The sequence below is a fragment of the Adiantum capillus-veneris genome, chromosome 10 (genome assembly GCF_014529385.1).
Source record: "Adiantum capillus-veneris isolate H3 chromosome 10, ASM1452938v2, whole genome shotgun sequence".
Lineage (NCBI taxonomy): Eukaryota > Viridiplantae > Streptophyta > Polypodiopsida > Polypodiales > Pteridaceae > Adiantum > Adiantum capillus-veneris.
In genome coordinates this window covers 44,744,526-44,816,614 of record NC_140940.1, presented here as the reverse complement: position 1 = coordinate 44,816,614, position 72,089 = coordinate 44,744,526, and the positions used below count along the sequence as shown (strand labels likewise).

General features: G+C 41.9%; 3 pseudogenes; 2 read left to right on the top strand and 1 right to left on the bottom strand.

Moving 5' to 3' along the window:
* The first annotated feature begins 31,163 nt into the window (after nucleotides 1-31,163).
* LOC147448769 (uncharacterized) lies at nucleotides 31,164-46,085 on the top strand (annotated as a pseudogene).
* On the top strand, nucleotides 38,234-44,551 carry LOC147448770 (uncharacterized; annotated as a pseudogene).
* A 3,391-nt stretch (nucleotides 46,086-49,476) lies between the features above and the next one.
* Nucleotides 49,477-69,659, bottom strand: LOC147448768 (uncharacterized; annotated as a pseudogene).
* Between the last annotated feature and the right edge of the window lie 2,430 nt (nucleotides 69,660-72,089).

Below are 72,089 nucleotides of genomic sequence, written 5' to 3'. Positions count from 1 at the left end.
AAACTAGTCTTTGAAGGGCATTCTATTGTTTTGTAGCACTAAGTGCTAACATGTGGCTTTTATAAATATAAAAATATCGATCTCTACAAAAAGATATAATAATTTTATGATTTTTTTGGTAAAACAGCTTGAAATTTTACTAAAATTTATGATTTAGAACTTTCCATAATTCTCTCCATAGGGGTTGTATTTTGACATGGAGAAAAATCCAATGTTTTCTTTTCCTCATTAATCAACCTATGGTAGAAGCAAGGTGTAAAAAACTTCTTTCTACCTTGACAAATAAATTGCCAAAACTTGGAAAGAAAACAGGACACTTAAGTGTCCAATTACAAAACTAGTGTTAATTAAGGGGATATAACCAGTCTAGTAAGGCCAAGAGATAGTAATACACATCTTTGGTCTTCGGTTTGCATAGAGGTCTATTCTTGGTCCACTGTCAGGCCTTCCATTCGAACACAGACTCACACATCAGTATAAAATACCTGTCCAACCCATCTAAGACTCTAATGACCAGAAGTCTTTCGATCTTGTTTAGAAGAAACTGGGTTGCCAGGAGGTCGGCATCTTTCCAATTCCTATTCTCATTGTCCCACAGATTGCCCAGATGATTGAGACCTTCATTGTTGACCTTCCTAGCTACCTCTCTCCAGAACGGGTTAAGTTGTATACAGTCCACCTTTGAGAGCATGTGGACCACTGAGAGATGGATTTGCGGAAGTATCTTGTCACCTCTCCCCATTTCAATGCCTCTGACACTTTATTACATTTTTGAACGATCTTAGCTGTTATTCCCGCCAATCTTAATTTGGACCATTGAGGGACGAGCAGCTTGTCATGAAACTCTAGATTTTTCCACTAGCCTCCCTGAGAATTTAGTTTTGCTTTGTTAATCAGGTCCTTTTCCATGACGGACCATGCCTTGTCCTGCATTGTGATAGACATGAATATCTTGGCACACTGGGCCTCTGCGTGTATGGAAGGGTTATGAATCTCAATACCTCCTCGCTCCACCGGCCTTGCATTAGTCTCCCAGCTTGCCCACTACTACCAAGGTGTCGTGTCTTTGGTGCTATTTTCCACAAGAATCTTTTAATCAAATTTAGGATCTCCTTCCAATTGCATTTGGCTAATTTTAGCAATGGGATGGTGAAGGCTATGTATGGGATCATAACTGAGGTGATCACTTTAACCCTGCCCGAGAAGGGACGAAACATGCATTCCCATCTTCTCATCTTGTTTCTAATCTTGTCCATCACCCATTGGAATCTTTGCTTATGAGTTACATTTACCCCTAGTGACACCCCAAGGTGTCGGAACATATTCCCTTTAGATACAATCTCTCCAAACCACATAGAAGGATCAAAGGAGTCATTTTCAGATAGCAAGATCAATATAGATTTTTCAATATTGCATTTTGATCCAAAGGCCAGGGTAAACATTTGAACAATCTCCAAAGCCCTTCAAAAGACATATTTAGGAATTATGGGAATTATGTTAGGAAATAAGACGTAGCTAAGTAGATAATTGATTAGTTTACTTAATGGAGAGAGATATTTTTTACACATGAGAGATTATAGAGTAGAGAGAGAGAGAGAGCATACAGGATATACGTGGTTCACTCAATGTGGGCTACGTCCACGAGAAAGCAGCCACTCAATGGCTTTAGTACTTCAAAACAAGAAGTAGATTACAAAGGGATTATATCCTTCTGGAGCTCCCGCCTTGCGTTACTCTCACCACCTAAAATCAACTTCACAATGCACCACAATGCGTTTTTGTGTGTAGAAGAGGCCTCCTTGTATAGGCCATGAGGGATGCCCTCTCTCATGAGAGGCAGCCGTGTGTAGCCGCCCTTGTACGAATCCGACTTGGACCCTTCAATGCGCCCATGTGTGGCCGCCCTTGAAAAGACAAGTCCATCTTGAAATTGGCCATAGGCCATTGAATTCGCCCATTGCCCACCGGCCATTGACTTGTGGCCACCAGCCAACCGACCGACCGTTTTTTGACCACTTTTCGACCGCCATCCAGCCATAATATTCCGTCGAAAAAGAATATTTCGTCGTGAAAATTTTGGTTTTTGGTGAGTGATTTTGTTCACACACAATAGCTTCTCCTCATAACAGTGGTACAGCCAAATGCTGTCGACGGTAGAAATGGACACAAGCGGGGCTATGTGGTCGAGTAGATGCAGGCCCAGGTGATAATGCAGATGTGAAGTGCCACTGTGGTTAGGTGGATCGGGAAATATATGCATATGATGGTTTTTTTTTTGCCAAGTGTGTGTTGCCAGACGCCAAACTGGGTGATGGCCTCATATGTCCAAAAGTGGTGGTTTTGTGTGCCACCGTGTGGTGCTCGATGGGCTTTGCGAGCAGGTCCAAACGACTCGTCAAACGGAGCCGGAAGTGAAAGATATGGCACCTTGAAGTGGGATGCATTGCAGATCCTCGCCGGATTGGACGGGTGCAAGTGGTTGGCAAGAGATGATGCAATTTGATATGCTTGAAGTGCTCGATTTGTGGAGCAAGCCGGTCTTCTCGGAGCTGGGTGTGTGCAAGGTTTTCCGCATTAAAAGGTGTGCCGCCAGGTGTTTTTCTTGCCTCGACCAGGTTTGGCAACGTAGCATGCACTGCGTGGGGTCAATTGAGATCGACGGCTTGGAAATCGAAATCATGGGCGACTGACATCCCAAGGAGAATGCAAAGCGGTCACAAGCATTTTTCGGTCTTTTAGCGGTTTCGATTGGCGAGCTCGAGAAATTTGGAGTGCAGAAAAAAATTCTTATGGCATGGAGCTAGCAAGACGATGGTGCAACCAAAGTTGGTCTATGCTAGGAAGTGTGTAACGCAATGATGAATATGATGAAAGGTGCATGGTAGAGGGCTAAAGCTAGTGCGGGAGACCTCAGCAGGACACTGGCAACGGAAATGCGTGCTTAAAGGGGTTTTTTACGATAGGGGGGCCTCCAAAGTGGGATAATGATGTCGGCAAATCAAGGTGTTCAAAATGCAGAAAATGTGTCCTGAAATGAAGTATTCAAGATGCCCTAGAAGCCCGTCCACACGGCTCGTCAAACAGGGCCACAGTGTGAAAGATATGCCAGTCCGAAGTTAGAAGGCTTCGCAGATCCTGACGAACAGAGCAGGTACAGGCATGTGGCCAAAAATGGGATCATTGGATACACGCGTAAAGCTCAAGCTGTGGAGCATGCTGGTCTTTTCGGATTGCCATTCGGAGCTTAGACGAGCAAGTTATGGCATGTTGAATATTTGCAGGGGGTCGGATATGTGCTCACCGAGACATGCTGATAAGCGTGCTGACAAGGATCTTTTCGAGCTCGCCAGGGGTCTGGTGGGTAGTATGCAGCATGTGATGCTAGTCGAAGTCGACGACACCTGAATCGGAGTCCGGAGCATGGAGATGTGCTTGGCTGAGGTCAGCAGTTCGTAGCGAACATGGATAGTCAGATGCTTTTTTATATATTTGGGACATGCCGTTTGAGGCCGTCGAGGTGTCATGATGCAGAGCTGGTAGGTGGAGCTCATATGTGGTGTGATCGGAGAAGTTATGTGGCAGGTACAACCAAGTACAAGTATCGAGAGCGTGTGAATCAAATGCTTATATTCTCTTGGTTATAAATGGAAAAGGAAGAGGTGAGCTGAAAGGCTAAGGAGGGAATGTGTTTTGGGAAGAGGCCAAGGTTAAAAGGCCCCAAAAAAAGAAATTTTTTCTTTCTTTGCCTTGAAAAACCTAAGAGGAAGAAAAGAGAGAAAAAGAGCAGCGGGTTTCGAAAAGAGGAAGAGGGTTTTGTTTTCCTTTTGGGCTTGGAAAAGGAAGAGGAGAAGGAGAGAAAAAGGAAAACCCTTCACGCGCTCGAGGATGGAAGCGAGCATGGAAGGCAGATCGTCGTGAAGAGACTCGGAAGGGCGAAAGCTCTGGAGGCAAAAAAGCTAGCGAGGGTTGCCAAGAGAAGCGGCTTCTATCGAACTGAAGCCAACAATGGAGTTTTTTGTCAAGGTGTGTGCCGACAAATTCAAGTGGCGAGGGATGTGTATGCCCCTCAGTACGAATTTGTGATGGCCATGGTGCGACTTAGAGCAGGCCATATGAATTTTGTATATGGTGTGTAAAAAATCTATCATTGTCGGTTTTTTGGTATCGTCTCCCTCTCCTTCCTCCCTTTCTTCTTTGCTCCTCTCCAAGGTGTGTGGTGTCGGTGTGTGTGAGCGTGTGCGTCTCCCCGGACCCTCCTGCGTGTGAGAGAGAAAAAGAGAGAGGTGTTGAGATGTGGAAGAGCTGGAAGCGGGCAAGATTGTTGTGGTAGCTGTCTGAGGATTGTACGAAGTGTGTGTGCGTTGGGCGAAGTGCAGGCGAGGCCCTGCTGGTGTGAATCGTTTTTTTTGAAGGTGTTTTCGAGAGGACAGGGGTGCTGTGAATACCCTGAGCTATATAGGGGAAGTTGCGTGTGTGTCGGGTGTGTTCCCCATTCCCACTCTCCATCTTCTGGTGCCCCCACTGAGGAGCACACTGATTGCTCCCTGGTGATGTGTTTATAAGCAAAAATGTGGCAGAGTGTTGGCCCAATTTTCAGTGGCGAAGAAGATGCGGATGACTGGCTGGCAGATTTCGAGTTATTTATGCTCTCATTGCAAATGTGGAGTGATGAAGAAAAGCTGAAGACAGTTCCGTTGGTGCTGCAAGGTAAAGCAAAAGCTTGGTTTGATGGTCAGGAAGCTGCAAGTAAGCAGGATTGGGTTGGTTTTCGAGAGCGGTTTCTCTGCAAGTTTCACAAAGTGATGTCGGCTACCGAAGCGGATGCAAAGATTAAAGAGGTGCGACAAGAAGTAAGTGGAAATTTTGATTCTTTTGTTGATAAGTTAGAAGCTTGTTGGAGTGATCTGGTTGCTGCGACCCAAGTGGTCAATGCGGATGGTTTCAAGCTGGAGAAATTCCTAGCTTGCCTGTGTCCTCGAGTTCAAGATAAGGTGGATGATGAAGAGCGAAAGACTTATGCCGAGGCAGTCAGAGTTGCCCGGGTGAAGAGCAAGAAAATGAAAAGAAAGCTGGAGTTAGTAGGCTTGTTAAAGCCTGCAAATTGTGTGCAAGTTGAAGCAGCAGTTTGTTCTATGGGCCCGTCGAGGATAGTGCCCGTGATGCGAAGTGTGGAGCCTATTAGGGTAAGACCTATGATTGACTACATTCCTTGGGAATTACCTATTGGTGAAGCGTCTATGCCGATTGTGGAGGAGCTTGTCAACGAAGATGAGCCTTTTGTTAAAGAAGACCCGTATGGAAAGGAAATAGCAGATACCAAAGTGCCTAGTGCATCTTGAAGAGATAGAGCCTCTTCTCGTGGAGTGCTTGTATGAAAGGGTAACAGATCGCGGCCAAATGGTAGGTGCCAAGAGCTTGGGGTTGGCTGACGAAAGTGGGCACGAAGATGGTCCAGATTTTGTGGAGCAGCTAGAGGATGATGATGTTGATGCCAAATTGGCCTATGGTGAAGATGATGAGACTACAAACTCAAGCTTCTAGGAAACGAGCGAGGAGGATAGAGACACGAGCCAGGAGACAGAATTCAAAGGCTCTATGTTGGTAAAGGTGAAGTTACCGTGTTATATGCATGAAGATGTGGTAGTTGCCACTATGAATGAAGAGCAAGGAAGAGTGTCGGAGCTTGAGAATGATGACATGCAAGTGAGGGTGCTGTGTAGCACTATGCTGATGATGATGCTCATCAAGGTAGCTATGGAAGGTACAACAGATACAAGGGTCTCCCAAGAAGAAGAAAGTTGCGATGGCTATGGAAGAAGAACAGGATGAGGAAGATGGCAAGCGAAAGGCGTCGGATACTTATCAAAGGGAAGAGCATCTGCAATTTTCTATGGATTGCACGGGTAGTGCCTTGGATACAGGTTCTTCTGGTCAGGAATGCATGGAAAATGAAGCTGATTGGGGGTTTGATGACCTGGTGGGTGACATGGATGAAGAGACAAAGGTACTTGCTGGGAAAGCTTTAACCAAAATACAGGTGATACGAGGGTCTGTCCCTCTACAGGTGGAGGTTTCTTTGGGAGAGAAAAAATCTGTTTCTATGGTGGTGTCGACAGAGGAAGGTATGGAGGTGAGTACGAAAGCGATGGTGACTAAGGTGCCAATGTTGAAAAAGTTGCTCGCTAAGCGGAGTGGTCCTCTTGAACATGAAGAAAAGTCCAAGGGTGTGGACTTGTTTGAGATGTCAAAGGAAATTTGCGTATGGTGGTTGAAGGGGATGTTAATAAACACAGCTGTGCAGTGGGTTGTCGAGCAGGTGCAGGATTTTATCGAAGAGGATCTCGCTTTATATAGTTGGGAGGGCATGGTATGTTTTGTGTCAATGATGATATGTCTGATGGAAACGGTGATGCTTTTGATGGTGTTTTTTTGAAAGTGAATAGTATGCCTATGGATACTTGGAGAGATGGAAGCATGCCGAGGGGAAATTATGTGGATGATTGGCTATGCCCTGGGATGCAACACTATGGGAGGTTGTGGCAGGTGAACGGAAGAGACCAGTGCCAAGTGTTTGACCCAAGCAGATGATGGTAGGTAAAGCAGGGGGTTGGGCAACCCGCATGAACAAAGACAGCGGGTAGCAGATGCCAGGTTTTGTACATATGTTAGGTGGTTTTGTGGTGTACAGAGAGTTTGTTTTGGTGTGGTAGTTTTTTTAGTGCAATAAGCCTCTTTGTGGTTGAACATGAATGTTCAACAAGGGGGTGGGCAATGATGGTGCAACCAAAGTTGGTCCGTGCTAGGAAGTGTGCAATGCAATGATGTATATGATGAAAGGTGCGTGGTAGAGGGCTAAAGCTAGTGCAAGAGACCTCAATAGGACAGTGGCAACGGAAATGCGTGCTTAAAGGGGTTTTTTAGGATAGGGGGGCTTCCAAAGTGGGATAATGATGACGGAAAATCAAGGTGTTCAAAATGCAGAAAATGTTTCCCGAAATGAAGTATTCAAGATGCCCTAGAAGCCCGTCCAGATGGCTCGTCAAACAGGGCCACGGTGTGAAAGATATGTTAGTCCGAAGTTAGAAGGCTTCGCACATCCTGACGGACAGGGCAGGTACAGACATGTGGCCAAAACTGGGATCATTGGATACACGCGTAAAGCTCAAGCTGTGGAGCATGCCGGTCTTTTCAGGGGGTCGATATGTGGAGCATGCCGGCCTGTTGAATATTTGCAGGGGGTCGATATGTGATCACCGAGACGTGCTGATAAGCATGCTGACAAGGATCTTTTCGAGCTCGCCAAGGGTTTGGTGGGTAGTATGCAGCATGTGATGCTAGTCGGAGTCGACGGCACGTGAATCGGAGTCCGGAGCATGGAGATGTGCTTGACCGAGGTCGGTAGTTCATAGCGAACGTAGATGGTTAGATACTTTTTTCTATGTTTGGGACACGCTGTTTGAGGTTGTCGAAGTGTCATGATGCGGAGCCGGTAGGTGGAGCTCGTATGTAGTGTGATCGGAGAAGTTATGTGGTAGGTACAACCAAGTACAAGCACCGATAGCTTGCGAATCAAATGCTTATATTCTCTTGGTTCTAAATGGAAACGGAAGAGGTGAGCTCAAAGGCTAAGGAGGGAAGAAAAAAATGTGTTTTGGGGAGAGGCCAAGGTTAAAAGGCCCCAAAAAAAAAAAAAAAAAAAAAACTTTCTTTGCCTTGAAAAACCTAAGAGGAAGAAAAGAGAGAAAAAGAGCAGCTGTTTTCCAAAAGAGAAAGAGGGTTTTGTTTTCCTTTTGGGCTTGGAAAAGGAAGAGGAGAAGGAGAGAAAAAGGAAAACGCTTCGCGCGTTCGAGGATGGAAGCGAGCATGGAAGGCAAATCGTCGTGAAGAGGCTCAAAAGGGCGAAAGCTCTGGAGGAAAAAAAACTAGTGAGGGTTGCCAAGAGAAGCGGCTTCTGTCGAAGTGAAGCCAACAATGGAGTTTTTTGTCAAGGTGTGTGCCGACAAATTCAAGTGGCGAGGGATGTGTATGCCCCTCAGTACGAATTTGTGATGGCCATGGTGCGACTTAGAGCAGGCCATATGAATTTTGTATATGGTGTGTAAAAAATCTATCATTGTCGGTTTTTTGGTATCGTCTCCCTCTCCTTCCTCCCTTTCTTCTTTGCTCGTCTCCAAGGTGTGTGGTGTCGGTGTGTGTGAGCGTGTGCGTCTCCTCGGACCTCCCTGCGTGTGTGAGAGAGAAAGAGAGAGAGGTGTTGAGATGTGGAAGAGGTGGAAGTGGGCAAGATTGGTGTGGTAGCTGTCTGAGGATTGTGAGAAGTGTGTGTGCGTTGGCCGAAGTGGAGGCGAGGCCCTGCTGGTGTGAATCATCTTTTTTGAAGGTGTTTTCGAGAGGACAAGGTTGCTGTGAATACCCTGAGTTATATAGGGGCAGTTGCGTGTGTGTCGGGTGTGTTTCCTATTCTCCCTCTCCAACGGGGTTCGAGTGCATTAATGTGGTGGATATTTGGCAGTCTCGACATGGGGGAGCACCGACTGTGTGGGAATCGAAGGCTTAAGATGCTCGGTTGCAAATGCAAAATATAATGGCGGCTAGACATGGAAAAAAAGGGTTAAAGAGTTAAAATGCCAAAGTATAAGGAGCTTGGGATGAGGTTTACACAAGGCGCTCGTTGAATTGAATTCAAAAAGAAGAAAAGAAGAAGGGTTTTTTGGAGAGTAAAAAAAGAGGAGGGCAACGACGGCGCTGTCGTTGCCTCCTTGAGAATGAGAAAAAGGAGAGGTTTTTTTTGGCTTTGCAAAAAAAAGGAGGAGGAGTTTGGGGAGAGGGGTTTTTTTTTCGGTGCTCGCTCGTTTAGAAGCAAAGAGGAGCTCACGAGGAGCAAGAAGCCATGAAAGCTTGGTGTTGAACTTGAGCGTGGCTCATCCCTTTCTGTTTTGATGAACGTCGATGAGCAGCGCTGGTCTTATATAAGCGCTTTTATGTGAACGAAGAAGGAGTCCCTCCTATATGAGCAATTGTAATGGAAATGGCCTATGAACTTAGAGAATAGCGGAATTAAGAGAATTAGAGTGAGCAACTTTGAGAGCATAGATGGTGAACTTAATTGGTAGTAGCAACTTAATCATAACACTTAATTAACTAGGCATGAGCAATACCTTTAAGAGAGAGAGAGAGAGAGAGAGAGAGAGAGAGAGAGAGAGAGAGATTTTAGAGAATATGACAAGAGTTGAGGACCGGATTTATGTGGAGCTGGTCCCCCCTCCAAAAGGCATTTGTATTATAGATTCTCTCATTAAGAGAGACTTGATACAATACAATCTTGGTATTCCTTGAGACCTCTTTGGCAGTATGGAGATGGAAGCTTCATACATCAAGCTTTTGCTTAATATCAACAATCAATCTTAGCTTGAAAACAATCAAGAACTCGTGAACATCATTAGTCTTTGTGTTCCCTAAATCATTTGAGTGCATGAGGATGTATACTTTTATGCATCAACTTGTGCCTAAAGCAACAATTAATCTTCCTTGCAATACAATTAATCTACTTGCATTAAGTAACTAATCTACTTGCAATAAATCATTAGCCTTCTTGCAATAAGCATAACATGCACTTTGTGGAAAGCATTAACTATCTCAAGCCTCAGTCCCAAGACCTCAAACACCTTCGAAGGTGGAGAGAGCTAGCAGGGAATGAGGGTAGGGAAGAGGAAGAAGAAGTATTCCATAGGAGAAAGAAATAACTCCTCACTTATCATCACTCTTCTTGCTTAGCATACATAATAGCATAGTAATGAAGATGGAGAAGATGGAAAGCTTAAGCATTGAAGCATAGCTCTTGGTTGGATTTGTATTCCATAGCCAAGAGTGTTGGTGTAGGCTCTCAACTTCTCAAGGAGCTTGGAGAAGGAGATGGAGCTCTTGCACCTTGCATAGCACACAATGAGAGTGTTTGTGAGTGTGTGTGGGTGAGTATACCCCCTAAGCAACCCCCTAGCTTGCTTGAGTCGACCCCCCCTTGTAGCTCATGCTTGAAGCTCATTGGACCCCTCCAGGCCTAGCCAATCAGGAGGCATTGCAAGCAGCAAGGGTAGCCTTGAGACAAGTGTCCCCCTTTCCCCTTTGAGAGAGAGAACTTGATAAATGCAAAATCAATTAATTAAATCCCCTAAATTATCATTGGACCCCTTGGGTGGCCAACCAATAGGCTTTAGGCACACCATGAGGGCAACATGAGGAAGAACTTGACAAGTGTCCCTTTTGCTTTCTTTGTACCATGCATGCCTTGTGTGAGTGTGTGGGTGTTCTCTCTCATCCCCCCTCATGTAGTGCTCGTCCCCTCCTTGTAAGGATTGAATCTTTGAAATTTTGACACATCAACCCCTCATGCATAGGCCCAGTTCCCACCACAAGCTTGGCCCTTAAGCACTTTAAGCTTGGGTTGGGTTCTCACCTCAAGTGCAACCCTAACATCTCAAGCATGTCAAGCACCTCAAGCATCTCAATCATTAAGCACCGCAAGCATCTCAAGAACCTCAATCATCAAGCACCTCAAGCACCTTAGTCATCAAGCATGACAAGCATCTCGAGCTGGGTCGGGCTCTCGCGCCTCAAGATCAGCTCTAGATTACCTAAGGTCAAAGGACTTTTACACATATTATTGGAGGTCTTCAATGAAGCTAACCCTAAAGTCTTATGCTCCATTGGTAAGCCTTGCTCTTTGATAGACCATCTCTCATTTGGGTCCCTTTACCAATGGCCCCGTGTTGAGATAGATCTAAAAGCACATGTCTATATCTTAACCCTTGTTCCCGTTTATTCTCCCACATTAAGTGATCACTTTAATATGAGAAAATCATTTGGGTTGGTTAGATATTAGTTTTTATGACATCAATTGTGTCGTGCTTTCCCCTTCCCCCCTTTCTTCTCTACTCTATTGAGAGTGTGTGCGGTTGTGTGTGGCAGTGTGAGTTCGTGTGCATCTGTGTGAGTGCGTGTGCACGCACGGTTTGGTGAGAAGTGCTAGTCGAAGGTGTTCGTTAAGTGGATTGGGGTGTTGTTTGTGCTGTGGGCTATAGGCGGTAGCCGTGTTATTGCGCTGGGTGCGTCCCCCATTCCCCCTCTCCAACGGGAGCCTTACAAATGTGCTTTTTTAATACAAAAAATTACAAGGGGTAAATCAGGCTCCATACTTAACAAAGTATTCAAGTCCCAGTTTATCAAATAGGATTTAAAATCTTAGTATTTTTTCCAATCCAGCCTCTCAATTGTTTGTGGGCACCCTTTGCCCCATTTAAAAATGTATTGCTTAACATACAGCTATATAGACGCTTTTGTATATGCTGTGGCAACATTAAGACCAATATAGGCAAATTGAGACATATTCAAGTCTCTCATTTGTATTATTCATGAAGAAATTATATTTTCTATTTTGGTAGAAGCTATAAAAAAATGCCATAATTTCTATTTGTATTCTTCATGAAGAAATTATATTTTCTATTTTCATAGAAGTTATACAAAAATACCATAATTTCTATTTTGCATTGGATGAAATTATGTTTTTTGTAGTATAGCTATCTGCTCTTATCTAAAGACAACTACTCGGTCCCTCTTCATTAGATAGAATCTCCGAGGATACCCCTTAAAGGTAGATTTGGCTTTCCCTTCCCCTAGGTTTGCTTGCGTGGCTCCTGTCTGCGCACAACGCGGCCCCTTGCCTCACCATCATTGGCTCATGGACGGTACCTGCATAGTGGTGCTCACCCCATGCAAGCCGGTCAAGGACGGCGGACAACACACATAGGTTCCTGCCTCTTCATGGTGAGAATGCTTCACGATCTTGTGCGTCGCAACCTCAGCTTAGCGTCCTCCTTAGTCCACAAGACTCGAATGCTCGGGTTGCAAAACGCAACGACGTAACACCAGCAGAGAGAGATAACCATGCTTGACCAACATAGATGGCAGTCAACCATCCCTTTTCCTTTCTCGAACAATGTTGCCAAAGCCTTGATCACCCTCACTGCCCCAGCTTGCTCTCTCTCTCTCTCTCTCTCTCTCTCTCTCTCTCTCTCTCTCTCTCCTGCTCCACGTACCCCGTCCAAAAAATATCTCTCTTCATCTCCTCCCTTCCCAAGCTCAAAATCCGAGCATAAATTCACAAAATGTCTTGCAAAATTTCCAAAATTCCCAAAATACCCCTTGTTGTGAGATTAAAGTTCTCCACAGCTAAAAGAATATGTAGCTAAATCTAGAAACTAAGTTGGTTAAGGCTTAGCAGATAAATTGCTTCATTATATTTAGACAAATTACATGCTAAGCGCGGATCTCAATTGTCAAAAAGGAAAAAAATCTTGAACAAATCCAATCAAAATAGATACAAGGGTATTTTGGGAATTTTTGAAATTGGAGGGGTCTTTTGGGAATTTCCACAAATCAAAAGGGTATTTTGGTAAAAAGAGAGAGAAATATCTAGATGGCACTGCCTACCTCCCTACACTTGGAAAGATGTTTTCTTTTTTTCTAAGCCTAGTTACAATCCAAACTTATTCTTTTTCTTTTTCCCAAGACAAAGTATCTTGTGAGATTCTCCTCAATGAGACATGCGTGCCAACCTAGTAATAATATATTACGTGATGCATTGTCTGTACTCATAACGTTAAGCACTATGCTTGGTTTCAAAACTTGTGGATCTATATTACGTGATGCATTGTTTGTACTCATAACATTAAGCACTATGCTTGGTTTCAAAACTTATGGATCTAGGTTAATTGGGACAAGAAATCGTCAAGAGATTTTATCATAACTCCAAGGTCAAAATAAACTACTATGCTCAACGTCTAGGATAAAGATTTCGTGTAAAATATGACTTTTAATATATTTTATAAGTCCATTTACAAAACACCAAAAGCTATGCTTAAGCAGTCATTAGTCTTACCTCGTTATAACTAAGGTATCAAAATTGAAAGAAAAACCTTAGTAACTTTATTATAGAAGCTACAAAAATTCAGGTCTCTTAACTCAAAAATTGAGCTTGATGATAAATTTTAGAGTAAAATTGAGCTTGATGATAAATTTTATCTCTAAAATTATATTCATGGTTAAGTAGATTGAAAATGCAGATACTATTACACAAGCGTTGTCAAAGAAGCTCACCTATATCTAGTACCAAAATTCATACATAATAAAAGGCTCATACATAGATGTAATGGAGGCTCCAACCTAAGTTCAAGCCTCAAGGTGCTCTCATGGGGTGGAGTCTCAAACTTAATTTAGAACTTCAAGGTGCGGTGGAAGCTTGAACTCTAGCTTGCGTCTCATGGTATTTTCCCTTGCATTGGTGGACAACACCAGGCTCAAGCTTACATTTGAGTCTCAAGCTAATTCAATGGGGTGGAAGCTCGAGCCTCAAGGTGGGCACCCATCTAGAGCGGTGGCTCAAATCTCATGGCATTTTCCCTTAAGTAGAGTAGACACCACAAAGCTCAAGCTTATGTTTGAGTCTTAAGCGACTTAGATGGGTTGCATGCGAACTTAAGTTCGATCCTCAAAGTGGGCGCCCATGTGAAGTGGAGGCCTACATAAAGGGGGTGGAGGCTTAAACTCGAGCCTCAAGGTGGGTCCCACCTAGAGTAGAGGCTCGAACTTTATGGAATTTTCCCTTGAATAGAGTGAACACCATGAAGCTCAAGCTTATGTTTGAGTGTAAAGCGACTTAGATGGGGTGGAGGCTCGAACTTAAGTTCGATCCTCAAGGAGGGCGCCCATCTGGAGTGCAAGCTCAAATTTAAGTTTGAGCCTCATGACATTTTTTCTTGAATAGAGTGGACACCATAAGGTTGTAACTCTAGTTAAAGCCTCAAGGAGCCTAGATGGAGTTCAAGATCAAACTTGTGCCTTTTTGTTAGTAGAGGGCAAACCTAGGACGGGAGAAAATTTTGGCCATCGGTGATTAAAAGATCTCAGAAGAACATGATAATGGACCTTATGTATCAAAGATAAGGGAGCGACTTGGTAGGGATGGCTGCCCTGATAGTCGATGTAATTTTGATCCCTGGATGATGTCATGGTTCAACACGAGCATGACAAGACCTTGTAATTATTTGGGTTGATTAATATTATTCACTCACAATTGTGAGTTTTGCTATTAAAAAAAAGATCATACTTAATGAAATGGAGTTGAAACCCACATGAGGTAAGAAACCAAGAGGTTTACATAGTAGGAAAGTTAGAGTGCCTACAATTAAAAGAATTAAAAGGGAGTTAAGTTAACATTTATGTTCACAAGATATGGTGAACCAACCTCAGTTTATTGGTGGCTACACGGAAGGAATCCCAAATGCTGTAATTTTGCTCACGCATGATGGATGGAAGAAATCCTCCAAGTGCTCATACATTACGCGATGGCCAAGGGATCCATTCCTTTGCTATTTCCCTAGGGTAAAGGGGCCAGTAATGGGATAGGTCTCTCTTGAAGGACCCGTCGCCCCTCAAATTATAAGAAATATAAGAACCAGATATAAGCCATCATGCAACCAACGCTCAAGCTATTAGTGCAGCTGAGGCGCTCAACCATTGGATTTGAGTTCGATCCCTGTTGGCTCGTTTTTCTTTGGATTGGGCCCGCGTGGTCGCTCTTCTGAACCCACGTTTTGTTACACGCCATTGTAGAGTATGCAGCCGATCTTTTCGTCTGAGGCAGGGAATGCCTCGATGTTTATGCTGCATTTAGCGCTTGAACATGCCATTCGAATGTGCCCCTCTATGGTGGAAAAGGAGCAGCAGAGGAAGAAGGCGCCATCGCTTTCCTTAAGTGTACTTAAACTGGCCCCTTTACCCTACTTCCTCTTTACCAATTGAATACTACGGCAACATTCCCGGCTTCTTCACCATTGGTAACCGTTTTAATTGGTAAAGAGGAGGTAACCCCCATCGCCCTTGCTATCAGCCACATTCCCGGCTTCTTCACCATTGGTAAATTCTCGTCTTTCCCAACCCACCTTTGCTATTGGTATGACCACGGCAATGTCTTTTGTGTTCCCAATGGCCGCCCTTGCTATCAGTCCCCGTCCCCACCTTCTTCACCACCAGTAACCCCTCGTCTTTCCTTGCCCACCTCTGCTTCAGCACCTCCATTCGTGTCATTGAATACAAGCACTACAGTAGCACCATGGTAGATATCTTCCCTGCGTACAATCTCGGTGTTGCTGATAGCCATGGGACCTCTTGCATGGCTGCGTCATCAATAGCAATAGCCACAAAACAGAAATGATGAAACTGGGTGGTTCTCGGCCTCAAAGAAAGTGCCATAGCGGGTGGAGGATGTAGGCCATGCACATGAGGGTTGCAGGTAGCGGCGAATGCATGCACAGTGTGGTGAGAAACCGCCGGCATTTCGAACCCGCCATCAGTTGTAAAATTCAAACTTGACGATTTTGAACTCGTCCATAAATTCTTCTGGGTAGGTACAAGAGTGGAGTTTTTTTTTGGTCTCTTGCTATGTGCATGCGAGGAGTTCTTTTTATTTTTTGAACTAAAATTGTGTTCCTAAATCATGTATCCTCATGTTCTTGTAAAGTGAACCATCTCGTTCAACTCAATCGCTCGAACTCGAGATTGAGCCTTGGTCCATGATTGAAATAAGAAATGTTCACGATGAGTGAACCACCTTGTGCAATTGATCATACTCTAGATGGAGCCTTCCGCTAGACAAGAACTTCTGTTTCTAGGACCTAAAGCCCTCCCGAAGACGTTTTATGCATTTTCTTATCTTGTAAGTTGGATTATCTATACTATATACGAAGCAGCTTAAATTTTTCAAGGAAGGAGAGACCTTCCATGTGTCACTCACTGCTTCACTTCAAAGAAAACCTTAAAAAACACTTAATTTAAAATGCAAAAGTGAACGGTAAGTACTGACATGGTAGGGAAAAAAACACAAAATCTTTTGAGTTTGGCAATGTATATTCAAAACAGGTATTCCTTGTAGTTATTTGGGTTGATTAATATAATTCATTCACAATTGTGAGTTTTGCTATTAAAAAAAAAGTGGTACTCTATATATATTCAAAATACATAAGAGTCTTTGGGAGGCCATGTAGGTTTTTTTTCCCAAAACTCACAATTGTGAGTGAATTATATTGATCAACCCAAAAAATTACAATGTCTTGTCATGCTCGTATTGAGCCATGACATCATCCAAGGACCATAATTACATCGGCAACGATCCCAACCAACTCGCTCCTTAACCTTGATACAAAAGGTCCATTATCATGTTCTTCTGAGATCTCTCAAATACCGATAGCCAGAATTTTTTCCCATCGTAGGCATGTCCTCTGTTGACAACAAGGCACAAGTAGTCCTAGACCAATCCTCCGAGTGTTGCTTGCGTCCGAGCGTCCAAATTAGCACTTTGCTTTCTTGTATAATTTCTGCGAAGCTTGCCACCTCAAGACCTCCTTCAAACACACGGCGGTTCCTTGTCTGCCAAACATTATGCAAGAAGAATTACCTGATGATTTGAGTGTTGATGAGGATGGCAGGACCACCTGAATTCTTCCTCCAAGGAATAGATCAGTCTTGTAAAAACCAATTTTCCATGTTCTTTGGACCCATTTACATATTTTCCCTACGAGGCCCTTGATAGTTGGGCAATCCATGAAGAGGTGGGCCAGATCCAGATCTTCACTAGCCAACCTGCACCCCAAGCACCGATTTGATCGAATCCCTCTTTCTCGAATCTTCACCCCTATCGGTAGAGCACCCCAAATTACCTTCCATAAAAATACCTTCACATGTTGCGGAACCTTTGGCCATGTAGTTTTACTTCTATATCTATACTATATATGAAGCAGCTTAAATTTTTCAAGGAAGGGGAGACCTTCCATGTGTCATTCACTGCTTCATTCCAAAGAAAACCTTAAAAAACACTTGATTTGAAATACAAAAGTGAAAGGTAGGTACGAACATGGTAGAAAAAAAAACACAAAGACTTTTGAGTTTGGCAATGTACAGTCAAAAAATACTCTATCTATATTCATAATACTTAAGAGTCTTTGGGAGGCCATGTAGTTTTACTCGAACTCTGAAATGAAATTTGAAAAGTGACCACTTGCTACTTTTGTTTTTAAAAACAATTTGAAAGGTGGCTTTACTTTGCATTTTGAAGGCCATAAAGAACTCCCCTTTAAAGTGAACCCCAAATAAACTCGATGTGAACATCAAGTGACTGCCAACAAGTGATCCCCATGTGAATTTAAATCGAGATATGATCACCTTGTGATCCCACCTATTTAAAAGTGATCACTGTGTGACCCCCAACCATTCCATTGAAGCAATCCACCATGTGATTCTCACCCCGTCATTTTTGCTATATCATTTTATGTTCTCACCTCCATTTCAAGTGACGTACGATAGCTTAGTGGGAGAGACATAGACTATGATGTGGTAGGTGGTGGTTCAAGTCATGGAGGCTCAACCCAATTGAGCCTCACCCCGTCATTTTTGCTATATCATTTTATGTTCTCACCTCCATTTCAAGTGACGCGTGATAGCTTAGTGGGAGAGACATAGACATCAGGAAAAGTTTGGACTCAAAAATGGGCCTTGTAAGAATTGTTGATGTGGCATAGCTTTCAACAAGTAGGGATCGGTAAATTTTTTGCAAATAAGATCCAAACTTGTCGGAGAGGTTGGATATTTAGAATCTACTCTTCAAATGCTATCTATTGATATATAGCATGCATGTATCGGACATTGCCTTCATGCAGATCTAGAAAAAGGTGATTTTAGATTACCGTAACAGTAACAAAACCTGGCTAATTGAAAAAAAATGGCATAACTTTCATAGAAATCATCCAAACTTTTCGCACCTTGGCTCTTTAGAATCCATTTTTCAAGAACTTTCCAATGATAGGTCATATCATGGGGTTCTAAGCAATATTTAGAGGGGTCTACCGGGTTGCTTTCTTTTGTGCAACTTTGATGATGTGGCAATCTTAAAAGGCTCAAAAATGAGTTCAAAATTTTTCTAATGCTATGATATGGTAGGTGGTGGTTCAAGTCATGGAGGCTCAACCCAATTGAAATCTTTTGATTATTGAGAATAAACGGACGGTCCACATATTTCCAAGATCGTGGACCGTCCATCCCACTTAACAAGGGGCTGTCAAATAGTCCCGAGACTTTGCAAGATTGAACGGGCCTTTCATGTCATGAACGATCTTTAATCTTGGTGCTCAAATCTTATCAGTTGTAAACACATGCTCGTGTTTTGTTTGTATGTATGTGTTGTTAGGAAATAAGATGTAGCTAAATAGATAATTGAGTAGATTACTTAATGGAGAGAGATAGATTTCACACACAAGAGATTATAGAGTAGAGAGAGAGAGAGAGAGAGAGAGAGAGAGAGAGAGAGAGAGAGTACACACGATATACGTGGTTCACCCAATGTGGGCTACGTCCACGAGAAAGCAGCCACTCAATGGCCTTAGTACTTCAAAACAAGAAGTAGTTTACAATAGGATTATACCCTTAATAGAGCTCCCGCCTTGCTTCACTCTCGCCACCTTACACCCACCTTGTTGCATCAACTTCACACTATGAAATGTGTGTAAAAATGGCCTCCTTTTATAGGCCAAAGAGCTGCCCTCTCTCATGAGAGACAGCCATGTGTAGCTGCCCTTGTGTAGATAAATCCAAATCGGACCCTCCAATCCGTCCATGTGTGGCCACCCTTGAGAAGACAAGTCCGCTTTTGAATTCGGCTACCGGCCACCGGCGATTGACTTCCGACCACCGGCCACCGGCCATTGACTACCGGCCACCGGCCAACCGGCCGGTTGTTTTCCGACCACTTTTCAGCAGCCGTCCGGCCATAATATTCCAGTGAAGGAAAAAAAAAGTATCAGGGGCTTCCGCACCCAAGGCCCCTAAAGTTGCCCCTAAGACATAAACCCGCACCTTTCTAGTAGAGTCATCTATGAATGTTAGGAAGTAGAACACTCCCCCTAGAGACTTGACTGGCATAGGTCCGCACAAGTTTCTATGAATGAGATCTAGAGGACTCCCTAACTCCTTGTCCAAAGGTTTTGATGTCAACCTAGTCTGCTTGGTATAGATGCAATGCTCACATAATGAAAAGTTAGAGTAATCTAACACAGGGATATAACCAGAATGCTGCAAGACTTTCATTCCCTTTTGACTCATATGTTCTAGCCGGCTATGCCACAACTCTGTAGACGGCATCTTGGCTACACAAATAGAATTCTCTTTTACAGAAGAGACATAAAGTGAGTACAATGAGCCAGACTTTTGGCCTTTAAGCATGACCAGATTTCCCTTCTTGATAATCCAAGATCCATGAGCAAATATGTAGTGTAACCCAAATTATCCAGCTGTCCAACCAACATCAAAATCTTTCTCAATTTGGGTACATGTCTAACATTGTGTAGCATAAACTCAGTGCCATTACGCATAGAAAACTTGATGCTGCCCACACTGCATATATCAAGCTCATAATAATTGCCTAGCTTCACTGTGCCATGCGTGGCAATGTATGTACGTAGAAAACCAATCCTTGTGAGGAGTCACATGAAAGGTAGCACCTCAGTCCACAATCCAATCCTGCACATAACACTCGTCAAGAGCTAACAATGCATCATGACTCAAATCTGATGTGAAAATCAACACATCATTTGGCACGTCAAAAACCGTCTCAATGGTTGGATACTCAACCAAATTAATTTCTTTAATTTTCACATTTCTTTTAGGTTTGTCAAACTTTGCTTTCTCTTTGCCCTTATCACACTGTATTCTACGGCAATCTTTCTTCAAGTGTCCCTTTTTATGGCACATGTAGCACTCTACATTTCGCATGTCTTTGTCGTGACTCTTTGAAGGATCTAACGAGAAACTGAAAATGGGTGTGTGTGTGCTTGACGCCTTGGTCCATGGTTTGCTATGTCTACTAGCCCTTCTCACGGTGCTCCATTATGTCCCAAATCGGCCAATGCTACATTTCCTGATTTGTTTCAATTCAAGCTCATCTTGCTATCAAATAATTTTGCTACCTGCTCTCGGCCATGTTGCCTTCCAAGGAAATCCCTGCTCGCTAGCGATTCCAAACTCGCCTTTGCTTTGTTGCCCCCCAAGCTCCCCTTGATTTAGCTCTCTTGCCTGAGCCAGATTCCAACACTCTCCTTGATTGTGAAATGCTTGCATGCTGCTTCGATTCCTGCTAATTAGAAGTTAAAAAATCCTTTCGTCACCTGTTGCACACAATCTTCTTGAATCCCTCCAGAGCTTCAAGCTCCCAATCCCTTGTCGCTATGCACGCAGGTAGCCAGAGATGTCGGGGCTGCCTCTTGCGCTCTGATATCGATTGTGGATGTGGTGATCCTTGCAAGAGAGGGAGGGAGAGAAGGAGATGATATCACAGAAAATATTTGGCGTTTTGATATGCAACAGAACTGTGGGATTGACGAGCTCCTTGATCTCTTGTGTGTTGCAATTTTGCGTGTCTACATGCAGCTACCTTTCAAGACGCCATGCCTCCTTGCTTGGCCCACCTGGGCAATGACACGAGTGTTAGGTGGTAGCGCCTATGGAGGGTGCCATCGAAGATATGCCATGGCGAGCTTGGAGACGGGTGCAAGTGCAAAGAATGAGAAAGAGAGCGAGAGAGAAGGAGTCGACATAGAGAAATAAAAACTCTTGTGTATTGCTTGTATTAACTAAAACAAAAGCCTTACATAAAAAAGACTTTGCATGCACACTCCACATAGACTGGACTTTCCTCTGCATGCTATAAGGGGAGTTTCCCACGGGCTTAGACCACAGGCCTTGAACCCAACACTTATTGGAACTAGAAACTGGAACATACTCTGCCTCAGTGGTGGAAGACAAAATACAATTATGGATACATGGTCTCCAAGAAACTACCGCTCCAGCAAACAAGAAAATGTAGCCAGATGTGGATCAAGGTCTCCCACTAAATGAGATAACCACACAGCTTCCTTATTGGAACTAGAAACTGGAACATACTCTGCCTCAGTGGTGGAAGACGAAGTGCAATTATGGATACATGATCTCCAAAAACTACCCCTCCAGCAAACAGGAAAATATAGCCAAATGTGGATCGCCTAGTGCCCACACAACCGGCATAATCCGAATCACTATATCCAACTATGGATGCATCACTATTCCCCAAGCATAAGATCTAGCTAGCTGAGCCCTTGACATATCTCAAGATGTGCTTCACTACTTCCCAATGCTTTCTACCTAGATTTGCCATAAACCTACTAACCACTCCCATTGCATATGCAATGTCTGCCCATGTGCTAACCATGGCGAACATGACATTGCCAACTATTGAAGAATATGACACCTTTTCCATCTCTGCCTTTTCAGCATCCGATTTGGGACAATCATGCTTGCTAATTTTTTTGTATGCTACCATTGGGGTACTCAATGCTTTCCCCCCTTGCATATTAAAATGTTGCAAGACCTTGTGAATATACTCTTCCTGCAAAAGTTCAAGTATACAACGTTTGCGATCTCTCTTGATATGCATACCAAGAAAGTGATGTGCATTGCCCAAATCTTTCATAGCAAACTTCTTTCTTAAGGAATCCTTGAGAAGTGCAATCTCATCCTGGCTATGAGCATATCATCCACGTACAAAATAAAAACGATGGGGGAACCATCATTCAACCTCTTTGTGTACAATCAGTAATCCTCTTGGCTCCATATGTAACCCCTGGGACCGAATGTACTTATTGAACTTGATCCATCATTTCCTTGAGACTTGCTTTAATATGCACAAAGCTTTCTTGAGTCTACACATGAGTTCTGCCCGTGTTGGCTTCTCGGGCTTTAACGCAAAACCTTCTGGTTGTTTCATGTAAATATCCTCTTTAAGATCCCCATGAGGAAAGGACGTCTTCACATCCATTTGGACAAATTCCATGTCCTTGATGGCTACTAGACCAATCACAAGATGCAACGCAATCATCTTTACCACTCGAGAAAAGATTTCATCGAAATCCACACCTTTCATTTTCTTGAACCCTTTAGCGACCAATCAAGCCTTATACTTAGGCTCATGATCATCTGTGATATACTTCTTCTTGTACACCCATTTGAATGGACATTCCTGTTTACCCACAGGTAACTCTATCAAATATCAAGTTTCGTTGATTGAAATTGAGTTATACTCAGATTGCATAGCCTCTTCCCACTTCACACTATCATCCATTTCAATGGCCTCTTTGTAGAAAGTGGGTACACCGCAATCAGTGACTAGCAAGTAGTCTAATCTTGGCTCAAAACGCTCAAGTGCACAAAATGTACGAGTAGATCTCCAAAATGCCTAACTGCTGGATTCCGCTCTCTCTGGAGCAACATGTGTGTTTGTACTAGTGGAAGGTGCATCACTAGCACGTCCAACATTCTGTGTAACTGGTGGTGAGGCAACCTCCTCAAACCTTAGTGTGTGATACTCAATGTATTTCATTGGCTTTCTATGCATGTTAGACTCGCTGAATATAACATGTGAGCTACACATAGCCTTCTTTGATTCCGGGTGCCAGAGACAATATCTCATCTCTTTGTCCACACCATATCCAATGAAGATGCACTTGTGTGATTTGGGGTCCAGCTTTTGTCTAAGCGATTTTGGCACATGTGAAAATGCCTCACACCCAAATACACGTAACCTATCATAATTGGTCTCTTTGCTTGTCCATATTTCTTGCGGAACCTTGTACTTTAGTGGTGTAGTAGGTGATCAGTTGATCAAATAAGAAGCCATCGTAACAGCTTCTCCCCAAAAATTTTGAGGTAAGTTGGCCGTAGACAACATAGAAGTGACCTGTTCCTGAATGGTTCTATTCATTCTCTCAACCACACCATTTTGGGTGGGTATGCTAGGCGTGGTAAATTGTCTTCTAATACCTCTTTTACTGCAAAATTCCTAGAACTTGGAGGAGATGTACTCGTCTCAATTGTCACTACGCAAAGCTTTAAGATTTCTACCCTATTGGTTCTCTATCAATGTTAAGAACTTCTGAAAGACACTAAAGACGTCGCTCTTCTGCTTCAAGACATTAACCCGCACCTTTCTAGTAGAGTCATCTATGAATGTTAGGAAGTAGAACACTCCCCCTAGAGACTTTGACTGGCATATGTTCGCACAAGTTTCTATGAACGAGATCTAGAGGACTCCCTAACTCCTTGTCCAAAGGTTTTGATGTCAACCTAGTCTGCTTGGCATAGATGCAATGCTCACATAAAGAAAAGTTAGAGTAATCTAACACAGGGATATAACCAGAATGCTGCAAGACTTTCATTCCCTTTTGACTCATATGTCCTAGCCGGCTATGCCACAACTCTGTAGAGGGCATCTTGGCTACACAAATAGAATTCTCTTTTACAGAAGAGACATAAAGTGAGTACAATTAGCCAGGCTTTTGGCCTTTAAGCATGACCAGATTTCCCTTCTTGATAATCCAAGATCCATGAGCAAATATGTAGTGTAACCCAAATTATCCAGCTGTCCAACCAACATCAAACTCTTTGTCAATTCTGGTACATGTCTGACATTGTGTAGCATAAACTCAGTGCCATTACGCATAGAAAACTTGATGCTGCCCACATTGCATATATCAAGCTCATAATAATTGCCTAGCTTCACTATGCCATGCGTGGCAATGTATGTACGTAGAAAACCAATCCTTGTGAGGAGTCACATGAAAGGTAGCACCTCAGTCCACAATCCAATTCTACACATAACACTCGTCAAGAGCTAACAATGCATCATGACTCAAATCTGGTGTGAAAATCAACACATCATTTGGCATGTCGAAAACTGTCTGAATGGTTGGATACTCAACCAAATTAATTTCTTTAATTTTCACATTTCTTTTAGGTTTGTCAAACTTTGCTTTCTCTTTGCCCGTATCACACTGTATTTTGCGGCAATCTTTCTTCAAGTGTCACTTTTTATGGCACATGTAGCACTCTACATTTCGCATGTCTTTGCCGTGACTCTTTGCAAGATCTAACGAGCAACTAAAAATGGGTGTGTTTGTGCTTGATGCCTTGGTCCACGGTTCGCTCCATCTACTAGCCCTGATCACTGTACTCCATTATGCCCCAAATCTGCCAGTGCTACATTTCCTGATTTGTTTCAATTCAAGATCATCTTGCTATCAAATAATTTTGCTACCTGCTCTCAGCTATTTTGCCTTCTAAGGAAATCCCTGCTCGCTAGCGATTCCAAACTCGCCTTTGCTTTGTTGCCCCCCAGATTTAGCTCTCTTGCCTGAGCCAGAGCCAACACTCTCCTTGATTGTGCAATGCTTGCCTGTTGCTTCGATTCCTGCTAATTAGAAGTTAAAAAAGCCTTTCGTCACCTGTTGCACCCTATCTTCTTGAATCCCTACAGAGATTCAAGCTCCCAATCCCTTGCTCAACTGGGGTCGCTACGCATGCAGGTAGACAGAGATGCCGGGGCTGCCTCTTGCGCTCTGATACCGATTGTGGATGTGGTGATCCGTGCAAGAGAGGGAAGGAGATGATATCACATACAATATTTGGTGGAGCTTGCATATTTGATGATATATTTCCACACGACATGCCCGGGGTGGTCACTTTTTAGAATGTGTATGATATCACGTGGTTTAACCGGAGAGGATTATTAAAAGACCAAAATGTATAAAAATGTATACATACAGAGGGGGGTGGGGGTTTTTTAAATAGGCTCACAGCGTAAGTATAGTATGTATATTGGGGTATTATTAATTACCTCTTGAACGCACGTGATATAGGGGTCTTTTGATAAGTGACTGCCCCGGGACGACATGAAACCTAACATTCACCCATACATTTGAACATTTGAGATGTTATTAAAGGATTCTTAACTTTCTAAGATTGGGGGGCACTATTAATTAAAAGGTATTCCTAATGGATTCAGAAAAATTAAAAGGTACTCTTAATTCAAAGATGCCCTCAATAACAACAAAAAAGATGCGCTAGTCTATAGCACGCAGCAACAACAATGACGAAGCACGTAGATTTGCAACAGTATCAGCTAGATGTGAGAAGGACGGATACAACTTTACACGTGCACGAGAGAGAGAGAGAGAGAGAGAGAGAGAGAGAGAGAGAGAGAGAGAGAGAGAGAGAGAGAGAAAGAAATGAAATGAAATGTTATATTAACGTCTTCAAAAGGCCAAAATGACCTATGAGACCAAAAAGTTACAATTGGTGAATCTGATACCATGTCTGAGTACGGAAATTACAAATTTACAAAGAACTAACACTAAGATGCTAAGGAGAAAGGAAATAGGGGTGGGGAGGGGGGGGTTTGTGGGTTTAGATGAAATCTCTCATCGGTCGCTGTCGAATCTCAGTGACCTCCTCCATGGTCAGTACTCTGGTTGGGCGTCTTGCATGTCGAGTTAGAGTTATTTGTATCTTATGTTGCAACCTTCGTCGGTAGTGAGAGACCCCCCGAGGTCGTGGACGTCTAGATCTGCCAAGTTTCGTGGCTCGATCAAGTAGTGTACCTCTAGTATAAGTAGGCTGAGAGAGAGAGAGAGAGAGAGAGAGAGAGAGAGAGAGAGAGAGAGAAAACTCAAGGATACTTTAAAGAGAAAAAAACACTAAATGAAAAATAAAAGAGAAGAGAAATACAAATATACAATGTGAAGTTGCACACCTCTGTGTATATATAGATGCAAAAGGTCTTTATGTCTTTTGACTTCCACCTTCATCCATCTTTTCATTTCCTAAACTCACCCTTCACTTATGCACTTAATATATTTTGAAAGAATTTATATTTTTTCAAGATTGGGAAGACGTGATAGACGTTTGTTCAATACTTCTACTTCCCTTGCCAAATCTATACTATTATAAAAGGGGGAGGGATTCCAACCCCTCGCGCGACACGTGGTTGCACGTCCTTGATCCGACATGTGGGCCCTACGGCTCTGGCTACACAGTGACGCAATGAGAGAGAGAGAGAGAGAGAGAGATGTTGAGAGAGAGAGAGAGAGAGAGAGAGAGAGAGAGAGAGAGCACAAAAATAGAACCCCAAAGTGTGTAGAATACACACATGAGATGATGTATATATATAGGGGACCTGGGTGCCATATATAGAGAAGCCATATATTGAGTAGCTTCACATATAATCTCAACACCCCCACTCAAATAAGGGTCCTTAACTGTGGATGAAAAAAGCCTTGGGGGATCAAGGGAAAAACCCACAGCTCTATATACACCCACCATTATATTATAAAAATCATTGAATATACAAATGTTCATCAAGAGCTACATCACTCCTTTTACAATGAATATTTTATGACGAGCTACATCACTTCTTTTACAATGAATGTTTTATGAGGAGTTACATTACTCATATTCTATCAAATACAATAATGAATACAAGGTTCAATAAATAGGTGTAAAGGCTATCGATTAGCTCATAATCAGAAGTGTCTCCGTGAATCTGCTATGTAGCTTGTCATCACTATCGCATCACGAAACATATCTTCATGTTGTCATCAATGTGGCATCACCAAACATGTCTTCATAAATCTTTTATTGTCACCAAGTTTGTCTTCATGAAATCAATTCTTTGATCAATCCTACATAGAGTCAAAAAACATAGTCATGAAAATTATTAGCATCGTTACTGAAATAATTATGTTCACAATGCCATAAGAGATGGTTCACGACGCCACTCTTTTGACGACATATATACGCACGACAACACATGTGGACATAAAGTATGAACATAAAAAGTACAAGATTCATGATACGTGATGCAAATGACATGTGTATATACTACATAAAATGACATTTATCAACGTAGTGATATCAATGAGTATCATCAAAGTATTAATAAAATATCATCATTGTATCAATAAAAATAAATAAATCATCATGGTATCAACGAAAAGCATCATAGAATAATCATTGTATCAACGAAACAACATCATGGTATCACCGAGAATAACCATGGTATCAACCAAACAACATCATGATATCACCGAGAATAACCATGGTATCAACGAAAGAACATCATGGTATCACCGAGAATAACAATGGTATCAACGAAACAACATCATGATATCACCAAGAATAATCATTGCATCAATGAAACAACATCATGGCATCACCGAGAATAACTATGGTATCAACGAAACAATATCATGGTATCACCGAGAATAACCATGGTATCAACGAAACATCATCATGGTATCAATGAAAATCACCATGGAATCAACGAAATATCATCATGACATCACCGAGAATAACCATGGTATCAACGAAATATCATCATGGCATCACCGAGAATAACCATGGTATCAATGAAATATCATCATGGTATTAACGAAAGTGACCATGACCAAAGTACTAAGAAAACATCATCATGGTACCATCAAAATCACTATGGTATCAACGAGAAATTATCAATAAAACGACGTAAACTATATCTGTAGAAGAATAATTATACGAGAATCAATGAACGAGTATATCACATACCAAAAGATCATGTACCAACAGTAGCTCGATAAAATTTGGACGATCATCAACGGCTCGACGGAATCGGAATGATATGTAACTGGTTTCTGCAGCAAAGTTACGTCAGTAACAAATATACGATTGATGAAGAAAAAATATAATTGAGAAGTTTTCAATTATGACAAAAATCAAAAGCAAAAAGTAAAATTTTTCTTTTGAAACATATTCGCAGTCCGAGACGATAACCCAAAATCAGTGTAGAATTTAGAGAAACTTTCTTCTACAAAGTTGTAGACCACAACAATTCAATGGCTCAATCGAATAGTTTCTGCAAAAGCATTCTCAATTAGGAGAACAATCGAAAACAAAAAGCGAAAGTTGTTGTTCAGACATGTACGCAGTCCGCCAACGATAACTCAAAATCGATGCAAAATTTGGAAAAAAATTCTTCTGCAAAGCTGTATACCACATTGATTTCGATACATACAACGGATAGTTTCTGCAAAGTCCTTTTCAATCACGAAAAAATAAAATAAAAAAAGAAAAGTTGCTTTTCAGGCATGTACGCAGTCTGCGAACAATAAGTCAAAATCGGTGCAGAATTTGAAAAAACTTTCTTCTGCAAATTTGTAAACCACATCAATTTGAAAAAACTTTCTTCTGCAAATTTGTAGACCAAAATCATTTTCAATTAAGAGAAAAATATAAAACATAAAACAAAAGATACTTTTCAGGTATGTACGCAGTTCGAGGACGATAAGTCAAAATCGGTGCAGAATTTGAAAAAACTTTCTTTTGCAAAGTTGTAGACCACATCGATTCCCGTGTCTGAAATGGATAGTTTTTGCAAAATCGTTTTCAATTAGCAGAAAAATCAAAAATGAAAAGCAAAAGCTGCATTTCAGGTATGTACGCAGTCCGCAAACGATAAGTCAAAATCGGTGCAGAATTTAAAATAACTTCCTTCTGCAAAGTTGTAGACCACATTAATTCCGGTGCCTCGTTAAAATATTTTTTACAAAATCGCTTTCGATCAGAAGAAACATTAAAAACAAAAACGTACTGCTAGATATCATGTTGAGAGAGAGAGAGAGAGAGAGAGAGAGAGAGAGAGAGAGAGAGAGAGCACAGAAATAGAACCCCAAAGTGTATAGAATACACACATGAGATGATATATATATAGAGGGGACCTGGATGCCATATATAGAGAAGCCATATATTGAGTAGCTTCACATATAAGCTCAACAAGAGAGAGGGAGAGAGGCATCCAAAGGCTGTTTGTCATACTAGTAATCATAAGGAAAGAAAGTTACTCTATGAGAAGTGAAATGCTATTCCTCCCCAACTCGAAGATATAAACAAGCCTATTTTTGGCATGTGGAAGGCCATAGGGTTCATTGTGCAATGTTGTTGCAACACTGAGGTCGTTGGATTGTTTGGTTGGATGAGCGCCACATGACAAGGGTCTTTGTAAAATAACTTTGTTGTCTCTTTTGTTTCCTTACATGGCCTTCTTTGAGAGACAAGTGTCCCTAAGGGATTCAAAAGTCTTGTGAATAGAAAGCTAAAACTTTGGAATAGAAAGCTATTCTCCAAGGCAGCATTTACTTTGTTGTATGCTTGAAAATGACTTTAGAGATCAAAACATTAAACAAAATATTCATAGGAGTTTGATCTTATGATGCAGTCTTCGAGAAAGTCTTTTTGTCTAAGCGGCAAGTTTCCTCCTTATACAAATACAAAATGGAATTACAAGTAGAAATTTTCAAATTTGCAAAATATTTCAACTATTTTCTAGCATATTCTATCGGGTTTTTTCTCCTTCGCCATCCTTTGCAACAGGCTAATCTCGATTTTCAATCGGCTTAAGCCTAAGCTCAGACACACCTTTCTCAAACATTGAGATATTGATGATAAACGATCCTCTCATTTGAGGATTTCAAAAAAATTCACTTCACTAAATTGTTTAATTATTTTCTATGCTTATTTGAAAGCATTAAAATATTCTTTTGTTTTGATTTTTAATGTGTCTTTTTATTTTACTTCCTTTTTGTTTTATTTTGTTTCAAAATGCTGATGTGCAATGTGCACCATTTACCTTGTTATGAGGGCCCCTTCATAATATAAAAGCCATTTGCGAGTAGCGGGTACCGACTAGAAGAAAATAAAAAAATGGCCTAATTGAGACTTACCTTAAATGTTATTTAAATTTTATAATATTAAATACAATTTTATATGAAAACAATACAAGTGGAACAATGATTAAGACCTACTTTCGATAAATCTTTCCTCCCCTCTTACCTTCAAGAGGCCATCGTGAGTCCTCACCTTGCTCATTATTAAAGAAACCAGAATTCTAAGTCAAAGTTGGGACAAATAGGGTTCTTTTTTTTTGGGCAACACTCACAATTGTGAGTTGATTGTATTAGAATGCCACCAAGAAAAATACAAATCCGCCTCAAGCTCGTGTTGAGCCTTGAGGGGTTAAAGGATTCACATTAGAGGCTACTTAGAGGTACGCTATATCGTACTATTACCAAAAGACCTTTAAATAGCACGACTTGACCGCAGGGTGAGGGTCTCCCTAAGCCAATCATCTGAGTCCGTCCTTTTACCTATCACATAAATAACTCCTTACATTCTTATACAATCTTTGAGAAGCTAGACATAGAGAGGATGCTATAAAAAACACGGCTGTTCCTAGCCTTCTAGATATTATTGAAGAAACTGTATCTGACAATTTGAATACAGATTAGAGGTGTAGGACTTTGGAACTGTTTCCCGCCAAGGCATGGATCCTTCTTGTAAAACCCTATCTTCCACGTTCTTTGTACCCATTTGCACGCCTTTCCTGCAGGCCTCTAATTGTTGGCCATTCCAAGAAAAGGTGGACCCCAGAGAGCACCTTCCACAAAAATATCTTCATAAAAGGAGGCCTGTGTGGATTCCAAATGTTCTTAGCGACCCACGAGACTATTTGACACCACCTTGTCAGGTGGGATCGGCGGTCCAGGATCTCTGAAAGATGTGGACCATCCGTTTATTTCCAAGAATAAAAAGATTTTGGCTGGTCTGTCCCCACGATTTGAACCCACCACCTCCCACGCTAGAGATGTCGGCTCTCCCATTAAGCTATCGCACGCCACTTGAAAAGAGGGTGAGAACATAGTATGATATGGCAAAAGTGATGGGGTGCAGATCATACGGTGTTCACTTGGAGATCACTTTGGAATGGTTGGGGTCACACGGTGATCACTTTAAAATGGTTGGGGTCACACGGTGATCACTTTGGAATAGGTAGGTTCATAGGGTGATCACATCTCAATTGGGAATCACACGGGATCACTTGGCAATCACTTGATGTTCACATTGAGTTTCCTTGGGGTTCACTTCGATTGTGATCACATGACGATCACTTGGGGATTAATTCGCCATCGGAGAGTGCAAAACCGATCCCGTAGCCCCCAATTAATAGCGATCATTGATCCCACCTGGCACAAGTGGTGTCAAATAATCATGAGGCTTAGGGACCATTGTTTCTTCCACTATTTGTTCAAATGTCATGCATAATGCATAAGAATTCACAAGTTACAACCCAAGGCCAAAGTTACTACCCAAGGCCAAAGTTACTGCGAGACTCGTCGTCCAATGGTGGAACAAGCAATTTCAAAGGAAGAAAGGAGCTGGAGGCCCTGCTGCCTGCATGTGCGAGTGTGATATAGCGATGAAGGGCTTGCTGCAGTCTATATTTTATCAACACTCAGTCAAAACAGGATTCAGCGCATTCTGAGAGCTGTGCGATGTACTATCCTCATCCTCTCCTTTGATGATCCCTGAGATACAGACTCATTACTATGGAGAAGACACGATCCGGCCCTCTGCATAACCCCCTCCTCACAGAGCCCCATGGCTTCCTTACCTCCATTCCTGACTTCGATTTTGGAATCACTGCTGCTAGCGCCACCGCCCCTACCGCCCTCCGGTTGAAAGAGCCCGATCGCTTCCTTGACTCCATCTCCGCCTACGATCTCATTATTGTTACTCAGCCCAGTCCCGCCACAGCAGGCACTGCGGAAAATTCCACTGCAGGATCGGCAGCTATGACGGAGGCGCCGCCCGTGGCGCCCTGGAGTTTCTTCGAATGTGGCTCTAATTGCTGGTGGCACTGCCTCTGCCATGGAAGCTGTTGGCGGTGGGGGCGCCGCCACCGCCTCCGCTCTCAGGGAACCACCCTCCTTGTAAGTGCACGCGCTTCTTATGCCGCTCGTCTCTACAGCCGCGTCTTTTCTAGTGTGCAAAGTGTTGGTAGTAGTGTCTATCAATCGCTGCGAACAGTCCATAGCCTAGCAGCTACCAGCAGTCACGGCTCCTCAAACCCTCAAACCGCCAAGAAAAAACCTTCAGCCGTTGACATATATGAGAGTAAGCTGCGCAGGACGAGGTGGGCGGCGCGAATTGTAGGTTCTTTTTACAACCTCGCCACATTCCTCTCTCTCTCTAGTCTCACATGGGCTTCTGTCGTCGTCCTCGGTGCATTTGTCAGCTACCTCCGCTTCGTTGATTATGCCATGGTCACCTCCTTACTCCTCCTTGAAGCCATCCGCCTCGCCTCCGCTGCCTTCTTCACAATCCTGCTCACTCACGGCCTTGCCCGTCGAAGCCAGGATCCCGAAAACATCATCCATGGCAGGGATGACCATTACCGACGCGCGCTCGCTGCTCGGATCGTCTCTTCCATCCTGCAAGCAATTTTAGTATTGCCCAGTTTTATTTGCCCTCGTTTATTTAGCGGAATCTCCACATATTCCCTTGTTTCCCTCCCTTGCTCTTAAGTTTCTCCAAAACGCAGCATCTATGTTCTAACACAGACAAGCAGAAAATTGACAGGTTTACGCCTCGTCTAACCAGTCGAACTGCCCTTGTTCGTTGCCTGCAAAGCGGATATTGTTTATTAAAAAAAGTCGGAAACGTCGTCCACGCTGCTCAGCCTACCTGCGCGTCATCTCCTTCCTGCAACTCAGCCTACTTGCGCATCCTCATCTCCTGCTGCTGCTCCTGCTGCGCATCACTGTCGCCGTCTACCTCCCGCAGCTCAGTTTGATGTGCGCCTATTCAAGGGAGATTCCACTTTATAAGGACTTTTTGAAAATCGTAGGTACATAATTGCCCCATCATACGGTTCCCAAACATTCAATACGAGGAGCGTAATCTTCATTTTTCCCTCTTGATCTTCTACATCTTCATCATCACCAATGCAACTGTATCCTCCGTCACTAGCTCACAAGGAGCTTTTGACGCACTCCCATATACTAATCCTTCCAACATTTGATCTATTTGCTAGATGGAAATAGCAAGCCTTGTGTGCGAACCCAATTGAACTAGCAAAATTATAAGATTACCTTTTAACTTAATTGCTAGATGGAAATAGGAATCTTAATTCTGAACCAATTGCTAGTAGGTCTTGCCAATTTTCGCAAAGAGGTTTTTTAAATAGAATTTGGCTGGATGCTTTGGTGATTGAAGGAAAAAAGGAAAGGGATGTGGGACGTGCTGGGGCACGTGGAGGGGAGGGACTCGGAGAGAGACAATTGCTACACGTCAAAAAAAGCATAGAGAGAGAGAGAGGGATTTTTCTGCTTTAGTGTTGCAATGAGGCAAGAGGTGCTATGCTTCTTGAATTGCAGCTGCGATTTTCTCCTTTCTGTCTTTGCTAATATCACTGAGGAGAGGGAGATCGAAGGCGAACATAGAGAGAGAGAGAGAGAGAGAGAGAGAGAGAGAGAGAGAGAGAGAGAGAGAGAGAAAGAGAGAGATGTTCAGCTAGTGCATGGAGAGAGAAAGAGAGAGAGATTTTTCTCTAGCACACTATCCGAGGCGGACTCTCTCTCCTTCTCTGTCTCAGGCGTAGAATTCACAAGGCAGGCATGGTATGATGGCATTGTGTGCTTCGCTGGGTGTGGTTTTGGCCATGCACAGGGCTCAGATAAGGAAGCCGCGGTTTGCTGCAGTTGTAGATGCGGCCTCTCTGCCTCTTTCTCAGTGTTGGAGGATTATTGGAGCTTCAATGCATTTTTTATGGTGCTATCGCAATCTGATCTGTTGATCCTTTAAGGCAGGATTAGGGGAGGGAGAAGGCGATGCGATAGTAAGCTCTCGAATTGAAAATGAGTTTGTATGTATGGTGCTTGCAACAGGGTGAGGAAAAGGGGGACAAGCAGAGATGGCAATGGCGGGAGAAGGGGCTAAGTTGCGATAGGGACAGGGGGACGCAATTTTGCTTTGGAGTTTACAGATTCCCTTAGGGAATCTGAAGAACTAATTAATTGAACTTTCGAAAGTAGACCAAATAGAAGTAGCAAAATCATAGTCACTTTGAAATTCCCATATAAGATTTAGATGTTGTTGCTAGATAGAACAAGTAATATTGTTGTTCCTATTCACTTACTATATTGAAATTACTCATACTTACGACATGTAGTTGTTATTCATAACCATTTCATCTTTTCATGTTATATAACTACGAACATGTGACCCTTTCTCTCAACGGGGGAGAGAGGCAAAGAGAGAGAAAGGGCGGGGGGGGGAGGAGAGCATCGTCGATATGTCTTTCTTCATAGATGGGTGAGATTATCAGTTCTTTTCTGTCGAGATCCTGGCCACATCACATAGAAGTATGCACCGCCACAATGGTTCCTTTTACATTCGTCATATAGGCCATTGCGCATCTCCAGAGGTCTCTTATGTACACAAAATACAACCCGATTGTGTATGTGTGTTGTGTGTGTGTGTGTGTGTGTGAGAGAGAGAGAGAGAGAGAGAGAGAGAGAGAGAGAGAGAGAGTTTTATCTACTATTGGGCATACTCCATGATCAATGCACTCTTAGACACGCATTATCCTTCACGATGCTGGCATAGGTGATTGCATCTATAGCTAGGAAGAGGTTCTCACTTTGGTTTTGTTGAAAACAACCTAGAATTTCTTTGCCCTTCACCACTTGAACATACCATGTAGCTAGTCAATTTTGAGCAAGAAGCTAGCCACTTGGACATACCATGTACTTAATTTTGAACAAGAAGCTACCCAAGGGCTTTTACTGCTTTGGTGAATGCCGTACATTTGTCATATGTTTCAATTGAACATTGGCAAGCATTCTATTTTTTTTGGATCGTGATTCGTCCTCGACTAATAATCTCGCCCTGCATATGTTCACCATATCATCTTTTCGCATAATGCCACTTCCCTAATTTGAAGATGCAAGTCAAGATGTTGAATCTACTAAGAGGTCCTCTCTTTGCATTCGAGAAAAACAACCTAGATCTTCTTTTTCCTTCTCCACTTGAACATACTATGTAATCAATTTTGAATAGGAAGGTAGCTAAACACTTTTCGTGCTTTTGCAAATACCATACTATTGTCATATGTTTCAACAAAAGATTGCCAAGCGTATCGTTTTTTTTGGATCATCCTGACTAATAATTTCACATTGTATATATTCACCATATTAGCTTTTTGCATAATGCCACTGCCCTTGAATATGCAAGCCAAGATGCTTGAATCTTATGAGACACCCTCGCTTTGTATCTAACAAAAACTACCAAAAGCTCGTTGTCTATGTTGGACATGTCCTTCTTAGAAGGGCACCGCCCTAGGCATACATATTGACCAATAAGTGCTTGAAATATACATCTTTCTCAACCAATTAACAACTTTTTGGAATCTCAAAAGTAAACCACATTTGCACACATGTCAAGAGATGACCTTTGAGATTGGAATTTCATCAGCAACTTGTCGTGCTCTCAAAGGTAACCATAGTCCAAGAGACAACAATTGAGACACTTTCAAACATATGAACAATCCAAGAGATTCTGTTTAAGGCATAACACACATCAAGAACTTGGTGTGCTGATTCTTCATCTCACCATGTATATTTTAGCTATGTCAACCTCTTACATAGTGCATATGCGTTCAAAATGTTGCAAAGAGATGACATCTCGAATCAAGATGTAGTTCAGGAGATGGAAAATGAAACTAAAATCTAATCAGCAACTTTTGTTCTTTGATAAGTCAATGCAACATTTAATTGTCTAATAACTTGTGTGTAGCAGAAAATAGCATGAACATAGTGAGCATTTCATTAGAATAGCTTCCTAATGAGAATAACAAGAGTGCTTGAGTGGAGAGAACAATGAAAAGTATTACACCTAGTTAGATAGCATGAACAATACTTCAAAAGAGAGAGAAATTAAGCAATTGACAACAATTGAGGACCGGATTTGCATGGAGCCGGTCCCCCCTCCAAAAGGCTTTGTATTATGGTTTCTCCCATCAAGAGAGACATTTTACAATACAATCCTTTGTGTTCCTTCAATGCTAGCTAGTGCAATGAAGATGGAAACTTCATGCAGTAAGCAAAACACTTATCAAACACAACATCAATTGCCTCATGGTCTCACACCCAAGACCTCACACACCTTCGAAGATGGTGAGAGCTAGCGGGGTATGAGAGTAGATTGAGAGGAAGAAGGAGTATTCTTACGAGAAAGATGTACATCTCCTCACATAATCACTCATATTAGCATAGCTTAGCTTATTAATTAGCATGGTAGAGGAGATGAGCATGCATTGAAGCTTGGCTCTTGGTTGGATTTGCATCACAAAGCCAAGAGTTGTTGGTTTAGGCCTCCCTTCTCACAAGCTTAGCAGGAGAGAGAGCCTTCTTTGCTTCACACGTGAGATTGTGTGTGTGTGTGTGTGTGTGTGTGTGTGTGTGTGTGTGTGTGTGTGTGTGTGTGTGTGTGATAATGCCTTCCAAAAATCAGTCCCCTCTCTCTCTTGATCGACCCCTCTTGCTATTTGCTCATTCTTCCACCTCATTGGACCTCCCCAGGCCTAGCCAATGAAAATTAAGCAGCATAAGTGATAGTCTTCTGACATGTGTCCCCCTTTCCCCTTTTGTGAGAGCTTTAGGTAATTACTTAATTCAACTAAACTCTCATTGGACCCCTTTGCCTCCTGGCCAATAGGAATCAGGCAAGCCATTGGGCTGTTGAATGCTCATTGGACCCCTTGGGAGACTGTCCAATAGTCTTCTAGAGAGCTTAATTCTTATTGGTTCTTTTATTAAGCGTTTTTAAATTAATTAAACTAGATTTACTCTAGTTTAATTTTTATTGGTCCACCTCCAAGGCCATCCAATAGAAACTGAGTACACCTTGTGGACATCTGGGCTAGGGAGCTGACATGTGTCCCTCATTCCCTTTGTGTAAAGGGAGCTTGTGTGTATGTGTGTGAGAGTTTCTCTCTCATCTCCTACTTCTAGGGCTCGCCCCCTCCTATGTAGGGATGGTTCAAGACTTTTGGGACACACAAAGCATCCAATTTTCCTAGGCTTTTGACCTTCGGACATAACCTTTGAATTTTGGAACCTTAGCATTTTGGAAGTCTTAATGGGCTGAACCTTAGGGTCTTTTAAGCCCATTGGTGCACATTGCTCCTTTGCAGATGGTCCCTCCTTTTGGATCCCTATTTACCCTCCTTTGGATCCCTATGGTGGCCGGTCTGCTAGCTTAACCAATATTCTAGCTTTTTCTCCCTTCACACTTCCTCATATTAAATGATCAGTTTAACATGAGAAAAGCATTTAGGAGAATTAGATATTGATTATTATGACAATAAACATCATTTAATTGGGTACAAATTCACCAATGATGGTCAAGTATGTGTCCTACTCTGGCAAGCAACTGTCACTTTGCATACATATTGGCCCCGAGGATGCTCAATATGTGTCGTGCTTCAGTAACCCACTAATTTTATTAGTGTATCCTACTAACTTTGTACTTCTTAGTAGAGGATTTTAGCGATATACTAGAATAGAATTTCAAGACCTCATCATTCTATTCCCCTCCATGTTTGGGTTGTCTAGCAAATATTATTGGACATCAATCTTGGACCAAAAGCTTGCTAGCATTTTTTGAGTCCAAGGTATTAAGAAAAGGGTTAACGTATGGTGTCACATGTGATGGATATGTGGTCTTTGGCCTATGTCACAACACATTGGTATGTACCATCTCTAGTTTAGTTAGCATTCTAATCAACATATAGTAATTAGCATGTGACCATGTAACAACATAATTTCCCCTTTTGGTCAAATCTTGTAATCAAATATTCCAAGAGACCACATCTGACATTGGAAGAGACCACAACTGAGATTGCTTGTTAAGATTATCTTGTATCCCATTGCCTTGCTACACATAAATGACAAACACTATGCACCTTCCTTCTAGCCCCTTCAAAGGCTATCCTACAATGCATCTTGTCCAAAAGAAGGCATTCTAGATAGAAAACTTGTGAGCAAATCCTATGATTTCAATAGAGTCCTCATCTCCTCATATGTGAACATGGGAGGGAGGCTATAGTGCAATTGGTGGGCGGTGATGGGTTGATAGCAAAAAGCTTTTATATATATATATATATATATATATATATATATATATATATATATATATATATATATATATATATATATATATATATATATGAAAATGATTTTAATATCCAAGGAGGTTGGGTCCAATGGCACTCAATATGATAAGTTTGGGCCAATTGAACATGATAAGTTTGGACATAGTGTGAGAAGTTGCAATGTGAGGCAATTGATATACATCACTACATCCAATTAGAGCCAATTGTGAGCAAGAAACGAAATCCATGATTCGAGATTCTAAGGGAAGGTTTGTTTATTGAGCATTGCCATAGTATATATGTATGCTGAATTTCATGCTCTTTGATTGGGGACAAGGTTCTAGGGAGGCTTCCTAGATGTATACATAGTTACATCACATTTGTCATTGTCCGATATACTATGAGATACGAGGCCGCTTTCCTGTCTACTCAGAGAGGGAATTGGAGCGTTGGCTAGAGTTATGAGATATCAGGATCAAAGATGCCTCGGGTTGTTTTTGCTAGACTCGTAGACTTTGGGAGAGTCGCTTGAGGAGACCAGACAGAGGGAGACATTCACAGAAGGAGATCACTCACTTCTTTAGAGCAAGGACTCAACAGCCAGATGAGCATGCCTCATGGAGGCTCCATTAGAGGATCAATACTATTATAGCACGTTATGGGAGACACCTAGTATGACTACTTACAGAGGATGAGATTCATGAAGCTCTTCAATGACCGATGCAAAACTTCCTCCTCAGACAACGCCCGAAGTGGGGCATCCTCGGACATTGACGAGCATGATGATGATTTTGGTGTGATAATTTTAGTCTTTCACTTTCCTTCATTTTATTTTTGTACCCAAACATTGGATTCAGGCCTAATTTTTGAAGGCTTCGATGCCCTTCGGAGGCACTTTTACCCTTTAGTGAAGGGCAAACATATTTTTATATTCCTTCAAAAGAAGGATAGAAAATATTTGAGTAGACGTTCTAATTTTTGTGTAAATATAGCTTAATGAAGGATAACTAAAAGTTTACCTACGACGTTTTTTCTTCTTCTTCTTCTTCTTATCTCTCTCTCTCTCTCTCTCTCTCTCTCTCTCTCACACACACACACACACACACACACACACACACACACACACACACACACACACACACACACACACACACACACACACACACACACACACACACACACACACACACACACACACACACACAAGGGATATAAGTGATTTAGATCCCTATATAACTGCCAACAGTATATACACTCCTTAACATGTGTATGCAAGTATGATAATCCATAAAAACAATGAATGAGAACCTTAATGCCACACGCCACAGATAAATACCCATAGAAACTATGGCACACCAGTAAGCAAGTTGCAACCAAGTTATTTTTTTTACGTGGATTTTCTAAGAGGTGTTCTCAAAGGTTAATGTCATAGGTCGTTTAATATGACATTTGATTTCATTTCATTTCACTTAACTCTCTATCCTATCTCTAGCTGTAGGCGGGAAGTTACGCCTTGCTAAACTCAGCCATGGCGCGCGCCCATCGAGCTCGCCCTCTAGCCTGCTGAATATCACATTCATTCCCCAGCGGGTTCATTCCCCTACTCTGCTGCTGCTGCGCTCTGGCCCGCTGCTAGTAATCTGAAGCCACCTGATGTCGTCCTGACTGGCCCCGCTGGTGTGGAGCTAGGGTATTGATTAAGCTTGGCCTGTTGCAGTACTGCGCCGCTGCCACTTCAGCTGCCACATCCTCCCCAGCGCTATTATAAGCAGGGGAGGTTGAATTAATATATAAGAACAACAAATTAAGGGGTGACTCTTTCAATATTCGCGAATAATATAACTGAGCTAGGCTTGCTCTTCTTCTGTGACACACGTTAATGCAAGCAAGCAGTCGCGAAAAGAGCCGGGGTCCCCCGTTCCTTACCAACGACATCAGTTTGAGACAGTGATCTCTCGAACCTCCTCTTTAAGGCTTTCCAAGCAACGCCTGCAGTGGCCTAATATATTCGATTATCAACAAGTAAAGCTTATCATTTCAAAGCATTTCATTTCAAAGCTTTTTTTTTCGAGAAAAAGATCCTTCTATTAGTTTTACTAAAACTGCCCATAGGGCTACAACCACCTCTTTAAGAGAGAGCTACAACAAACATGATGGGAGACTCTCCCAATGAAAAAGCCAGCATATGTACAATGGGGCTAAATCAAGAAATGGGGGGAGGGATAGGTCTACTCAAGAATGGAGGACAAGAGTTTTGTCGTGGTGATAAAGCTTAGGCAACTTTGGTAGGAGATGCCACCAGGCCTAATGGACAATATGTCTATGATGGAAATCGCTACCAGGCAAGATATCCACCACCACAACGAACATTTGAGGAGATGAAATCTGCCTTGGAAGAGGCAAAGCGTTGCTGCACACAAGCAGAGAAGGAAGCTGCATGGAAACAAGCAGGCCTATCAGGCAAGTCCATACTTTGGAGGATCTCGGACTTGTATGGATTTGATATATCTCTTGATTGTGTGTATGATGTTATGTACACTTTAGCATTAAACGTCTTCAAGAAATATATTGCTCAGTTATTTGAAAGCTCGAACAACGCTCTTAAGAAAGAGATAGATTCAGCAGTGTCTTCACTTACAAAGGATGTGCCCAACACTATCCTCTACGGAAGGTGGCCAAAATCTCCCAGTAACTACTTTGAGTGCTTCAAAGCTGAAGAGAATCAAAAGTTTATTCAATGGTGCCTTCCATATATCCTAAAAACTGTAAATGGTATTTCGCCAAAAATGCATGTTTTGGGAACTCTCTTGGTAGATATAGCTCATAGATTTTATAACTACAGTAGAGATCATGGTTGGTCCATGGAGGATATTAGAATTATGAAGATACTACTGCAATCTTGGCGATTTCGAAGGGAAGAGGCATTTGGGGCTAATTCATCGCCTTTAGAGCATATCGCCGGTATATATATTTCTCTCATTTTTGAGAGTTACTTGGTTTTTCTATGTGTGTGAGCATAACTATTTATTTCCATTTTGATTGTAGGTAATGGTGAGCTTCTTGATGATATAACTCGGCATGGGCTACATGATCGTTATTGGTGCTACATATTTGAGCGTCTTGTGAAGATCTATAGCACCATCAAGACCAATAATCTCAGCGATGAGGCATCATTCGTCCAATTCTATTTAAGGAAGTTTTTCACTAAAGTTTTTCAAGCTGTCCGCTTTGACAACGATGGTCTCTTACCTGATCAAAGATTCGTGAGAGATCTACATTCCTCAATGAGTGGATATTGCAATGTCCCATGTGATGAAGCCCAATTGCATGAGTGTTTTTCACATCATATGGATGGGCTCTTAGTTGTTTCATCGGTGGCCAAGGCAAGATCCCTGTGGAATGCTCTCTTGAAATATGGCCGTAGTGCACCTTGTATTGATTGTCTTCTTTTGAAGGGAATTTGTATATCAAGGAAAAGATGCATCTATCGAGATCCATCAACTGAGGAGTCCATATTTTTAAAGAGGTTTCGGAATATGGAAGAGAGCTTTCCAATTGCATATTTAAAGATATACGAAAAGGTATTGTACAGAGGAGAAATATATAAAGTTGGCTCCCATGTGGTAGTGAGAGCTGATGATACAAATAGTATGTTAGATAAACACGAACATTGGAAGTCTTGTATCACCTCTCTTTTCTCAATGCAGTTCAATGGGAAGTCTATGCTTTTCTTTGGAGGAAGATACTACAGACAATGCATCGTAGGTGATGATGACTCTGAAAGGTTACTTATTGATGCAATCACAAGAATGAGTGTCCTTGAGAAGACACCAATTCCCTTTACATGGGATTGTATCCAATCTATTTACTCTCTTCTTCATAAATTCATACCAATGTCACTACCTAAAAGCCAAAAGCTCATTGCCTATGAAGTAAAGGACTTGAAGCACAGAGATAGATTGCTTATGGAAGGACAATGTGGGAATGTTCCTTTATGGTTAGAGGAACAAGATATAGTGAGAGTTTCTATGAATAGTGGACTTGAAAAAGTCTTTCAACATGCTGTGGTAAGGGAATCAGATCCTGAGGAAAAATTGGCAAGACTTGCCATCTTGAAGCCTGATGTACATCAAAGAAATACGTGGACGATTCACACAAAAGAAGATCTGATTCATTGGAAAATTTGGGATAGCTGTCATATTCTAATTAAAAATTGGACTATGATAAGACAAAAAAAAGTTACAAAACCTGGTGTGCTTGAACAATGGATACCTATTATGTGGCGATCTCCATGATGTATAAGCATTTGTATCTACTATTTTATTCAGGACTCTCTTTAAAGTTGATTCTACACAAAAACGTTCTCTCTTTTGTGATGTGTAATAATTTTGATTGAAAAATCTTTAAAATTGATTTTATGTTGTTTTGTTTCAGTTATTTGATTTAAATTTTTAAATATTGTATCATAAATATGATTTTGTTACTTTGTCAGGGCAAGTATGAGTTGCCCACAATCATTGTTACAGCAGCTACTAGGAGGATCTAGTGAAGAGGCTATTAAAACTCTCAATGTGTGGAGAGCAAATTATTCTGGAAATAAGAGGGTAACTTCGGATCCCTCTAGCACCGCTGCAATCAGTGATCCACCTAGATATGATCTTGTTGTGTATGATCATATTTTTAGGCCACCACCACCAAAATTGAGAGAGAAAAATAAGTTGTATGGTCGAGATTTTCTCTTAAAACAGCATCCTGAGCAATATAGAGTATCATATGTCAATTATGGAGAGGTGAGAAAGTGGTTTGCTAAAGGAGAAGCCATTGGCGATCTTCATAACAACAATGAGCGAAAGAATGTATTTTTGAGGATCATTAAAGAGAATATAGCAACGTTCAAGGCCATCACAATAGATGGTGTGGCTTATCCATGGAAGGAGGAAGATTTATACACATGGTGTATCAAGTCTTTAGTGGCAAAACATAAGTGGAGCAAAAAAAAGACAAGCCAAGAGACACTTTGCTCAACCAACTCCATGGTACAGTAATTTATGTTGAGCCTATATTTGTTTTGACATCTTTGCAAGTTTGTTTAATAATATTTAGAATTATAGGTCTTATGTATGGATGATGATAATATAACGATTGAGCACAACGATGAGAAAGATGATCAAGAAGGAGAGCTTCATGCAACAGTGAGTACATATTCTTTTATGATAGGGGTTTTATTTGATTTATTCTATGTTATTCACGTTAAACTTCTTTCAGATTGAGAGTTCTCATGTTGATGAGCAAGTGACGAAGTTTGTTATCGATGATAAAGCTGATGATATATCAAATCGTGTAGGTTCTTTTGTGGTATGACATTTAAATTATTTATGCTTGCTATGAGGTAGTAATAAGTTTACTTTAATTATGTTTCTTTTTTGTGAATGTAGAAGATGAGGATGTGTACATTCCTGATATGTCATGGATGGAAGAGGATGATCCAAAAAGTGCTTATGAGGTTCGTTAATCAATCTCTCTCTCTCTCTCTCTCTCTCTCTCTCTCTCTCTCTCTCTGTGTGTGTGTGTGTGTGTGTGTGTGTGTGTGTGTGTGTGTGTGAAGATCATGTTTTCTTTACAATTGTATAGGAGTATCAACATTTTATAAGAGATGAAAGCTCAAAAGTCTCATTACAAGGAAAAGAGACACATATAGATCATGAGGGGGGTGGCAATGGTGATAATGTGACGAAAAAGGTTTGATTGTAAAAACCTTATTTTTTGATGAGATTCATGCTATATTTTAGTTATGTAGTGTCTTTATTTATTTTTATTCGTGAGAAACTGAAGGATAAAAGTACAAGCGAGTCTTGTGCTGCGGATGATATGGATGCGAACTCTAGGAAAAGCAATCAAAAGAGAAAGGTATACTTAATTTTCTCATTATCTTACTTAGGGTTAGTGTGATGCTCTTCTTAGCATTTTAAGTTATTGAGTCATTTTTTTTAAAAAAGGTTACAAGTAAGTTAAAAGATTTGTTAGAAGAAAAAGACAAAGCTTCCAAGGTGGCAAAACATTAAAAAAAAGGTAATTACTTAGGATTTCATTTAAGAATAGTCTTTGATTGCTTATAAATAACTTTATTACTTCAATGGTATAGGAGTCCTTAAGAGAAGATGGTGGAGAGAAGTCTCTTATGGAAACCAAGGTGTGTTTTAGATCATATGAAGTCTTGATTGCATTAGTTTTTTAAACATGAGAAAGATATAGCATTTTAGAATCTTACACTTGTATCATTTTTTTTTTGTAGTCAAGAACATTGTCTACTAGAGACAAAGAAGTCATTCTAATGAAGTGGCTTCATACTCAAAAAGTGAAAGAGATCTACCAATTGATCAAGCCCACTTACTATGCTTTGAAGAAGACACATTCATTCTTTGGCAAGAAAGTGAATGATACTACTTCCTCAACAATGTGTGAGGACTTAGTGGCATGGCTCTTAGTTCAAGGAGTAGTGCATATCGATTTTGCAAACTAGGTGTTTTAACTTTAAAAGACGTTCATTTGTGTAATGATGATTAAGTATTGTATCTAAATGGACATTCTCAATGGTTGTTGATTTCCAATGTGTATTAGCTTGAGGTCAAATGACTAATATGCTGTATGTTTAGATGAGCACTCTCAATTAACTTCATATCTGAAATTGACAAGTGATCTTGAATTCTCTTGATTCATCTAGCAATTATTTACTAATTGACTTACTAGTTGGATATTGTAGTTGCTACATGGATTACTACTTCTTGCTTTGAAGTTACTAGATGAATTACTATTTCATATATTTGAGTTGCTAGATATATTGCTAGTTTCATAACACATCTCAAACTAGTAAGTGAGATTGCTCTCTTGATTCATCTAGCAATTATCTTACCATATAGCTACTCAACTTACTATATGGTAAGAAAATTACTACTTGTAGCATCTAGGAGCATTCTCACGCTTACTAGTTTGCACTTTTGCTAGATGTGTGTATTGAAACTGGTAATATAACTAGCAATTATATTTTTTTTTCCATATGGTAAGTCGTCCAAAGCTCCTTGTGACTCTCATATGCTCTTCTGCATCCTTCATCTTCCTCAGGGACCGCAACTATCAAAGCATGCTGAGGTACTACGACGAGCTCCTATAGAGAGCGATAGGCTTTGGAGTAATTCGAGCGGACGAGTTTGAATTCTTCCAATTTGCATACAAGATGCTTGGAAGGGATCGAGTATGCTAGAATTGTACAACCAGAAGCAGTGGTGAAGAACCATAGGAAGCTTATAGAATATCTTTACAGGCATAGGCTAGGACAGGACTTTCTGCCAATTTTCATGGACGAGGGTGATGCATTTGTCCAGCAGGTAAAGGAAAGTGTCGCACATGTCAATCTTCTTTCAAGATGGAGAGTTGGACTCAATCTTGTGCTTGTTATTGTTGTCAATTATGTTGTAGGCTGCGATGAACATGGCAGGGTTTTGGGCAGATCCAAGCAAGAAGGTGGGTTTGGAGGAGGTGAAGCTAGCACAGAAGGTGCTAAGCAAGATGGCAGAAAGGTAAGGGCAGGGCAAGTGGGATGGGCAACCACCAATAGCTTCGGCAGAGTGGCGAGGAGGTATCCGCACATTCTAGTGCAGACGAAGGCAAGCGATGGGATGCCATTGCAGGACAGGCTAGCAGAACTTGTCGATGGGAAAAGTTCAGGGTCCCTGATATATGTGAGGACACTTGCACTATTCTACCATTATAGCTATGAGAAAGGGCAAGTGGTGCCCATTCTGCTCAGCAGGAGAGGGAGCTGGTGGGGAAGCCGAGGAATCTGCTGAAGGAGACAAGGGTGCATTGGGCGCGCTTGTATGCAGCGTATCTGCTGTATTTGATGGGGCATTTGGATGAGAAGTGCTATGATGCTGTGTTTTCTATTCAGCCCACTACAGACAGGTAATGGTTTGGAGTGGAAATGGATCTGCTTCGCTTCATCAGAGGCAAGTGCGATAACACCAATGATGTGGTGACTGTTCCCAAAGGATTTATCCACGAGGACGACAACATTTGCCCCAAAGGCATCAAGTATCTCTGATAAGTACAACCCGATTGCCCTCTGCTTAGCCTTTGTATTACGCACCTCTAGTGTACCATATAGTTAAACAGCTCTCCTAATTTTTGAGTAGCTAGCCTCAGCACTATTTGACACGGGATGTTGAATCAAGTGCAAGCTGTGGGATCTGTGACGCTGAAGTGAATCCCATTTCTAGTGAAGCTCGGACGACGTCTGTTAAACAACTCTCCTTAGCCACATGCTACACATTCCTACACTTCTATATTTGACACTAGTATGGACGGCCGCCTTCCGCGGCGTCTCTCTCTCTTTCTCTCTCCCTCTTTATTGCGTGCACAATCGTTTTTCTCAATTTTGGAGTTTAGCCTTCATGATGCAGATTTCAACACTTGTAAAGGGCTCCCCCTTCTGTCATATTATGTTAGTTTAGATGTCTTACCTACCAGAGCCCTAGTCTAAGACTTCAATTTTGAAGCGAGATTGACATTCACAAAAGTTAAGTTGCAATGGCCCGTCGACCATGCGTGACATGTAATTGCCATGCAGTTGTATTTTGTATGGTTTTATTCGTTAAGCCTTTGGAAAACCCCAGATTTGTCCCAACTTTCACTCAAAATTCTTATTTTCTTTAAAATTCTTTGACTAACGTGATTGACCATGAAGGAAATGTGAGACACCAACTCATGGGTTGCAACGGGAGTCATGACTATAACTCTAAGAGATACTATGGATAAACTAGTGTGGCCGACAGGCGGACCTCTCTCTCGGATTTCGCGTAGGCCGCCTCTCTCTCCCTCTCTCTCATCATCGTGCGCCTAGAGTGCAGGCCACACCCGCTCGATGGAGGACGTTCTTATGCATGGCAGGGAGGGGAGGCCGGAATCCCTCCCCCCATTATAGATAGTATAGACTAGATGATGACCCATAACTATCTAGAGGGGCAGCACATGCACATACTGGACCTCTTTTGTGTTGAGAACAAAGCCACCAAGGCGAAGACCACGACTCTTTAGCAACAGCAAAGCTTGCTCCTCAACTCCTCCCCTTCAGCTTGACCTCAGAATTAAGATCTACACCTTAATTGACATAAATTGATCAACATAATATTTCCCTTCACTTGAAATAATGGGTACACACTCTCGAAGAATCCAACTTATTGAAATACTAGGCTCTTAGACTACTTAGTGGTCTATTAAGGATTACATAGGGGCACTCATGGGCAAACCCAAACTTACATCATTAATAATAATCTCAATAGAAAAAGTGAGATGTCCCTTCTTTTTTGGCCTCCCCCCTTTGTGATGGTTTCCCTTTTCGCTAATGAAAAAGCTGATGTTTTTGGCCTGCCCAAAGGGCAAGGCTATAGCGTTGCCTTCTCTTTTTGCTGACTAAAATAGAAACAAGTGATAAAATCACAAGGCCTACCCTGCAGAAGAGCAACGGAAGGTATAGAGCACCATTGCAATCTTTTTAAAAACAATGAAGCAAATGTTCAAAAATGCAATTACAATGACATTATTGCCAAATTTGCGGTATTAAATTCTCAAAAATGCCTTTACATCTCACAGTTAAGAAATTAACATTTCAAAAATCCATTTACATCTTAAAATTGGGATATTTTCATCTCTAAAATGTAGGAAGACATGTTGTGTGAACGTGGGACTTGGGAGAAGAAAAGCGGTGAAGAGGGTGACCCAACAACAAGAAAAAGAGTAGGAAGTGGTCGTGGTAGTTGTCAGAGGTTGGCACGTGAAGAGCATGAGAGAAAAGGGAAGGTAGTGATTCGAAAACTCACAAAAAACCTAGTTTTTGTGTAATCCCACCTGCAAAATTTGAAAGTTATCTTTAAATTTTATATTTATAAACAAAAAAATCTACAAAGTTTAAAGAATTTGTGCAAAATTTTAAATTTAGTCAATTTACCTCAAAAGTTTCTCGTACATAGGTTTCATAAGTTTTTGAAAAGAAATTAGCATAGGCCTAGTTTAAATAAGGCAATAGATTGCACAAAAGAAAAACTATTTTATTTCCTTCCCTTCACTTTCTCTCACCAACTTTGCCCTCACTCCCGGTGGTAATCAGCACCTCTCATCGAGACATTGGATCCAAAGGTGCATCAAATCATCCCTAGTCTCCCACTTGCGCTCTCTCTCTCTCTCTCTCTCTCTCTCTCTCTCTCTCTCTCTCTCTCTCTCTCTCTCTCTCTCTCTCTCTCTCTCTCTCTCTCGAAAGCTCTCGGCTCTCTCCTCTTGCCTGTGTTTGCCCACCATCGTCGACGAGCTCCGTTGACGCTGCCGACAGTCAACGACCACCATTCGACCAACCTCTCTCTCTCTCTCTCTCTCTCTCTCTCTCTCTCTCTCTCTCTCTCTCTCTCTCCTTCCTAGGTTGGGGGCCAAGATTGTGTATGGCAATGTAGGCAGAGTGGCTACAATCCAAGCAAGAAAAAGGGAATCTCCACACTTGCAGGCAGAGTGGCTAGAATCCTAGAATCCAAGCAAGAAAAGGGAATCTCCACACTTGCATGACAGCAGGGGATGATTACCAAGGAGGTTGCCACAATGCCATGGAATCAAGAACGGCCAGGCTGCATCGTCACTTTCCCCTTCCAAACTGCATGTATATGTATGTGCTCCCATCATCTCTCCTGCTACTCCGGACGTCCTGCTACGGGTATTGTATAGCGCCACTGAGGTTCTACCCGTGGGACCACGTCACATTTCCTGCTTTAGACTATTGTCTCAAGTTCTGTAGCCAATAGTTGGAGGTTGGAGCTACCCCTCCTTATAGAGGCCTTCCTTTGGAATTCTGAAGCGACGCCTCACCTGACTACCTTCTCATTGTTGCCCCATCGCCCTCATAGTTCTCCTCAAATCCCTCACAATGCACGATAGCTCTACTTAGCCCAACCTCGTCCAACTGTACTTGATGCAACAATAAGGCACTATCATGCAGGGTAGTACGCAGACAGAGAATGCTTTCACTTGGTTGCATCCAGCTTGGCGACGACAAGGAGGACGATGTTGAGGGATTTCCAACAGAAGAGGGAAGCAAGGACGCACACATGTGGATGGGAAGACTGTTAGGCAGAAGAGAGGGGAGGACAGTAGGTGTGTGGAGATGAAGGCAAGATGTCCCGAGGAATGACTGTGGAGCCAAAATAACCACCTCTACCTCTATCGCTGTAGCACATAGCTAGCCCTGACTTTCCCATATGCTTTTAGCTTCTAGATTCCCTGTCTTAAACAATCCTTTGTTCTCCTGCATCATGTCTGTTTCTTCGTCCTTTTCCCTTGAGTATACGCCATAGCCAGACCCCACCTGTGCGTTATTTGTGTGCAGCTCTCCTTTTGCTAGGTAGAAGCCGTCATCGTTTCCAGTTGACAGTCCCCAAAATTGTGTTTTGCAAATACTAGTGCCCATTGGAAGCGGATGACATAATTGCTCCTCGTTGTGTTCTTCTAGGCAGGGAGGTGTTGGTCAACCAACTCTGCACAGCAGCCACGTCTTCATTAAGTCGCGAGCTTGTCTTCCTCATTCTACAGTTCCTCAAATCCTCAATTCCCCAGTTGGAATCTGGGTATCGCCTGGAAGAATAAATGGAAAATACTCTTCCCAGTTCCCAACATCTTTGCAGTTCCGCCACGCTTTTCCCATGTGTTAGACTGTTCAAAGACATCTGCCAGTCCATTCCCTCTAGAGAACTCAAATCAATGCAACCGTGCTGATCGACGGGGAGCGACTTCAGCAAGCATGACAACATCGCCTCCTTCAGCCCCAAGAGGGGGCTCTAGATAAATTTCGGCTAGCTTGGCTGCGTGTAGGTTACTGTGACCTGCGCAGCCGATCGAGGCACTTTTTGGGGGTGCAGCGCACAACTTCAAAATATTATTAGCATACGCTCCTTCCCCTGCATGGACGCGCACGCAGCGCAGCGGTATGAATGGCGCCTCCCACAACGAGGTTGAGGGTTCGAGTAGAGCGTGTGCAACCCGTGTGTTGACTTTTTAGTGAAAAGCTCCCAGTTGGTTGCACTGAACTGGTAACTAGCAAGGTTACCTTTGCCACGAGGGAAACCAGGCCGAGATTTAATGAAATCCCTCCTCCTTTTCCTCCATCCTTGACACCTGCATCATAATTACCAACCATTGTTCACACACACACACACACAAAATTATAAGATGTTATTGCTGCAACTTTACTAATTACCTCTTGAGAATAGTATTCCCAATTTCCCATAGGAACTGCCTCAGCGCAGCCACACACGTCTGCCCAATCCAGCATGAACTCTCTATTCCTCGCGAACCTGCATCGCTCGGAGGAAGTAAGGAAAGCCTCCTCAAGTGCGGGTGGTTGCACGGGAGCGCATGGATGTCCTTGACTAACGGTAGTTGCTCCATGCTTTCACATCCTTGGAACTGCGCCACCCATAGCTTTCTCATCTCATCACAGCCCCTCACACCTTTGAGCTTCACACATTCTGTTATTTCGAGCGATCCCATTTCCTGCAGAGCATGCAAGGAAGGTAGCTCTTCCAACATGGGGGATGCATCCAAGCAAAGGCTATTAAGATAGACAAGGCGGTCAATGACATCCAGGCGTCTGAGGTGCTTAAGGCAGGACAGCTTTAGCTCTATGAGATTCTGTGGAAAAATACTCAACACACGGGCCTCAGCTAAGCTGTAGGGGGAGCACCCACTTCTGTAATTTTTCTGCACTGGCATCATCATCCTCATCTGATGCACACTCCAACATTATATCATCTGAAGAATGCAACTCAAGTGTTTCCAATTTCCTCAGATTATCCATGCCCTCCCAGGACACCATTCCCTGCATAGTCAAGTTCACCAGATTCGTAAGGTCTGCAAGGTTGATAGGAGCAGTTCTGCCAGCCGACCAAATCTGTAGATGCACCAAAGACCTTAGTTCCTCTAATCCCTCACTTTTGTAATCCCAAGCTCTTTGTTGCTTCCATGCAGTTGCATACTGCTTAAGCTCAAGAACCTCCAAGTGAGTCAAACCACTGAGCCATTTAGGCCCACTCTGTTGCACCATGGAATAGCAACTCACTCTCAATTCCTCTAGCAGCTTCAATTCCTCAACACCTCTCAAAACACATGGCTCTGCTCAATTATAAACCACAAGTGAGCGCAGGTTGGGCACAGCCTGCAAGCCAAGCTTGACCTCCACAATGCTTACATAGTACCGTATTTTGAGATGTGTCAGGCTCGAGAGGCCAGCAGAGAGATCCACTCTCTCCAGCTTCTCACAGTGCCTTATTTCAAGATGTGTGAGGCTCGAGAGGCCATCAGAGAGATCCACTCTTTCCAGCTTCTCACACTTGCTTATTTCGAGATGTGTGAGACTCAAGAGGCAATGGGCAGTGAGAAAACGGGGATGGCGAACGAAGCTAAGCTCGAGCGTGTGCGCAACGCAGGAGGTGTGATGGACTACGGAGTTAGAGCTCAACGCAGGTAAGTTGATGAGGGAGGGATGCGGAGGTTGGGCGTGATAGCACCTTCACAATTCTATGAGGAAGGAAATCTACTTTTTTTAATTTACACTCATTATCGAAGTGGCTTTATTTTTTTACCGGGTAATACTAATTATCCCAGGTTGCTTTATTAAATACTCATTCTTATTACGACCTTCTGCTTGTAGGCCTATTTCTAATGATTATTCCTTGTGATTTCAACCAATTAAAAATCTATATCCATCATTAGATTTACACATTGTTCATTTAAATGAGTGCCCATTATCTTATTTCAACCAATCAATATTTTCTGCCTATCAAACTCAGTTTGTTTTTCTATTTTAGTTAACAAAAACAGAAAGCATCTCTATAGCCTTTGCCCTTTGGACAGGCCAAAAAGGTTGAGTTGTATTTTTAAGCATTTTTTGATAGGCCAAAAATGTTGATTGGTTGAAATAAGATAGTGGACACTCATTGAAATGAATTGTGTAAATCTAATGATGGACATGTCTTGAGTTTTGAAATATGAAATGAACTACTGTATGTCAAGGAAAAGATGTTGGGTTTTCCAATGCCTTTGAAAGCATGAAACGTTAACAGGTTTACATGATAAATGATAAAGCCTTAGAGGCTCCACAAATCCCAAGAGTCACCTTTTCATTTTGAAATTTGAGAAGTACCCACCTTTTAATTTTGAGAATTTCTTTAGCCCCTTGAAACTTGAGTAATAGATTAAAGTTGTCATTTTTGTTAATTAAAACTTTATGGAAGTAATTTATCTTTTAGGGCTTTAACCTTTAAAGATTTTTAATTGTTCTTTTAGAGATTTTAAAGCTAAGTTTAGAACTTAGAGATGTAGAACTTTTAAAGTAAGGTTTCCAATGATCCAATGAGGACCTATAGTTTTTTTTTTATTAGAAGGTAAAACTTTGAACTAAAGAAAGTGAAAATGTTACATAGATCCACAGGTAGGGGGAGGGTCACGCCGAGATGCTAGAGTTTTAGGACGTAGAACGTTAAAGCTTTTAAAGTGGGATTTACAATGTAGGGATTTACAGTTTTAAATCTGTAAAAAAGACTTTAGAGCTTAAAAATGTAGAGTTTTTAAAATGGGGTGTAGAGCATAGGGATCTAAAGCTTAGGGTGTAGAGCTTAAGGGTACTTTTTTAATTCAATTTTTTGTGCTTATTTTTTAAAAAAATAGCTTAGAGATGTAGTGATTTTAAAGTGGGATCTAGCCTCAGATCAAGGCCTAAAATTGACGCCTATTTTTTTTTGTCAAGGGCTATTTTGTCTATCAAAACAATCTCAAAATTGCCTGTCATTTTTTATATTTATAACTTTAAGTTAACGTTATATATAGCAAATTATATAAAGCATATGAAAGGGGGCTTGAAAAATTGCATGTCAAATTTTTTTTTTTATCATGCCTGGCAGGCCTTGTGATTTTATCACTTGTTTTTTTAAATGTAGATTTTTTTATTGGTTGATGAAAATAGAAAGCACTCACTAGTACAATTTTTGGATTGGATGATAGAGATGGTGCTAATTATTCTTGGAGATAATATGTAAAAAGAATGATGGTATATCTGATGGTAAGATATTCTCGGCTAGTCCTATAGATATAAAGCCCCTTTCCACGCTGGCAACCAACTTCGGGTATGATGGCAATGAATGATAGTTTGTGTGAACCGAGTGAGGCACTTTGTCGAGATTATTCTCTCTCTTACTTTCGACCCTCTCTCTCTCTAGACTTTTCTCTTGAGTCTCCATGCACGATTCTCTAGATGGAGCGCTCCTCCTTCCTCATAGTGTGCACCGTGACCTCCATGCCGAGCTCATTGCAATGTCCCAACCCAACACCTGTAGTTCACCGGCTCTGTCAGACCTACTACATGATGCTTTTCCTTCTATTGTGCCCGCTTCAATACATCATGCTGGCCTGCGCTATGTCTCAGTGTCTTTACATCCACCAGCCATGCAACCCCTTTTTGACTGCTCTATTGTTAACGCCCTTCCTTCACCTCGTCTTCCTCCGCTCTTTGCCCGAGTCTACCAGATGCAAACAACCACTCCCTACCTGCTGCTAACAACAACGGTGCTCCTCTTTTGATCAACCCCTGGTCCACAGCCACTATGCTATGCTACGCACTACAAGAAAGCAAGAGCAGTAACTGTGTTTTATGGAAAGCTAGTATGCTCGTGTATGTAGCTTTTAGATGATGTGGAGGCTTTGAGGAATATTAGTGGATCTGTGCTTGGAATTTCTGGTGATAAAGACATGCTCTGCTGCTTCCTACCACAACACCTATTTGCTACTGCTTGCGGCCATCTTGTGTTACCAACAAAGCTCTAGAGCCCTCCCCCTTTCCCCCCACCTTCAAGCACTATCAATCCTTGCACTCACTACTCTGTCGACCTTGCACGCCACTGTGAACCCCTGTTGAACTGTTTGGTATGCCCCTTTTGTGCGTCCATCATGCCGTCAACCGGCATCCCAACTACTCTTTGATCGCTTTAGCCACTCTACAATCCATGTTACCCATCTTAGCCATGTGCTTCCTGCCTCGACAAGCGCCGCCAATGCTGCCTAGTCCACCACCCCTTTTGTGTCACTGCTCCACCATCCAAAGATACCTTTATAGCCAGCTTGCGAGAGGCTATTTTCAAAAAATCAAAGAAAAATCAAAGCATCTAGTTCGTAGAGTAATTGCAGCTCCGTGCTTTCGGATATGTTTGCTGGCATTAAGTATCTACATTTGTTTGCACCTTGATTTGGCGGAGAATGATGTTGAGCAGCTATGGGGTTGTCTCGCAAGGAAGGTTCTCAATGTAACTTACGCTCAAAAAACACCTTTGTTATTATTGATTTAGTTGTCCTGATGAATATCACAATTTCACGTCTCCCCATTGCAGGCTTTTTATGAGCAAAACTGAGGCCAAATAAGCCCCATTTTTCTATGGACTCCTTGCATGCAGACTTGAATATAGCTGTAGTTGCCATTGTATATTTGTGCTCTAGGGGTAGATGATACTGCATATCTTTCCGACAATGTTTTAATCTTGTAGAACTTAATACGGCATGCATGCAAGGAGCCCATAACAAAATATTCAGCCAAGTACCTCTCAAATGTTGTAAAGCTCCTAAATTCAAGTCTGTCAAGATTGTTTGATGTGTTTATCTTGTTCCTTTTCTGTTTTTGTTCCGCGCCACAGCCCTCATGGGTTCTTGAATCAAAACTGGACAAAATCTAAGTTCCACGAAACTCTAGTTTTGCATAGCTTTTGTTTCTCAAAATTGTACTCCCTATTGACAACACCCTTGTTGATGGCTAGTAGACCCCATTGTGTTTAATAAGTTGGCCTTCAAGCATCATATTACCTATCTTCCCGAATCCCACTATGATACTATCCCTCACCCTATTCGGACACAGCACATGCATGCATCCTGTGTTGACTAAATTTCCAAATCTTGTCATCCTCAATCCCTAGAATATGCGTAAAATAGCATGTCCACGAAAGCTATTTAAATCCTCTTTCAACGTATGATCCCTATTTGTTGTTGTATTTTGTTGCAAGGTATGGCCATGTAGTAACCGTGAGACAACTCTAGAGAGTAGGCATCAACGTGTGCGTCAAATGAAAAAGGGTGTGTTTCACTAGTGATTGGTGGATGAAGCTGATTCAAAATAAAAGACAAATTCGGCTTGGCAGGAGCATGGCTTCCTACGTTAGCTGTTTTAGCTTTTTTTTTACTGTATGTACACTCACTATTGTGAGTTTGGGGAAAAAAATCCCACTAAAATGAATTGCAATGTTTTCTCTAGAGATAATTCTTGCAAACTATTATGTCTTGGGGTTTTGGATGCTTTGCAAGATTTACTCGTTTATGGGAAGACAAGTGCCAATAGCCTCATGGTTTGTCCACACTGGTGTCAACTCATGGTTCTTCTTTGAGTATGTTGATGTAGTTTGATTATCTCTTGCTATCTTGCTAAATCTTTTTGCACGTTCTGTATAGAAGAAAGATCACACTTACATTGGTTTCTCCCATTCTTGCACTAAAGCTTGCTATTGATTAAACTCTTTTGCTTTTGGTGTTTGCATCACTTAAGTGGCAGGCCTCGTGATTTTATCACTTATTTACTATGTTGGATTTACATTTGTCGTTTCTTTTGATATGTTTTTGTCCTTGAACAAGCACTTGGAGTTCTGATGCTTATTTTCTCCGTCAAGGTCGGTCGTTGGATATCCGACACATTAGCATCCATCATATAAAAATAGCGTGCATCAACCTCCTTAGCTCAACCTACATCATGTCAACAGTCAGAATTGCACCAGCTACGACCACCTCAGTTGTTGGAATGGATCTCTTTTGTGAGAGTGCCACCTCAACACCCAGAACGGAGACAGTCTGCAATCCGTGTGTGACCTACTCTGTGCTGGCCCCTCTCCTGCGGACTCTTGACGGGAGGGAAAGGTCCTCAAGGGACCTTTCCTCCATAATGCATGCTCCCAACCTGGCTCCCGGCCTCCGCCGGTCGCCAATGCATTATGGAGAAAGGCCCCTTTAGGACCTTTCCCTACCCCATAATGTTTACATAGATTGAAATCGAACTAGTCCTTTCAAAGAGGATTAGAGACACCACAGTACATGCCCTTAGACCTTGATATGAAGTTGTTGCGAGTGTCTCACCATGATCCTCCTTCCATCTTCTTGAGGATAGCTGAGATAGTGATTCCACTCAAGACAATGATGTGGTGCCACAATGGCCTGATCTCCAATTTCCTAGACCGGCGGAGGTTTTCGCAACATGCTTCACTAAGAGAGAGGCAATATGATCTCCCAATACTCTAATTGGATTTGTGCATCGGAGTTCAAGCCATCATTTTAGTTCAAAAGCTCATTGTACATCTAGCAAGGAACCAACATGATGTATACAAAACACCATGGATGTACGATGCACACAATCCATTGTTATTGGCCAGATTACAGACATGGTGTGTTTCAAAGATCATTATTTTAAAAAATTTGGATGTGATTTGTTCACAATTCACGAATGGGGATGCTTTGGATGTAATGCGGTCTACAATTAACTTTCTATGAGGCAATCGGTGCTCGAGATGCCATTCTTTTCAGGTGAGAAGTGGGTGGAAATTTTTTCAGGTGTATCCAATCGATGGATCCTCTACTGGGATGTCCATGGTTGTCAGACCTTGGGTAATATCGGGCAGGCCAAGGGCCATGAGGGACGAAGCCATGCAGACAAGGGGGGCCTAATATTAGCAATGCAAGGACGATATAGGGCATGGTTGGGTGGAGAGTTGCAGGCTCTAGTCCCCACAGCCTCATAGAATAGCCTAAGGCTCTGACCTTGGGTAATACCGGGCAGGCCAAGGGCCAGGAGGGACGAAGCCATGCAGACAAGGGGGGCCTATTATTAGCAATGCAAGGACGATATAGGGCATGGTTGGGTGGAGAGTTGCAGGCTCTAGTCCCCACAGCCTCACACTGGTATCAGAGCCTTAGGCTATTCTGGGAAAAATTTGTCTCTCTCCATTAAGTAAGCTACTCAAATATCTATTTAGCTACGTCCGGTTGCAAACCCTCCGAGTGCCTGGCTTCGATAGCCCAAGGCAAGTAAAAGGTAGGTTCCGTGGGAAATTGCCCTTAATTTAAATTGGTATTGCCCTAAGGCCAAAGGCCTTTGGACGCCTTGTGTGAAGAAAAAAGAGCTTCAAGACCTGGAAATGGCACAGTAGAGCCATGAGGACGAGAGGGTAATAGAGAGAGAGAGAGAGAGAGAGAGAGAGAGAGAGAGAGAGAGAGAGAGAGAGAGAGAGAGAGAGAGAGAGAGAGGTGACCCCCTGTGGCTCCACTTGTCGAGCTCCTGTTTCGAAATCTCCTCCCCCCAGCCTTGCGCTCCGTTTGAGCCCGTTCTCGCGGTGTTTGAGCGAGGCCGAAACTCTTCAAGCGGCTTAAGGCTCGTTTCCAGTGTGAGGCTGTGGGGACTAGAGCCTGCAACTCCCCGACTATTCTCCATATTTACCTCCCACCCCGGCTCGTTTCGCGTCGGGTTCACCAAAGATGTCGGGGGATATGGGTTCGCGAGGTGAGCCGGATAGGCACCGGGCCTCTGGCTGTGGGAGGTGTGAGAGACTAGATGCAAGACTCAAAGCAAAAGACTCTGAAAACACCTTGAATGCTTAAAAATTGACAAGCAGAATGTTCCAAGCTGCTAATGATTAGCTGACGTGAAATTCAATTACAAATGTTTGCCATTAACGGCACTAATGGAGTTAGGAGAGTTTAATGCTCTCAAATTAGATCAAGACTGTAAAATTTCCACTTCTGCTTACGATTAGAGTTTTTATAAGCTGGTTAGTACGTAAGTACCCAGCAAAATCCCCTGCTTTGATACCTTTTTTGCTTTCTTGCTTATCCCGTAAGCCCTTTGAGTGCTTTCAATTAACGTCCTTGAGGTCGACATAGAGAGAGAGAGAGAGAGAGAGAGAGAGAGAGAGAGAGAGAGAGAGAGAGAGAGAGAGAGAGAGAGAGAGAGAGAGAGAGTCTCTCCTTTGCTTGGTTTGAAGATTGAGAGAGAGAGAGATCTCCCTTGCTTATCCTCCTTGTTTCTTCTCGCCTTGCTTAGATTAGGAATTAAGAGAGAGGGCTCGCCGTTCTTGGCCCTTACCTCCTTGCCTGAGCCGGAGATCGAGAGAGAGCTCCTTCCTTCCTCTTTGCTTCCTTGCCCGTTTTCTTCCCTTTGGATACCGGCCTTCTTCTTCTCCCCTTGCTTGCTTGCCGAGAACCTCGATGCCTTGCTTCCTCCCTTCCTTCTGTTGAACTAAGTCAGGAGTTCGAGGAGAGAGTGCGAGAGAGAGAAAACCTTCACTTCCTTTGATAGCTGAGGACAAGAGAAGAAGGAGAGCTTTTTCTCCCTTCCGAGCTTCCCCCGCTCCTTTGCTCTCCTTCGAACTTCCCTCACCTCTCCTTGCCTTCGAGTTCCTCTCGCATGCAATAGTTCTTCTCGTGCAAAAGACCCCGGCAATTAATAGCTTGCCTCCTCCCTTAGCAACGATGGCGCCGTCGTTGCTAGGGAGCATAAAATACCGCCCCTGTTAACGTGGCACCCGAGATTTCGACCTGCACAGAATTCGACGGTTCCAACACCGAAAGGGTGTGCCCCGTCATTTCCAGCAGATTTCGCTTCTGTCGCGCATTCGTCCGAGCAACCCTGTGGCGAGCGCGAGTCATCTTTCCTCCTCGCTGCCCGCGGCTCTGCAGCCCCGCCATGCTTTTCCTTTTGTTTACACACCAAAGCCCTTTTATTTTCTAAGTGGGCTTAGTGGGCGGCCATCGAATATATTGGACGGGCGGCCCTAGTGGGCACCACATTGCATACATGCCGGCCAAAGCATTGCCAAGCTCAACATCTTGTATACATCCCGGCCAACTCAGTACTGCTAAGCACAAAGTTAACTTTTCTCTCAGCAGCTCTAAGCTAACAATATCATCGTGAATTTACTTACCCGTAACAAGGTCCTGAGAATAGTGCCACATGTCCCCAAGATGGAAATATAAGTGATTGCATTTGGTGAAAGACATTTCCTTTGCACTCGGTTGTTTATTACTTGTATTAGCTTCTCAGATAATGCCAAAATTATCCAGCTCAACACAGTGCCGGCAGGCTGACACTAGACTCAATCCATATTATCTCATGAACCCGGACTCGGTTTGGTGAGCCGTTAATTCCTTTAGACTTCTCAAACTGCATAGAACGCATACGAACCCTACTTAGGTAGCCAGAATTCTCAGATGGCACTCCGACCGAGCGGACCGGACTGGCACGGAACCGGCCCCTGGTGAATCTTTAACTGCCCATATCTTGGCAACCGTAACTCTGATTGCTGATCTGAAAATACCGACGTGCTCCACAAAGTGAGCACTTCAGGCCCGTGCATTCATTTCATTTCTGTCACCTCGGCTGTAGTTGCCCAATCCGGTACGGATCTGCATTAACTCAAACTTCAAAGTGCCATAACTTCTTCACCGTAGCTCCAATCGATGAGCCGTAAAGACAGGCCGGTAGAGCACTTCAAGCACTACAGTTCTAGATCATAAACTCACATATGTGCTCACTTCAAGTATACTACTTTTTGGCATCATTAAGGCATCAATTGGCCCTTTAAAGCCGCATCTGGCATACATTAATCATTAGAATTGGCATGTTAACAAGCCCTAATCACTGACCATTAATCAAGTAGGCTTTCAATATGCTTGATCTGCATCCTCTTGGCATATTTCTTAGCATGTAAGCGGAGCTGCACGACAACGGGGTCCTTATAAATGTGCTTTTAATACAAGAATTTACAAGGGGTAAATCATGCTCCATACTTAACAAACAAGACAAGCTATTTCAAGTTTGACATACATTTTCAGACTATTTAACAATTGTGGAATGGAAAAGCCATATCTTTTGGCATGGAGTAGTCTCGATCTGCGAGTCTTAGCACGCCTAGGACAAGTTTATTTTTTAATGCATGTAAGGCATGAACGAAAAAATCATGTAGCAGTTTTGGATTTTATGGAAGGATCTTCACAACTAATTTTGATATAAGCAGGGCCTACTCTTGGCCTTAATGGACTCCACAAGAACGGAATCCACGCACTCACACGGATGGCCTGTGGCTTGTGCTATAAGGGAGCAAGGCTCCGTACAAGGGTGCTCATGTGAAAAGCTTATGTAACCATCGGCATGTGGTTGAGCTACAAAGAGTTATGCCCTTTGACATGCAAAGACAAGTGCATGCACAGCCTTAGACTTGTATGGTCAAACGTTTTGAATTTGCTAAGGCATGACTCCCAAGAAAGTTATTGCGATCGAGGAGGTCGAATCATGATTATGATCAACTTATTGTCGGTATGACCATTCCAACGGGATCTCAAGGATATATGCCAAAAACATTGGACAAACCAAGTATGCTTATGTTTATGCAATTATTGTCCATATATTTATGCTTCCGATATGGTATACTATTCGACAAGGTTGATCATTGATGATGTTACTTTTCTTTTGCGTGTGTTTAATCTTCCACTGCAATAAGATACATTACCGAAGCAAGGTTCCATATACCGATACTCAAAAACTGACTTCTGTATTAGGTCAGCCATTATATTTTTGATATTTCCTCCTTGTGCTATCTAGAGGAGGGGGGAAAGCAACGTTTGCAGGAGCACGATTCCATGCATTGGATGCATAATCACTTCAAAGGTGTTGTAGCTTGCCAGGGAGAAGGCCACATAAGTACACGAAGCACATTGGAAAAAACATCGACATACACAGCTATGAGTTGAATCTAATGTAGACCACTACACACAATGCCGAGGGTATTTGGTAAGTATCTTAGCTTTAAGTTTCACTTTTGATCTTATTCACTTTTACATAAATTTTCACAATGCCAACTTGTCAAGCAAGTGTTGCTTCGACCAAGCAGTATTTGACAATAGATGGCACTTGATAGCTAAGCTGTAGATTCTATCTCTACCATATTAGGAAATCTCATGGTTCTCAATAAGCTACAGAATTCGGCAAGGCTGATTCTCTATGATATTTTGACAAGGTCGATTCTTTTCTTCTTTGACATATGTATGTCAACAGGAGCACCTGTTAGCTATGAGCACTTAGGATGCATTCTGTCTCATCATTTTTATGAACTCATGCTAAGCAATGCTTCACGTCAAGGCATCTTGCATAGAAGTTTCCAAAATTTGGAGTATGCTACTAGCATACGGACTTTGGGAAACTTGGCATAATGTCTCTCTGATTTTCTCTTGCAGGTCGGTATGACCCAAGACACGATGGCATGTGGGGTACATCCGATAGCTCTCCATCTCTGGCTACAAGCTAGCTTCAAGCGACGAAAACCGCTCTCTAAGAGCCAACAAGGTTAGTGCATTAACCTTCTATTTGAAAAGATTTATTTCTCGTGCAATGCAAAGTGCTTTGCCAGACTTCCTTCAAAGCAAGCCTTCTTTTATGTGCCAAGGAACAATCACTTGACTTTTGATCAAGGATAATGACATACATATTTGGCATTAAGTGGATATAAGCTCACAGTTTGAGTCTGACAATGACCCACTGTGATGTATCCCTGCCATTGTTATTGTGCAAGGCACGCATAGAAGTAGTTCACAAGGTTGAGACTGTCATAGAAGCCAAGATCTTATCAATCTATTTTTATAAGATGCATCTATGGAATGCAAATAAGATGGTACTACCTCCACCTCATCATTGTTACAATAATATTAATGACTCTATCTATGCAGATTTGAGACTGGTGGATGATCTATCGTTGTATATGTATACAATGGTGAACACTTTAAACTATTCTCTCTATGCACAAGGTGCAGCCAATCCCACTGATGTTCTTTATGGGTAGCAAGTAGGCATGTCCTAGCTATCAAACAAATTGATTCATGGGAAGACATGAATACACTAAGAGAGCCTCCATGCAAGTAGTCTCTTCTGTAAACATCTGAGAAAATCTAGTACGACTATTTTTCTTTGAGAATACTTGACATCTTTCTCCTCGATTCATAGAGGGAGAAGATTCCGTCAACTTAGTTATGAATAAGATTCCAAGTGTAGAAGATTTGATGCTTAGTTGCAGCATAGATTATGTTTCTAAGGAGTGGTATTTGAAGGGGTATGACTCCACTAATACACAATCACTCCATATGTGTTGAGAGTCATGATTTGAGCTCATCACAGTTATACATTCAAGAGAGAAGTCCGCAATCTACCAAGGAGTAGTGGAAAAATTCAACTTTCTCAGTTGATTCCAAACACTTTTGACCACGATGAACTATGATCGTCACCATTGGTTGCTATTTTGAGCAGTTTCCATGCAAAGTCTAACCAAGCGGTTTGACATTGCAGAAGCTAACCAAGGGGTTTGGATTGCAAAGGCAACACCTAGGGTTACTAGTTCCTATTTCTTGTTTTCACTAATCTTTCTTTTAGTGTTTAAGAGACCTTCGATAACTACATCTTCAAGGCTAGTTTTATGGTAAGACACCTTTCCAGTTATATGTTTTAGGTTTGCAAAGTGCACGTAACTATGGGTAAGTGAACGTTATGTTCAACCTTGAGGTATGCATTTGACTTCGTTTATTTTTTAATATGCTTTGCTTGACATTTTCAAGCAAGATGAATAAGCTTGAATGATTGCATCCATTTATGCTCTTCAGAGAGATGACAAGGTCATGTAAGCGGCCAAGACTTTTGGGTCGTAGTGTCCAAAATACATTTTTGCATTACACAGACATGGACCCACTTGTATGGTTTAATTTGGCACATGTTGTTATATGGGATACAACATGGTTTAGGAACTCAAGGAGTTTGGTTTAGCTAGTGTGGAGCAAGTTTATTGAGGGTCCCTCTCACTCATGTCGAAGAGTGTTTGTAGCTACCTCCACACACAAGTACATCTCATACTTGAAGGACATTCTTTTTAGAGACATTTTTATTTGAGACATATTCCACATGTGAAGAATATGAGTCTCTGGAATTTAAATTGACTCCCACTATTTCAATTTTGTGTCGCGACAAAGTCCCTAGGTGTTGGTCAATCCGTTTATAAGACCATTTTGAGCACGTCGTATCAGTAACAATTTCAGTGGCCAAAAATTGTTGGATACCTAATTAAACATGTTAAGGGACAAGTATTGTTAAACAACTTTAATGGATTGTTGTTTTTATATGTAGCAAGGCTTTGTTCTATTGATATACATGTTTCATTGGTACTTGGATATAATTGATTTTCACATTCCATTATGATCCCCAATGTCAGGCCAAGGGCTGGGACGAACATGGATATGCAAGTTCAAATTTGTTTTTTCTAAATGCATGCACACTATGTGTTATGGGCCCTAGTGTTTAGCAAAGGATGATTTGGAGCAGCATGCATATTCATGACATTAGTTTCTTATAAAGCATTTTTCACTCTATGTGTAGTATCTCTATGAGATTCCTTTTGGATCTACTAGTCACCAATAGAGGTCATGGCTTGGTTTGGGTGCTTGTGGATCTTTCAAGTTAACCAAGATGATTATTCATGACATTTTTTATTCCTCAGCATTAGGAAAAAGTTGGACTCACTTTTGGGCCTTTCAGTTCTAGAGAGAGAGTGGTGCTCGACCAATGAGGAAGAGGCTAACGTTACTTTGAGAATCGAAATTTTGGAGCCAAGCTCTTTTAAAAAAAAGGGAGAAAATATTATTTTTTGTTCATCAAATTGCACAATTTCACGCTTTCAAGGCATAAATGCCATTATTCGTACTACCTCTGTACTGACGAATTTCAGAACTTTCATTGAAGATTCGATCTAGTATCTATGTTCTTGCCCAAATATGACTTTGAGTAGCTCCACTTCCCTCTCAAAACTTATTCCCTTTTTCATATTTGCGCTAACCTTTTTGTGTATTCTAGTGCACACCATGACTACTTCTCGAAGGTTTAGCACTACCATTGACTCTGTTAGCATTTTTACCAGTTTTACTACAGATAATCAAGCATGGATACCATCTCGAGTAACTATCGGAAGTTGGGTTCTACTGCAAACTAGGAGGAGGAAGAGGAGGCAGCGTAATTATTTCGTGGAGGCTTTCAAGGGACAAGTTAAAGAGTTTAAAGTGTGTGCACAAAGCAAGCGCGTGAAAGAGGTCCTCATACAACATGCTTTCCAGCATGCAGACTTAAGGTTGCAAACATCTCCTCCAAGTTTTCCACGACATCAACCCAACTGTAAGTTATTTTGAACATCTCACTTAGTGCATGATTATATTCGAAGGTTAAGTGGTGGATATCATCTTTGGTATGTTTCAGATATTTATCCATCGAATAGGACAGATTGGAAACCAGTTGAGAGCATAGTTTGGATTTTTTATGCTTTCCATGCATTTACTAGTGAGAAAATGTACCGAGGAAGACAACACAAGGAACTTGCAGATAATGGAATATTATTTATGATATGTTATATTTGGAACCGAGAGCTTCCTTTGGTTGGGTTCGTCTAGCTCCTTTGTCACTTCCATCCTTTGATAGCAAGGATTGGTCTTTGCCAGCTTCAAAAACTAGTGAAAGCTTTAGGAATAAGTTGTTTCAGGATATACAAAAGTCCCTCAAGTATTCAATTGCCACAAAAATAGTTTGGCTCGCACTATTTATGCCTCTTGAAGTGTTTGTAGATTTCTTCTTTGATGAGCAAATAAGAACTATCACAACAATGTTCATTTGTAAGTCTGAGAGCTGTTTAGACTTTTTAGATAATAATTGGGATAGGAAACAATCACACAGAGAAAAATCTGTATATTGCAAAAGAAGTCCATAATTTGCAAGTTCATTATAAGCTCTCAAGATTTCATAGTGCCGTTTTACTATTTTAGATATCATCTTCTTAGTGGGCAGCTTATTCCACTCAACCAAGATACAGAATCTAGTCTCGAAAACAAACCTTTATCAATGGAGCTCTACTTTCGAAACAGCCTACTTACTGTGATGGAGACAATGTCAAGCACAACTCTTGCACAACTCAGGCTAGATCTTACATGTGAAGAACTTCCACTTTTTTCAGAATTGTATGCATTCAGTCTCAACAACAGAAAGGTGGTTACTAAATGGATGAATTTTGATTGCCTTTAATACATTAAGACATAGAATCTAACTTTTTCTTCTTTTCAGATTCCAAAACGCAAGGAGAAAACAACATTGTGCAAGGAGTCACTCTCAAATACACTTCACTTAATTGCTTCCACCAAAAGCTAGGTCACATACCTTGTGTACGCAATGAGCTTTGATGCCATGCACACCATGATGTACTCTTCAAAATGACTAATATAGAGACATTTTGTGCCGCTCAAACAATGTTTAAAAAATGTACACTTTTCATTATTGCAAAACTTTACAAATTGTGTTGTTTATGTAAAGATGTATACAAGTTATTGCTTCCTTTCCGTGCTACTGCTCCCTTGTCCTCTCCCCCGGTTTGTGCCACTGGTCCCCTGTCCTCTCCCTCGATTGCTGCCATTGGTCCCCTGCCCTCTCCTCCGGTTGCTGCCACTGCTCCCCTGCCCTCTTCCCCGGCTGCTGCCACTTCTACCTCGGGGGATGCTGGCCTTGGGCATCCTTTCACGTCATTCGAAATCATGGGCCTCTTTCATGGCTTCCCATGCATCTTGCACCTGTGAAGCTTCCCTCTATTCTTGCTCTTGTCATCGCTGACGTGTAACCCATTCCTCTACTTCTGCGGCGTTGGTATAATATTGATTTATTGCTTCTTGCATATTTCGAACCTCTTCTTGAGTCTGATTGTAGCGCTGCATCATTTCGTTAATGCGAGCCTGTTCGAACTCCTCAGCTCTCGCCCCTTCCTCTCTTGTACGTTTGTTTACCGAGATTAGAATATGCTGGATGGCCATTACAAAAAAATGTCGCACATCGTTGGGGGTGTAGTTATGTAATTGAAGTTCCTGTAGAAGCGTGATAATATGAAAGTAAGTAAAGATGTTGCTTATTTTAATACAAATTTTGCAGCAAACAAACAATGAAACAACATGATTACTTACCTTTGGTACATCCAAATTTTATTGAGGAGCAACAAGGCATTCAAACAAGTTCATCAGCCATAGCTATAGTCATCAACCTACATGGACACGGTTCCCTATTCGTACTGGATGGTATTCCCTAGATCATGTTCTAACAAAACATGCTCTACACAACATACAAGTTTTTTCGCGACACTACATACATAAACACTTGAGTCAGTACACTACTTCCAAATGTATCCAGATGTGCCTTATGTTTTTACACGATCGTGAAACAACCTGCTTTGCCCGGAGTTTGCGTAGGAGACAATCTTATCTTCAATGTCAAATAAAAATATACTCCAATGATCACTACACCAAAACCATCAAAGATGAGGAGAAAGATCCTAAATCCAACATCATTTTTACAAGGCAAGAAGAAACTCAGGATTGATTGTATGCAGTGACCAGAAAACACGGTAGATCAAAATTGACTCTGCTAAACCAGCCCATTAGAGCCAAAAAGAAAACTCCGCTATTCTGTAGCATAGGAGAGATCAGCGGATCTATTACGTATATTTTGTTTTGAACCTCAACGGGAAGAAGCAAGATAGCATGCCTAACATGAATCAATGGCAGAGATTAGACTTAAGATATTTCAGCGGGCTATCACTGCCACAAACCCATGAGTCAATACGAGCGACTGGGGCAGCTATCGAATACCATAATCCACTGACTCGCTTGGTATTGACCCATGTCTTAGCGGTAGTGAGCCATCTAATGAACCAAGTGTGACTTATAAAGAAAAACTTGAGACGTAACATAGCAACGTTGACAACTGTTGCGAAGACAGGGGTCAATACCGAGCGAGTGGTATCACTATCCCATTCCATAAGCCACTGACTTGCTTGGTATTGACACATGCCTTGGTAGTGAGCCATTTAATGAACCAAGCGTGGCTTATAAAGAGCTTGAGAAGTACTACAAAGCAATGTTGATGACTGCATACGTTGCATTGGAGTTGGAGAAACTATGCATGCACATGAAATTTTGTTGATCAAGGTTGAAAATGCAAGCCTCCTCTGACCTTCCAGGCAGAAGTACCTGTGCATGCAGAGACGTTGACCTGATCAGAACTTGCAACTCCTCTTCGTTATCTTCATTGATTTGCTCTAAAATAATTGACTCCTCTGATAAACGTTGCTCGTTGGATGGCCCTTGTGAAGCAGAGCCTTTCCCTTTCTTGAGCTTTATCCATGACTATCTCATTCTCCTCCCTTAATGGCACAGGCTCCTCCCTAACAGGCACAGGGTCCTCCCTAAAAGGCAAGGGCTCCTCCCTTACAAGCACAGGATCCTCCCTTACACGCACAGGCTCCGGATCCACCATGCCTTGCTCATTTTCCTTCATAACTCGTTCCTCCATAAATGTTTCTATTTCTTCAATGACCGCCTCAGAGTCCACCCTGGTGTGCTTATGCCCCTCATCAACTGGCTCAGCCTGCCCATCTGTGTCATTCCTCTCGACCCATGATCGTGTCCTCCTTCTATTTAATCCATCCTAGAAAGCTCTGTCTGTCGTCCATGAGGATGGAGAGGGGGGATGTTAAGAATATCCATGGTTCTACTATCCCGAATAGGTACTGGCTGAAGCAGCCCATCGTAGCGGAAGCGCAGCCTTTGAAGAGTGTCGAAATCTCGTGACATGATAGTAACGTGGTGTGCATGGGCAGCCAGGATATATCCATCGCTGAAGAATTCAATGAGTAGTCTTTTGCAATTTCTTAGAATGCTAATGCACCATGTAATGTGTGATATGTTGCCCACCCCACCCTGTAAGGTAAGCCTTCTTTCAATCCAGCAAGGCTGCTTGAAATGATGTGAGCTTACTTTGATCCCAAGAATGTTGATGAACGTAGTGGAAAATTTTATCTAGTGATTTTCACACGTTCGCCTTGTGATTTTGGATTGCCCCACAACCAACATTGTCTTTAACCACTTTATGTAACTGTTTCCATTTGTTGAACAGGTTTCTCCTTTCTTCTCTATCTAAATCTTTGAGGGTAAACCCAAGAAACCTTCCGCCCTTCACGCCGCCTATCGATGCTTTCCTAGGTACCTTGTAACAACTTTGAGACATCTTAGGGTCCCCTTCGATTTTGACATTGCCTCCATGCAAACCAATGTCTGAGAGCACTCCCTCTAATGCTTTGATCACTCTTTTTGACTCACTCTCTGGCTTTAATGTCCATGCAAAACATATGTACAAATGAACCACCTTTTCAATTATTCGACAGAGTGCATGAAGTGTAAAGACGTGAACTCTACTCAGAGGAATATCAAGCACTGGCCTAAAAGTTTTATCTTTAAGATGTCTGTTGGGAGCTCTATTCCATTGCACACTCTCAAGAGATTGTGCATCAGCCATGCAATATAAGCATGCATTTTCCACAACTGCTCCGTGTGTTATGTTGTACATACACTTAAGAGTTTTTAAGTCACCTGCTATGTGCCATTCCACTATATAGTCACCAAATCCTTTCACTGAAAGAACAACTCCGTTTCTTTGTTCTCTGATGATAGAAGGAATTTGGGTTTGACTAAAAACCCAATCGAGGATTTCAAAGTTTTCCTTATCAACCTGCAGTGAAAAACAAAAACACAAAATCAACAACCAAATAATCAATATTTTTGTTATTATAGAGTGAAAAAGTATACCTAAAATGATCCTAGAGTTAGAATGTTGTTTTTGGATTGCACGTTGAAGTATCGTGGATCCTCTTTCGTTATTGATGGATCCAGAGTTATGTTCATGGGGGTAATGGTGACTCTCTCCAGCTTCTTGTTCTTCAGGACCTCGCACTCGTTGAGCTTCAAAACAAACTTGAGAACCCCACCGCACTCCTCTCGACTGATGTCAAAGAAGTGAACTGCACACCTTTGCAATGCTTCAAGATCAATGAAGAGGTTGTTGTGCTCGTTAAACTGTACCTCTCTGCCGCCCTTGCCTAAGAACGTTGCTCCAATATGGAATGGTGACCCAAGTTTCTCAAACACCTCATTGTTTACATGCCGACGAGCAGCCTTTACATGTGATGGCTTTGGCAGCAATGATCCTCTATGTAGTTTATTTTGAGACTTTTTAGCTAATGCTATAAAGAGTGCCCTGTATCCCATCTGCGAGATGCCACTCTCATCAAGTATTGCTTGCACTTCCATTGGTTCCAACTGATTCTCGTTCATGAAGGAGGTAAGGAGCCTCCCTTTCAACTTGCGAAATATTTTTTGAGTTATCATCTCTTCAACTACTTCTTTTGAGACTAGACGACTGTAATGCACTCCGACATTGAAGCCTGCACCGTTCGAGTTTGGATGCAATAAAGACCTGCCCAAAAAGCACCATGCGTTATGATCATGTATAGGAAAGTGTATCTGTTTCTTAGTGAAGAACATTGAAGATACCAAAGTAGAAACAAACTTTGAGTTACCTTAAAGCTCGTATTCGTTTTTTTAGGCCACCACTTCCAATCTTCATGTTCTGAATGTTGCACAGATCTCGTTTTCTTTTCCGACTACTAAGCACGGTGTCTTTCTCTCGCAAACTTGTGATCTTCTTCTCAAGGCCTTGGATTGTCTCTTTCTTTGATGAAATCTTCCAAGAGCATGCTTCATTAAGTTTTTTGAGCTGCGTGTTCTCCATCGCCAGGAAGTTTCTTTGCCTTTCCGCATTCAATCCTCTCATTTCCAAATGTTCGGTGTATCCCAATAGCCCATCCTTGCCATCGCCTGTGAAATGTAAGAGGTTAGTGATATTAGCAAAGGGAGGTGGCGCATTTGTCGTAGGATCCTTTGGATAAAGATACCCATCGATCCACAAATCCAAATGATGTTCCTTGTTTTTCCATCTAAGTTCTTTCTCCCATTGAGATAAGAAAGACTCCCTCCTATGTTTCTACAACGATGCGTACTCTTGCCATACATCAACATGAAGATGATGTGTATTCTTTCTTTGGGTAAGTGTTAAAGATAAAGGGGTTGAGGATTGCAAGTTCAAATTGGTGCTTTCATTAGAAAAAGAAGCGTTCTCCATTCCTAGAGTTGATAGAGAAATAGACGGACACTCGAAAACTCATGAAATATCTCAAGTTTTGGGAGGGAAGACCATATTCTCATGTTTAGATTTGATAGACTTCGTGTGGCTTATGTTTCTGGAGAAAACGCTTGTAAGTTGGCATTTCAAATCATTAGTCATACGGTTAGTTGGATTCCTGACAAGAGAACGAAGGATAAGAATGATAAAGACGGTGGCTACCTACCAAAGAATGTCATTTTGGCTTTTTGTTGGTGCGAAAAAGTATCACATAAAATGCACAATTTAACATTTTCATTTTCTCTCTCTAAGCCGACGTGGAATTTCTTACAGGTCCCAAAAGTGAGTCCAACTTTCTCCTAATGCACTGCTGTATGACATTGTGATCCCCGTTTATCAGTCATTTTGGAAGATTGTCTGTAAACCGTGGAAAAACACACCTCGGTACTATTAGCTATCCAAAGAGGATAGGCAAATTACAAGTGTAATCTTATGCTAAAGGATATGCGAAGAGTGTTTTTTAGCACCAAGCAATCCAATTAGAAAGCATGTATTACTCTTCTTGGAGTTTTCTTGCCACAAGGTACGACATGTTTGTGACTAGGTTTAGCCTCTTCATATTTAAGTCAAGTTCTCAACCCTGAACACTACTTATGGTGGGGTTGTTTATTGACGCGATAAGGTAACACGTCAAGGACTTATACTTTGTTGATGAGTTACATCAACCAGTTACTTTCATGGAAAGTGAAAAGAGGTACTCTTTTGCGTATATCTTTGTTGTGATAACTCGTTTAGCATGCTCATGTGGGTTCTAAATGGAGTTTACACACAATGTTGGCTATGGTCTGGTTATAGAAAACGGTTGCAAAGGGAAAACAGTGTGGAAAATAAAGATTTTTTTCTTGGTTTCATTGAACCTCCTATTGAACCGTGTTCCAGTCAAACGAGCAGTTGGATCCATGAAGGATGCCACTGTGGAAAGCATTAGTATTCTTATGAAGATACAACCACTTTTGTTTTCAAGGATGAAAACAATTCTCCAAGGGGGGAGTAATGTCATGCCTAGGGTAAGACCAGGCAGGCCAAGGGCCGGGACGGAGTTATGCAATCAAGGGGTCCCTATTATTATCAAGGCAAGGCCTACATAGGGCATGGCTAGTGGAGAGCTACATGCCCTATTCCCCTCAGTCTCACGATGGTAGTTTCTTCATTGACGTGGTCTTCCTACATATGTTCACTAGCTTGCAGAGAGGATGTTAAGGTTTATGCATCTCAAGTGAATACCTAATGTGATCCCACTATTTATTATGTCTTTTAGGTATTTGTTTTACTTATTTGACATGATTCTGGGTAGGGTAATTTACAAGGGTGGGGTATTGAAGGTCCTCAAATAGGTATATAAGAGCACTCATCCCCCATTGTATAAATCATTTAATTCATTGACAAGCTCATGCTACATCTCGTGATCTCATTTCTATCTCATAGCATGAAAGGTATCCCTCTGAATCATAACAATGTAAGATGTTCCAATCCACATATACGCCATGATCCAATGATGATTCCACTACATTGTGCACTTGCTTACAATTCACTTCTTGATCTTCAGGCCCTTGCAATAACTGCATTATCATTGTAATTTTTGCTTTTGGATCTCCTTTTTTGTATATCGCATGTTTGATTTTGATAATATTTTCATAAATTGGGTCCAATCTACCTAAATCTCCATTTTCACAATCTCACCTAGTTGATTTCATATCAGGTTCACCAAAAAGATGTTAAAGATGTTTGTTCTCAAGGGGATAGGTGTTGGATGTCTAGCTATGAGAGTTTCATGTGAGGTGAATAATTAGTAGAAAAACCAACAACTAACAAGAG